At 45.2% G+C, this 72,089-nt stretch overlaps 1 protein-coding gene and 2 pseudogenes across 1 annotated transcript; 1 reads left to right on the top strand and 2 right to left on the bottom strand.

Moving 5' to 3' along the window:
* The first annotated feature begins 19,487 nt into the window (after positions 1-19,487).
* On the top strand, positions 19,488-22,027 carry LOC115322772 (annotated as a pseudogene).
* An 11,236-nt stretch (positions 22,028-33,263) lies between these two features.
* Positions 33,264-34,403, bottom strand: LOC121836576 (annotated as a pseudogene).
* An 8,956-nt stretch (positions 34,404-43,359) lies between these two features.
* LOC115322773 (cytochrome P450 3A41-like) lies at positions 43,360-59,648 on the bottom strand. The gene is made up of 6 exons (XM_040206624.2): positions 59,512-59,648; positions 56,066-56,174; positions 54,468-54,556; positions 52,844-52,984; positions 45,826-45,991; positions 43,360-43,437 (listed from the first exon to the last, which is right to left on the bottom strand). The coding sequence occupies exons 1-6, from the start codon at positions 59,646-59,648 to the stop codon at positions 43,360-43,362; spliced, it is 720 nt and encodes a 239-aa protein (XP_040062558.2).
* Positions 59,649-72,089: the final 12,441 nt, after the last annotated feature.

Here is a 72,089-nt window from a genome sequence, read left to right as displayed (position 1 = left end):
CCTTGCCGTCGTTTCTTGGTCGTCACCGCAGTCTCGGGTAGTTTCTTTTTTTTGTGTTCGCTTGATACTACGGCATTTACGTGGATTCACGGAACAAGTCGTGCTACGGTTTGATTGACATGTGTGGCAACTATACTCCGTTTCACCTTATGGTGTACCGCAGAGAAGGCTAAAAGCGCGAGCTCATAGCATTGGGAGCTGCTCTTAACGCGCGAGAGCTTGTGCCGCCGAGATGTGCCCCAGAGCAAGGAGCTCGCGCTTTTGTAGCCTTTCCTGCTGTACATCATAAGGGGAAACAGAGCATAGCCAACGATGACACTGGTCGATTATCGATAGACCGCTCCTTCGACAGAGACAGAGGCTTAAAGTTCGTGTTCAAATGTTTTTGTCACGGATATCGTGGGAAGTATGGATACGATCGACAGGTGAGAAACAACTTATTTAAGGGCTTGCTTGGTCATGTGGGACACGAATAAAATACTCCAGTCGGGCTTTTTGTTTTTTGTTTTCGTGATAGAATGGCATCTTGTTCGTCGTTATCCGTGTGTGGTTGCCTCGACATTTGTAAATATGCGTGGTAATATTCTAGTTTTCACTGGAAGGTGAATAACAAGTTTGTGTAATTATACAAAGTGCATTGTTTGGACTTCTGCGTTCATTTATACTAATGTTATTTTATTGCCTTTACGATTGTCCGGTCGAAACCGGAAGTACTTAGGTTTTTTGCGCTCGTTACTCGAGCGAGCCTTCATGTAGACAAAACATCATTTTTATTTTAATATGGGTGATTTCATTTGAATTCGACCAAACTTGTCGGGGGGGGGGGGGGGGGGGGGGGTCTTTAGATTTATACGTAAAAGTATATATGATACCCGAATCCTTGTGATGAAAGAAACTGCCTTTGAAAAAAATTAGAATTGTATAGTTTGAGAGAAAAAAATTCTGAGGCGCTGTAGGGTAGAACACGTCAAATTCCCAATTTGATTTTATCTCGACTTTAGCCGCCATTTACAAAATATCGAATTCTTGCAGAATTATTATATTTATTACGCAATATTTACGCAGACTTGGCTATTTTTAGAGGTAAATTTCTGTCTTCTGTTATTTTAAATTAATTTTCTAAAAAATCTCAAACATGCAACCTAGAGCAAGTGTGACGCAACTTCGGACAGCTATATAAAACGAACGGTAGGGCGCAATGACGTGAGACAGATATCTGTGCGTAGCTATCAATGTAAGCTATCGATTGACATGTATTTTCTGGTTATTGTGGTTACCGTGTTGTTTTTATTCTGCCACAAATATAGACAAAAATGAAAAATATGCAAATTTTGAAGTCAATTTTCTCAAAAGAGCCATTTTTTATTTCGTTCATACTTTTTTAATTTATTGCCCAGATTCTGCTTAATAACCGGGTATAAATATTGCTTGACCTTTTTTTGTTGTAGTTTTAGGACAACCAGTTGAATAAGTCATTTTTATCGCGTAATACCAACCTCCGGCTCCGGTATGCGGGCTTCACCGCAACATTGATAATTGGCTCAGCAATATCAGATTTCACTGACAACCACTTTACCTCGTTGCATTCCTAATAATATACTTTTTACAAAAAAAGAAATGTCACAAAAAAATGACAGAAGGCAAGTGGCGTAGGCAAATTTTTTTTTCTCTTTCAAACTTTTTAAATTGATTTCCCGTGTGTTGCTTACCAGCTGGGTATGAACGTTTTCTGGCGCTTTTCTTTATGTTTGTTTTTACATCAAAAGAAAGAGCCATGTTCGTTACATCAGTTGCAACTGGTCCAGTTGTTAGGTGAAGTATAGGTTCAGTAACCTCTTCGCGAGCGCCAGCAAAAGGCTGCGATTCTTATCATGAAGATTACCATGCGACTCTTAGTTGACCTCGGCGTGCGCCGTTGCAAGAGTGTTATACTAATCTTGTTAGAGTGGAACTCGCGTCGTCACAGGCTGTCGCAATGCATCACAGCGAAGTGGAACTGTGTGAAGCAGTCCTTGTCCTTCTCCCAATAAATTTATGGGCGGAAGCTTGAGACTCTTTGGTGCCCGAAGTTTCTGTAGCTCGGCTGGGTCAAGTTTGTCAAAAGGAGAAAACAAATGCAGTAATCACTAGACATTATCACGCCGGTCGATGGAGTCGTAACTGTATACATACAGCTTTTGCGGATACTTATTTGTTTCAAGGGTGGCAAGTTATCACCAGTACAAACATGGCCACAGTGTCGGCAAGAGCATCAGAACAAAAAGGAAGGTTTGGTTGGCTTATCATTTTGTGTCTTCGTTGCAGCGCTTTTCTCCGGAACTAATGTTTGTAGTCCTCTTTGAGCCCCTGGTGCTATGGTCTGTCTGTTTCTCTTATCCATTATTTATTTTTACTTGTAAGCGAATAACACGCACCATGACATTTCTGGCGTCCTTAGGTTGATTCGCTAATCAGTGTCTATATTTGACAAACTCATCTAGTATAAGAGAATAAAAAAAATATAAGAAGAGTGCTTGCAGCAATGAATTTGTATAAGAGAACTGCGGAACTGCGTCGAAAGCAGAAAGCCGGAACCTCCCGAGGATTGAACGCGTTATTTTGAACTCAGTCATGGCTGCAGTTTTCAGCTTTAAAAGAAAGAGTTGCGCGGACTACTTCGAGAGACATAAGCGAAGGGTATACCGCAACCGACGTTTTCGTTATGTCACCGATCTCAACGTAGACGCCTTGAAGATGATCCTGCCTCCATCGAAAGCCGCGGCTCTTGCGTTGGATGACGTGCTCTGCCAGAACTGCTTCCAGTACACCGGTGAGAAGCTTTCATCATCTGTCAGTGATCCATGCTCGAGCTCTCCAGCAAGCTGCATCGAAGAGCACGAAGTAGTGGAAGGTCTTAACGAAGAGATTTCTGCTGCTGGGCTTGAAACAACTCCTTTGCGCATGCCTTCTACAGTAAACCCGAAAAGCCGACAGGCATATGCTGAAAGAAAACAGCGGGAGATTGAAGGATCACACAGCCGACAGGTACGAAAAAAGTTGGCGACTGCATATACCTTGGAGCCAAGTGGGTCAAGTTCTCGCAGTGATCAACCATGCCTCGGCTGCGACGGGTGGTGGGCAAACATCAGAGAGGCCTTTGTGAAGGCGGCATCTTACCAGGAGAGATGTCAGCTCCTCACGCTTGTGCCCAAGGGCGTAGCCACTAGGGAGGTAGAACGGCTAATTCCTGAGGCATCGAAGTACCTTCTGAAGAAATCAAAGCAGCTTCGTGAACGGTTCGGCGTATGGGAGCGTCCGGAGCCTTATCACGGTGGAAGCATAAGCGAGGACACCATACGGCCAGCCACGCAATATTACACCGACGACGATCTCGACTGTTCTCGGCAGAGCCCAAACAAAAAAGATGCTGTTAAGCTTCTGAAGGATGGCGAAGAACATGTGGTCGTGAAGCGGTATATGACAAGGTCTGTCCGAGAGACGTACAGGCTGTTTAAGGAAGCAAACCCGGACTCAAAATTAGGTCTGACTAAATTTTACTCGCTGCGGCCAAAGTGGGTCAAGCTAAACCCTGAACAGACTGTCTGTGCATGTGTGTGCTGTACGAATTTCGATTTGTGCTTTTCCACCCTGAACAGCATGCGAGAAGAAAAAATAACAAAAGAGAAGATTCTCGCTTTGTGCCTCTGCCCTGAACCCTCGTCCGAATGTTTCAGAGGCGAATGCAAAGACTGCCCCTCGACTGACAGACTCTCCTTAGAATCATTGGAAACGGTGCCTGACGAGGAAATTACATTTTTCACATGGGAGAATGGTAATTTGATAAGCAAGACTGCCGACTCCAGCGCCTTTTTGAAAGAGCTACAGAAATGGGCCACAAGGTTTTCCACGCACGATTTTATTCATAGGACACAACGGGAAGCCATACGGATTGAGAAGTCTAGTGTGACCTCAAGACACATCGTCATGCACTTCGATTTTGCGGAGAACTGGACGGTAATTTTGCCACACGAGATACAGGAGTACCACTGGCACAAGCGTCAGCTCTCTGTTTTCACGTGTGTGGCATCCACGTCGCAAGGCTCAAAATGCTTCGGCGTTGTCTGTGAGGACTTATGTCATGACACTTCCCATGCGCTGCTGGCTCTGAGACTTATAGAAGACTGGCTGGAGGAGCACATCCCAGTTTATGCTTCACTAACGTACATATCCGACGGGGCACCTGCTCATTTTAAAAATAGATTTCAGCTGCATGAGCTCAAACGAGTGGGCCATACCCAATTGAAGTGGATATTTTCTGCCTCTGGGCATGGTAAAAACTCTTGTGACGGGGTTGGAAGGCTTCTCAAACACCACGCAACGGTGCACAACCTCCGTTCACCGGAGGAGCAGCTCGTCCGAACATCAGTAGATTTTGTGGACAAGGTTGGAAGGCGTGTCAAAAACGTAACTCTCATGAACTTAACCGAGAAGGAGGTGAGTGACTTCCGCAGAATCAAGAAAACAGAGTGGAGTTGCGTACCGACTCGGAAAGGCATCCGCGCTTCGCACGTGTGGCGACGCGAAAGGGGCGAAGTGCAGCTTGAGCGAACTGTTCTATCTTCGTCTTAATGCATGAACCTCTGTGGTGCACGTGCGGAACTCTCATATGATCTACGGCTTTGTTTTGTTTTGTTGTTAAAGCCTCTTCTTGTACATTTGCGCTTCTGTGAAAAATTATGTGTTTCTATAGGTGTGCCTTGTTAACCCAAATAAATTACTCAATAAATAGAGTGATTTTGTTAAACTGTTACCTATGAATGTTTTATTGCATACTGCCAACAAAAGAGTATGATTACTGTAAGCTGAAAAGCAACTTCCGATATGCTGTGCGTAGCCCAAAAAATTTAAACGTATGCAACAAGTAGTCCAAAAGCCGAAGGATAAACAAAATGTAGTCAATTTTTTTTTCACGTACCTCGGAATACTAAGGGCCAATGAAGGATAGGCGAAAGAATGCCATGCGGTAAATTTAAAAAATTCGAGCCGATTTTCCGATAATGTTTGTATAAAATAAAGATTGTCCGAAACGCATAAACGGGGATATTGTTTTTCTGGACTGTATAGTGCCGTAGAATGCAACCCGACATGATCGAAACGGATGAAACGTCTTGGATCTCTCCACTCGCTTAGGCTAGTTAACATTGATGTTAACTAAATTTACTTTTGTTGTTGTTTATCACGGCACAATGTTCAAACAAATAATTTAAATATATAAGTTTCGTGCAACCTCAGTAGTAAAACGTTGTCGTGGCGACGTTCGAAAATGCAAGCTGTGACTTCGCAGACATCACTTCGTCAATTCAGCCATCTCTCATTTCTTTATGACGTCACTGATTTTTTTTTAAATATATTAGTAAAAATTCAACGGGGTAAAGTAGTTTTCAGTGAAATCTGATATTGCTGAGCCAATTATCGATGTTGCGGTGAAGCCCGCATACCGGAGCCGGAGGTTGGTATTACGCGATAAAAATGACTTATTCAACTGGTTGTCCTAAAACTACAACAAAAAAAGGTCTAGCAATATTTATACCCGGTTATTAAGCAGAATCTGGGCAATAAATTAAAAAAGTATGAACGAAATAAAAAATGGCTTTTTTGAGAAAATTGACTTCAAAATTTGCATATTTTTCATTTTTGTCTATATTTGTGGCAGAATAAAAACAACACGGTAGCACAATAACCAGAAAATACATGTCAATCGATAGCTTACATTGATAGCTACGCACAGATATCTGTCTCACGTCATTGCGCCCTACCGTTCGTTTTATATAGCTGTCCGAAGTTGCGTCACACTTGCTCTAGGTTGCATGTTGGAGATTTTTTAGAAAATTAATTTAAAATAACAGAAGACAAAACTTTACCTCTAAAAATAGCCAAGTCTGCGTAAATATTGCGTAATAAATTTAATAATTCTGCAAGAATTCGATATTTTGTAAATGGCGGCTAAAGTCGAGATAAAATCAAATTGGGAATTTGACGTGTTCTACCCTGCAGCGCCTCAGAATTTTTTTCTCTCAAACTATACAATTCTAATTTTTTTTCAAAGGCAGTTTCTTTCATCACAAGGATTCGGGTATCATATATATTTTTTACGATTAAATCTAAAGACCCCCCCGACAAGTTTGGTCGAATTCAAATGAAATCACCCATATATGATCTCTCGTTATTAATTTAAGAAAAAAAGATGCATGCGAAGCGCGTGTCCCACGTCTTGTTTATATCAGAAAAGAACTGCCCTGTGTTTTATATACAACGTTTTTTTGTTTCTTTTTTCCACTACTAGATATTAGAAAAAAAACAAAAAAATGTGAAAATTAACGCGATTCCGTTTTCTGGATGTGAGCTATACGGCCAAGCGAGGATTAGGTTCAGGAAAGAACGCAACTAAGACCGACTGATTGCCTAAAATTCGATAATTAACCTTTTAGTAAAGAAAGAAAACGGCATAGTGTATTTAGAAAGTTGTTGGCCATAATCGAGAGCCACCAAACCAACGCGCGTTCACTAATATGCGGCGTCCTGATAAGGCGTCCTCCTCATTTGGGCGCGAAAATATAGTTGTGATTTGATGTCGCCATCTCCGCGTGGCACAGCTCAACGCCATCAAGCTAAAGCGATAAATTATGCATCGCTATGGCAACGCCACTGTAGAAGGGGCGAGGATCGTGGCGGCCGAAAAGATTGCGGCAACACGATTCGCGTGAAAAATTTGTTTTTTTAGGACGCCGCGAACTACTTCACGTGCGTTACATCTCTCTAAATATGAATGATTTTGTGTTTTTGATGACTACAGATAAAGCACAAACCGCAAATGCGTAACTCTGACGTCTTTTTTTAGAAAAATGTCTAGTTGTTAAAAAAATCACCTTGTATAAATACGATTGTAAAGCAGGTTTTTACGGCAGGCGACATCATTACGGCACGGAAGGAGACGTTGCCCACGGATTATCCTTAGCCACTGTTTTTTTTCGTACGAGAATGAGCAAACATTTGATTCCAAATAAAATAGATTTACCAATCACCAAATTCGGCTTGTTTACTTCATTCAAATCGATGTTTGATTTTATTACACTTATTTTGTACCCGCACACGTCTACTTTATTCCCTATTGAGTTACGAGTGATAATTACATTGTTTTTCGTCGTGTAAGGATATTAACAATTTATTATTTACAAATTATTAACGATCGGAGCTATACGATTACGCGAGGCGCATTTGAAGATATTCAAAATTGTTCTGAGTACACAAACAACTTCTCAAGCTTCTTGCTGTTCGGGGCCTTTCCTACACGCAGTGCCCGTAGGGAATTGTAGTAGACCGTTTTTCTCCTCCGCTACGGTATCCGCATATAAAAGCGCCGCAGCTGCGCATGCGCGCCGCCAGCTTTGTCTGCATAGTTCAAGGTCTTGTGGCGGACTATACGGAGCGCTATCCGGGTGCTTAGCGGGCTGAAGACCCCAATAATAAAGCCAAAACCTTATAGAGGAGACCACCACTGTTGACTCAACGAGCAAACACAATGTGAAGCGTGTAGTGCGTACGTCGGAAAAGAAATACCGGCGAGCGAACAATAGCGTCGAATGCCCATGCATCGAAATGTCCGTGCACCGAAATATCCGCGCAACGGAAAGTCCCACACCGAAAAGTCTTTGCAGAAAAAAGTCCATACACTGAAACGTCTGTGCACCAAAAATTCCGCACCGAAATTCCCTACAGCAAAACGCTCTACACCGAAAAGTGCTAGAGCCACCACGGATAGGATCCTCCGTCATCTATGGAGCGTCTTCCCTGAGATACCAAAAAACGCCGCTCGTACTTCCCGTTGCCGCCATGAATTCGCCTAAACAACGAAAGATGCCAAATTAGATATTTATATTAAAATTGAAACTTCATCGACTACTTCTTTGAAGAGAACAAGTTATTTATGCTCTCTCAACAGCGAGAATAGTCCTCCAAACCAATGCTGAAAAAAGCCAATCCAACTCGTTGGGAAGAGCAAGTGCCAAGCTCGCTCAAAAGTCAAAAGAGCTCCTCGGTTGGTTCAGCTCCTTGTTGTAGCTGTGCCGGCTGACTTCCGGATAATCTTTTCAAATCCTTCAAGCTTTCATTTTCCGCACCCCAAATTTGGCCCCCCAAAAAATCAAGCCGGTAACATACTCATTCAGCTGAAAAGGGTAAACTACCCACGCCGCACGCCTGAACGACTTGCTCGACCGACCGAGTGGAGGAGAAGACAGCGAAGGCCGCTCGAAAAACGATTACATAAAAAAGGGATATAAAAGCGACAGCGGGCGACTTGTTGCTTCTAGAAAACGTACTCACACGAAACAATATATTTTAGCAGCACCTAGGCCTCTGGGCATCTGGCGCCCTGGCGACGGGCGCCGCAGTGTCGCGCGCGTCGCGGCTTAGCCTCTTGGCGCCTCCACATTTCGACACAGCGGAATAAACGCGCCGACAGTCGTCAACTTTTTGTTTATCATATTGTGTTTTATTTTCCGTCAAAAAGTGTATGACGGAGGGAGACCGAGGAAAAAAGCTTAATGATGCCGCTTGACAAGCCCTCGGCCCTCCATCCATTTGGCAGCAGTGGCACAGAAAACAAAACAAAAAGACAAACATTAATGTAAAAAACTATTCACAGAAAAAAAAATATACACGCAAAACAGAGTTCAATACAAAAAAAAGTAAGGCAATACATTTATTGCAGCATTGCTTCAAAGGTAATTATTATAAATTTGCTACTCAGTCATATTTCAAGAAAAAATGTTCGGAGGTCTTTAAATGACGAGGTAGGACGGTAGACGTTTTCGGTGCGAAGTAAGTTGAGTAGCCTAGGTATTACTTGATATCGTTTCCTCGCGATATGTTGTTTTGTCATTTTGGGGCATCCAGTAGTCCGTGTTACGGGTGGTATATGCGGTCACTCTTGATGTTAGGGACGCGAGTTTCAGAAATGCATGAACTTTCTTTTTCTATGTGTGATTTATAAGTTACACACAGTCGATATTGATACAGATAATTCATAGGCATCAGAGTCAGGCTCTGAAAAAGAGGCGCATGGGACATTACACATGTTTCATAAAACTTTTTTGAAAGACAAGTATTTTGTTTAAATTAGCATTTGTTGTACTTTCCCAGACTTGATGGCAATAGTTCACATGGGAAATAAATACTTAATTATAAACTAGTAATTTCACATGTTTTGGTAAAATATGGCGGTGACGGTGTATCACGCCAACCACGCGTGACTGCTTTACCAATGCATAATTGACATTCGATCTGTGAGATGACCACCGAGTGTTTTAAAACTAAAATAACCAGAAGCTAGCAATCGACGGTGGGCAGAAGATGCAGACCGCAACCTAAGCCAAACGTGGCCGACCGAGAGGCGAGCAGACGATGGGCAGCTTTGATGAAAGCGCGTCTGGAACGTCATTGCGCAAAGCAACCTGAGATTTTTTTTTTCTGACTTCGCTGAGCATGGCATAATACTGGGTCCTGGGGTATTTAAATATCCCCCTTATGCAATCGCACGCTCAATAGACCTATGCGGAGCGCAAGTTCGTCTGCTCCTTGAGCTAGAGTTGCGGTGACGTCAAACAGCCATGCTCTGATTGGCTCCGATTGGAAGGATAGTGGGTAGACCTCGAGGCAGCTAGCATTGAGGTCTACCCACTATCCCTCCATTAGAGCTAATCAGCTCTGCGTTCTGACGTCACTACAACCCCTGCGCAAGAAGCAGACGGCCTTGCGCTCCGCACTGATAATTTACCCAAGCATCGAGAGAATGCTGGGAATGTAGGTCCACGCGCCCCGCGCATTCGCCTTCCCCGTATAAAATATTTTAAGTAAATAACCAAAATTAAGCGTTGACGAACGCGCCTGCAAGGTGCCATTTGTTTTAGGCTTCTGCTTTACAACAGTTAATGCTGCAGACGCTGGCGCCAGCACGTGCAGTGCGTAGAACTACAACGGCATCATGCTCATTTGTGCTTGCATAATTTAGAAAAATATCTATAGACCTTTAGCACGGTGCACGGTGTAAGAGAATACTCTTCAGGTGAGGACAGCGCGCTCCTCGCGCAGTGCAGATAAATTTCGCTTTTCTCTTTCTCACTATGGTTTCAAGCGGCACCGGCAGACCATAGAGTTATTATAATGTACGCTAGAGGTTCAACTGGCGCTAGTGTCTATGCGACTTCCGGGAGGCAAATTGAAGCAGACAGCAACCAGTCTACTTTTGCGGTGCTCCTGTCCATTCCTATGGGAAAACGCACGCGAATTGTGTCTCTTCGCCGGAAAATAACTTAAATAACTTTTATTATTTCGGTTGTACCGGATAGTATGTACCTTTATTAATATTGTGAAAGTGCAATTGCTTTAGTTACAGCATTTTTCCTTTACCACTGAACGATGTTAAACTTCGATATATTTCAGGCCCAAACCTCTGTTTCATGGCAGGTATGTAGAAACGAGCGACGATTCCAAGAAAAATAACAACCGAAAGGAAAGTAGAGTGTGCTCGAAGTTCGCCAGCATTCCGTTGGTGCTTATATCTTGCTAATATGCCTGTCCTCTCACTATATGAAAATGCCCCCGTCGTGCATCTTTACGGGTGGTTAAAAAAACGTTCGAAACGTAAAGAATAAAGTACGTGGGCTACGAAAGGTGCATTTTCTTATTATTTCCTATGTTGGGCAGTTTTTATCGCGAACCTGTTCTCTGGCTTCCCCCTATTTGCAAAGATTTGGAGCGTGCGGGTGATTATTTGAACACAGAACAAGCATCTTCGCATGTATTCATGAGCAGAACGAATAAAGCAGTACTTATTTATTGCAAATCGGACTATATTACGTGGCTTTCAATTTATTTTGATCGTCTGCGTGCACAAGGAGTTACTTATCCAGTGTTACTGCGTAGTTCTTGCCGTCTCTCTTGGTTCTCCACATGTCCTTCGTTCGTTTGGCACGTACACCCCCATGCTGGAAAGCGCCGGCGCCGTGTTCGCGCTAACAGTGTCCGACAGTGCACATAAATACATGTACGAAGCGGTTTTAGCACCGTTTTTCATGCCACGATTTTAAAATAAAAACGCCGTAACTGACCAATTATTTCGTCTGCGTGTCTGGAAAATGTTCCAATGTGCCTAGTAAGTACGAATTATTCGTGATATTTGCTCTTATAATCGAGCGCAGGGAGGAAATGAACTCTCTTTTTCCCATAGAAAAGCATTACCGGAAGTCAATTTCGGACTGGTTGCTGTCTGCTTCAATTTGCAGCAGCACACTAGCGCCAGTTGAACCTCTAGCGTACATTATAATAACTCTATGCGGCAGACGACTCGTCCACCCGTGGGCACGGCAAAGACGGCTCGTGCCGCCTCATGCTCCACACGCGCAGAGCTCCGGCGAGGTTGTCGCTCGTGCGGAAAGACCTCGGTGTACCGGGGTGTCATGGCGACGAGATAACTTTTTTCGCTCTCACACAGTTTTGCCGTTTGGCAGCCGGCGACAATGTCAGCTGCGGGCACGGTGGCCGTGGAATAATGCAGCCTTTCGGATGCCCGTCGAAGGAACGTTATCTCATTCCTCGCGCCGCCCATTCAGCCCCGCCGTGTCCTCACCTGAAGAGTGTATCTTACACTGTGACCTTTAGGCAAACTTTCCCAAGTTCCAGCACGCATGCTGTGAGTTCACGCGATACAGGTGCCGGCGTCTATAACAGTAACTATTCTAAAACAAAAGTCTAAAATAAAATAAAATATTTAAGTGCGCTCTTCAATGCCTTGTTTTTTTTTATAATTCCCTTCGACTATTTTTAGAAATAAGGCGAGCGGGTGCAGCACGTGTGCCACCGTGCAGCTTTCTTCTTGGTACTTGGGTGATAAACCACACTTTATTTATCACGTGTCGCTATCATTATGGTACTATCTGAAAGCTGGAGGAAGCGCCACAATGCGAAACAAAACAACTGCTTGGAAATTGGGTTCGTGATAAAACGAAGCACGCAAGAAATATAAAAATTATAAGGGGTAGTGTTTCCATTTACTACTGAAGAATGTCTCTACAGGGTGTAGTACAATGTTTAATATTAAGCCCATTTTTGTTAGCATCTTCTAGCCTCTTATCTCTGGAGTGCATATAGATTACGCTGCGCTCTATGAGGAGAGAAAGTCGTCTGCTTCTTGAGCAAGGGTTGCGGTGACGCAAGAACGATGCAAAGTTTTAGTTGACTTTGGTTGAAATGGTAGTGGTTAGACCTCAATCCTAGATGTCTTAAGGTCTACCCACTATTTTTTTTTTTCAAATCCAACAAAAAAGTTTGGAGTTCTGAGATCATCGCAACCCTTGTGCAAGCAGCAACGAAATTGCGTTCTGTTTGGCATGAATCGCGAGACCGCTCTCGCCTGTGCGATTCAAGGTACTCAGGCATCACCTACGCGATATGGTCGCTCATGTCGCTCCATCTTATATATTCCGTGCTCCGCTTCATGTGGGATTCCCATGGTGCGATTGAACTATTGCTTTTGCAATTGCAAAATCGCTCGTGCTGCAAGAAAAGCGTGAAGGAAGCCGCGGGGGGGCGACGTCGTAGTGCTCGACGCCGCAACTGTGAAATCCCAACTAAACTCACACCGCATGAATCTGGTCTTGTACCATTTTAGAAAACGTATTACTCCGACTAAACAAAGAACTGGTAAAAAAGAAAAAAAAAAGTGACATGCAATTTTTTTGTAAAGAAGTGATGCGTGTATATCTCTCTCTCTTTCTCTTTCTCCCTCTCTCTCTCTCTCTTTGTACGTTTTGCTTGGGGCCCGGGCACGCCCGAAACGAAATATACGGAAAGAGAGAAAAATAAACGCTATGTTCTATTGCCCCATTTAGTTGAGTGGCTCGCGCGAGACCTTCAAATGCCACTTTCTAAAAAAATTTTCTGTTCTTTAGAAATACGGTGTTCTCAAGCTCCAAAGTTGTGTGAATTATGCTTAGGATTTCCAATCGTTTGAAACAACTAAACAGTCACTAACTAATGTTCACATGTCAGTATATTGTCACGAATAATTGGACCAGAAGCGGGGAAAGTCCCGTTTCAGACTGCAAGTTTAATGGGGCGAACATATGCTAAACAAAATAGAGAGCGAGTGTCTCGACAGCAGAAAAACGGGCGGCGATTTGGCGGCTTAACAACAACCGAGGGCTAGACTCATTCGACAAGATCACGCGCAGCATCATATCTAATGTGAGTCGGCATCAAATTCGGCCCAGAAAGATCGAGCGTCGAGCGTTCAGGTTGAGAATGAAGAGGAATTTTCGAGATCAAGGAAGTAGAACCAACTGATCAAAGTTACGTCCCGAGTGAGAATAAAAACGAATCTTCTGTAAGTCCAACACTGATCGTTGCTTGCTCGGCCCCGCGCTAGTAGAACGCATCGTCCCGATGCAACGCGAAAGACAAAATTTGCTAATAAAAAAAATACCATGAGGCAGCGTCACAGTCCTAACTCGCGTGGTACGGCTGAGTCAAACCACGTGGACCACTTCGGGTTGTGGCTGGTGGCATTCTGATAGCCGGGCTTCGTCGCGGTGCACCTCGTAGTTCAACCCCCAAGGCGGCGAATGACCGTCTAAGGTCCAAAGTAGCGCTTTAATACTTTCTCACTGAGGCCGCGGCGGTGAACGGGCGTCAATACCCACACCTTGTCTTCGGGCTGGAACTCCACGTCGCGAAAACGAAGGTTGTACCGGCCAGCGTCGATATGTTCTCGATCCTTTATCCGAAGGCGGGCTAGCTGGCGTTCCTCTTCTGCCCGTCGGGTGACCAGCTGGGCATCGTCGGGGCCGTCGTCCATCGGGTCGTGGGGCAGCATGGAGTCGAGCATTGTCTTCACCTTTCTGCCGTGTACCAGCTGAAAAGGTGTAATCCCAATGGCCCCTTTAACCGCCGTGTTGTACGAAAACGTGATGTAGGGTAACACTTCATCCCATGTCTTGTGCTCCACGTCCAGGTACATAGAGATCATGTCGGCAATGGTCTTGTTTAATTGCTCTGTCAGCCCGTTGGTCTGCGGGTGGTTTGCCGTGGTTCAACGGTGGTTGGTCTGGCTCAGTGGAATATCTATTGTGTCAGTTGCGCCATGAACGATGAGCCTCGGTCCGAAATATGAACTTGGGTAGCGCTATAAAATGGACTCGACAAAGAACTTAGCTACTTCTACAGCAGTTCACGACGTGAGTGCTTTTGTCTTGACGTAGCGGGTAAAAAAATCAGTTGCCTCGATTATCCGGTTGTCCCGCGTCGACGGCGGGAAAGGTCCTAGTAGATCCATTCCAATCTTCTGAAAAGGTATACACTCTCAACAAAAGGGTTGTCGTAGGGTACTACACTTGGGGTAGTCAGAAGCCGTCACAGATATCGCTACCCCCCTTAGTAATACTAACGACCCCATGGGTAGTCACGCGGCACGCAATCAGCAGGTAATCACAGTGAGCACCCCCAAAAGCAACATGGCGGCTGGCAAGCGACAGTGGAGCAATATGAGTAAGGCCTAGCGAGCTGGACTGCTTTTTGCTAAAATACGATTCTCAAGTGCGTACGCCCGTTCGCTGCCTTCCGTGCGCACAAAGCACTCCGAAACGCGCCTCGAAGCACCGGCACCGCACCTAATACGAGTAGGGGCGACGATGTGAGGTGGGGGGGGGGGGGGGGGAAGGGGGGGGGGGGCGAGGGGCGCATTCGAGGGTTTTTGTCCGCGATTGCTTTCGCGAGGCCGGCTGCATTTACTTCGCGGCCAGAAAACATTCAAAGAAGGAAACAAAATAGCGACAAATGGAATGATGTCTTTATTGAACAGAGCATCTGCTTGCTGTGCTTGCCGCAAGTGATCCGGCGTTTTCGGTTGACAGCGGCTAGGCGAAGCATCACCGATTTAAGCGGCGTCGGGTCCGATCGTTCAACGCTCCTGCTCACCTGTTAGCATCCGTTATCCACTTTCAAGTCCCTGGTAATCCTCACCGCGTCTGTTCACGCACTTGGCGCTATTCACCGCACGGAACACCCATTCAACTGGCTATGGGACTGATCCCATTTGGACGAGAGGCCGAGAACCGAACCACACCGAAACCTTTGTGGCTGCTACGTGGAGCCAGTGGAGCCATGGAACGCCTCCATGTTTTTCACTCAAATAAGTAGACACATAAACGCGTGACTCCTTGAATTGGGCGGCGACACGCGCCACCTAACGGACAGCGTTCAAACTAAAGAAAAAAAGAAACCAGCAATTCTTGCTCTGAGCGCCTCGCCAGACAATGCCGTATTTACATATCTCACGCCACACTTCACTCATACGCGACATACAGACATCACAGCATTTTATACATCAACGCATTCAGAAACAGCACAAGATACAACATCACATATTGACACTCTACATTCCTATACACACGTTTAGTCGACACCACCGGCTTATCTACTGCTGTATTTTATGTGACCGATTAGGATGGTGACCACTGTCATGTTTTGCATAAATACGAAAAGACTGTGCAAGATTTAGCCGTATATATTCTTTTCCTCTACTACCCTCAGGAAAGCGCTCATACCTCTAATGTAGGGCCATTGCAAAAGTGAACTGCAGGTTATAAATAAATTTGAATAGTTTGCTACACGTCACATTTTGAACAGTTTCGTTTACTCGCTTGCCTACACTTCAAGTATACAGAAGACTGTTTAATTAATTGTATTAATTATCGAAACCAATTTCTGCAATCACAACTTTCTGAACACACTGATGCATTTTCTTTTCTCTTTTTACATATCCAGACTGACTTTAGCGGCGGTTGGGTACAAGTTGAGTACACTGAGCACGCGCAGGTGATTTTAGCGAAGCCCGTCCGCCGGTCCTCCCCGAAGCGTTATTTCAGTTTTCTTCTTTTCGCTAAATATCCGTTCTATGCGCTCGCGCTCGCGCCAAGAGGACAGTGCAGAATTGCTGCTTTCGGGCCCGTGCCTTCACCTGCAACGAACGCGAAATACGTATGCTAAATTATCTAAATCCTGGTTGAGACAGTAGTGTTTGACTGCGTGCGTCTGACTGCGTTGCGGCAGCAAGAAATCAGGACATTCCTGCTGCTTATATCGCGTGCCAAGATGATTCCCTGAATTGGATTCCACGCTTGATACCAAGCACAGACGTGCCGGTGAGTGGCTTTCTGTTCTCGACGCAACGCTGTCAAACGCTAGTGTCTGAACCGGCCTTGTTTGAAGCATTTTTTTATCGAGTATGCTCGATGAAATGTGCCAAATGAACCAGAGAAGGCGAATCATGTACAGTCGGGAGCAAAAGTTTGCGGGGCACGGGAGCGCGTGCCGAAATGCATCGCCGCGCCGTCTAACGGCGCGCCGCCGCATTAAGAAGACCCGCTTTGCGCATGCGCGCCTTTCGTGTTCGCATTCATGTCTGTTTGGCTCGTTTCTTTCCGATGCACTCCTGATAACAGGGGTCGGCGCCAGGGGCGCAAGTTAGCGCTTCGCTGACTGTCATCCTGCGCGTCCGCTTCAGCCGCCGCGCTTTGTCACGGAACTCGCGTAGGGAAGGGGAGGGGGTTAACCAAGCGCTCCGTGACCCAGCGTGGCTGCTGTGGCGGCTGAAGAGGACGCCAGGCATGACAGCCAGCGAAACGGCAACTTGCGCCCCTGGCGCCGACTCCGGTTATCAGGAGTGAGTCGGACAGAAACGAGCGAAAGAGACATGACTGTCAGCACGAAGGGCGCGCATGCGCAAAGCGCGGCTTTTTAATGCGACAGCGCGCCGTTGCACGGCGCGGCGATGCATTTTGGCACGCGCTTCGGTGCCCCGCAAACTTTTGCTCCCGACTGTACTTCGAGACAGAGAAATAGTGAAATACACGGACATGATCCCAGATATCTGTGTACCTTCGTCCTTCTCCGGCCTCAGTCGTGGTGTTCAATGCTTCATACTAGGGTGCCTCAATGTCCTTCTGTTTAGGGTGATGCCACCCTTTGTAGTACCAGATGCCGACAGCATGCACTCACGGGAAAAATACAAAGAAATCGACGAAAACAAAATGTCGCCATAGCACCGTCAGCGCCATTAGCGCGTGCAGGGACACGCTCTTTCACGCGCTTCTGAACAAAAAATAAAAATAAATGTGTGTGACAAAATGGCGAGATGCCACCACCCTAAGCAAGGCGCACATGAAGGCACCCTACTTCATACTTCACTGCACTTAAAAGCAAAAAAATTGGGTACGACAGGCGCGCAAGTTCGGGGGAACCGAGGAGGCCAGTTGCAACTGATCTGCACGCAGAACTGACCGATCACACCTTTATTGAGAGTACGCTCTTTACTGAACCGCACAATAAAAGACGACGAGAGTATCTCGTCCGGCGAACATTCAAGTCAACTCACGCCTGTGCGTAGCTTCCTGTGCTTTTCTAGAGATTTGGTTAAACTCCTCGAGCACGACGCCAGCTGCCAGCTGTTTACTGCTGTACATGCATAACCCGCGACGGAACCAAAAAGGACAACCGCGATACTTTTTATCTGCCTCGGGTTTAAGCAGGTGCCTACCAAGGTTGCCAGTACTTGTTTGTTTTCTGCCAGTTTAGGCGAACTGAGCCACACGCTTGTTTCGACCGGTTCAAATTTGAATAAATGATAACCAACGCACAAAGAAAACAAGTTTCAAGTACTTTTTGAGATTTTTGAAGTGACTTTTACTATTGAACGACTGCATGCACTTGAATGTTCAATTCAAGAGTTTATAAACCGTGACTACCCCATGCTTGTCACCTGCCAACAGGGTGCGAACTCTCAATGGCTAGAGCCCAGTGGGTAGTTCAGTAAGCCTGTGGGGTAGTTACAGCCGTCAAAACGCACGATGACGAGGGAGGGTGCTCACTTTTTCTTAGAGTGTAGTTGAAGGCGCGATGGGCTCCAGGAGGCCTGCCGGCTTTGTCGGCGGTTTCTTCCGTCGCTGGCACTCGTGACACGATCATGTGTAGAGGTAGCCAGTCTTCAGGAACTTGGGCCAGTGGTACTTATCTCGAATTCTTGCGAGAGTCCTGCTGTAGCCAAGGTGACCAGATGTCGGGTTGTCGTGGCAGGCTTAGAAGATTTCTTCACGAAGACTAGAAGGAATTACTGTCACCAGAGTTTTTTTTTTCTTTTGTAGAGAATACTTTGCCGGACGGTGAATGTTGGCAGGGCACCTGAGAAGGCTCGGGCAATCGTACCCCCTCGTCCCTCCAAGTGGTCGATTTGTACGCGGCGTTCAGGAATGCCCCGTTGGAGCGCGGCACAACACCAAGAAAGCGATTGCCGTCGTCATCCTGCCGGTAGCTGACTCGACGGGGCCTCTAAACAGGAAGTCGCCGTCGCTGTGCTTTCGGCCTAACTTGTAAACCACTGTCACTTCGTTCTCTTACAGTCGCAAGTTCCATCGAGCGAGGCGTCCCGAAGGGTCCTTCAGGCTCGCTGACCAGCATAGCGAGTGGTGGTCGGTAACCACTTCAGAAGGGCTTCCGTATAAGTACAGGCGGAATTTCATAATGGCCCAGACAATGGCAAGACATTCCTTCTCGGTCGTCGAGTAATTTCGTTCCGCGTTCGATAACGTCCGACCAGCGTAGGTGATGACGCGCTCTGTACCCTCTTTTTGTTGGACCAGTACCGCTCCGAGACCTGTATTGCTAGTGTCCGTGTGAACTTCTGTTTCTGCTGATTGGTCAAAGTGGCCAAGAATTGGTGGTGACTGGAGTCGTCACTTTAGCGCGTCGAATGCATGCTGTTATTTTCTTCCCATTCAAAGTTCACGTACGGCGTCTTTTGTGAGGCACGTGAGGGGCGCAGAAAACTTAACGAAATCCAGAACGAACTTCCTGTCGTACCCGCAAAGTCCCAGGAATCGTCGGATGGCCTTCTTGTCGGTGGGTGGTGGAAATGCCGCTATGGCGCCAGTACTTTTGGGGTCAGGACGAACACCTTCGTTACTCACAACGTGGCCTAGAAACTTCAGTTCGCCGTAGGCTTTCTTGAAGAGCGGCCCGAACGCATTGCAAGTACTTGTCGAAGTTGGTCGAAAATACCTCTTGACTACAGCAAACGGCTTTAGTCGGGTCGCTCGCGCAGATATATAAATATGCTGCCACCGCTTTTATCTCCCGTGATTTCTCTTTTATTTTGCCGCATAGTTACCTTCCCTGTGCGTAACTTTACCTACCGCTTCTAAAGTATAAAGGGGCGGTTCGTTGGACTCCAGTTGAAAGCCTCTGTGGTCAGATTCTGCGAGTGTAATTAAACTTTTGTACTCTAAGCGATACGGATTTCCCTGCCATTAGGCAGGGACGCTAGGTACTTCCATGTCCAAACAGAGATCGTCACGTGACATAAAATCCCTCTTGGCCGCAACCGTAGTTGTTGCTGCGAGATGAGCAAACCGCCCCAGGACCGGAGCAATCCTCCAGGCCCGTCTCGATAAACCGAGTCTTTCCAAGAATGATGTGCCGACAATATTTGCCTACAGTGCCTCCTCATCCTCGAGAATGACCACTGACTGAGCCACCTGAAAAGAGACCAGGAGAACCGAACAAGGAAGATGATATATCGAACGACCAACTGGTAGACCTAATCCAAGACATCAATATTACTCATTTCTTAAACTGCATTCAAAACGACGAAGGTGTTACATTCCTCAACATCAACCAAGACTTCTACAACGCCCCACAGCTGAAGTACTTTGTTACTGTGAAGCCCGATTTAACGGTATCAGTATACTGTTACGGCACGAAGACAACCGAGCTTTTAGGCGACGTTTGGATAAAACCACCATTAACAGTCTGAAGACGCCAGTTAACCTGCTGGAAAATATCGCAGCATTCTACAACTCGGCCACATCATGCGGCATCGGCAAGAAGAAGGATGCCATTATGTGACGCGTGACATTCCTTGATGACCTCAGGGGTGACAACTAAGCTCCAGACATTGCAGGTGCACTGGCATTTTTATGCCAACAAGCAGATGTGCTGCTGAGAAAGGAGCCCAAGTATGCGCCAAACTTCCTCATTTTGCAAGCCTTATATACACAATTTTGTCATACGCAAACAAGTTTATTAGGGCCACTTCTCGTATCACGCTGCCACATCGCCCTACAATCAGAAGATTGTGTTCCAACCAATTAACAGCTGAACCACCCCACAGAAAACGACAACGAACAGCTGCTGTCCTAAATAAAAAAGCAAAATGATCACCTTGAGAATCACGAAAAGGATGCCACCCTCATGTTTGACGGAATACACTTAAAACCTTACTTCGCTTATAAGGGAAAAAATGTCCATGAACAGTACATGTGTTCATGATTCAAAGCATGTTGTCATCCAACAAAGATGTGGTACATACCCTCCCCGTGTTCCCGATAGATGCACAACAGTTGCCCTGCTTTGTCAAGAAAATCATCCTAAGGCTTGAAGTACTAGGAGTTAGAATCATCGCACTCCTAACCGACAATAATGCCATCAACCGCAAGATGGTGTCGTATTTCGCCACCCACACCAAACTCGATATGGTCTACAGCCGCCCAGCAGACACAGACAGACACCTCTTTGTTTTTTTATTGTGGACTCCGTACACTTGTTGAAGTGCATTCGGAACAACTGGTTGAGCCAAAAACGTCCTGGAACGTGCTTTGCATTTCAGAGCTTTGAGAGCATTGAATAGGCAACTGCTGCCACATCACAGCAACAAGCTTCGTTTGATTCCTTGAGGAAGTTGCAGCTTCACGAGAGTGGCCAACTGGCTACGTTTGTCAATGGACTCAGTGACGCTACAGTCATCAAGTCTGGAACGCCAGAATGTGAATTTAGTCTTGAAAACTTTTTATTGACCCCGTTGGGCAAGCTCTAAGGACACTTGGGCATGACCTCGGCATCCGGCATGTTCTGGAGACTGCTGATTTTGTCGAGCTGGTTACGAGAGGGTGAAAAGTTGTAAATGTGAAGACCCTTTGAAAGGGCGGAGGCTGCAATATTCAATTCAGGCGCCTGTCACCCCTGTTACAGACCCGAAGCTCAAGTCCTTCGATGACAAGGTTAAGTGGCTTGACACCTGGGAAGCAATGAACACTGACAATGGGAGACTGACCAATAATACACATTAAGCCCTCAGGTGGACTTGCTACGCCCTGGTAAATTTTTCCATCTACTCCTTCGGAAAGCTTGGTTTCAGCTGTCTTCTGCTAGGGGAATTTCAAACAGACATTCTGAAAGCCAGATTTGAAAAGTACAGGAGGCTTGCGGAGACACAATACCACATATCCATCCGCCAGTTGTACGAGTCGAAGACGAAGATCAAGCTTCAAACGATGCTTCCACTGGTTCCCGCCACCGAATTACTTGGGAGGACACAGGAGCAATCAACACACAAAGAAGTGACGCAGGCACGACGTATCCAGTTCAACATCACAGTTAACGTTACTGACATCACTGCAATACATGATCAGATGCCTGTAATTAGTTATATTTCAAGCTATAGCACCCACATGCACTTCTAAAAAAACTTGCTTGCGACACTTGCAGAGAAAATCACACCCTAGAAGAAAGTAGCAATCAGCCTGTTGGAAAGAATTTCCCGGAGATGGTTGAAACTTCACCAAGCAGTAGTCGTAAATGCCGTGCTCTGCACACAGCTAGCACTGGAGAAGCTCAAAAACAAGGAGAATGTGGCTCAGATCTTGGCAGCTAAAAACCAGAAGCGAGTTCTTATGTGTGTCACTAGGGAGATGTTGACCAAGTATGATGACCTGAACGCGTGTGACTTTGGACATGACCCAAGCTTGTGATTAAAAACACTTTGAGGGCGTCACCTAATAATTTCCTAGCTAACTACTGCCGGAATCAGAACGAGTCTATCGACGAAGCTGCAGCCTCTAAAATAAATGTGTGGAAGTTGCAAGTCCTGAGTCAGAGCAAGTAGTGGCACGAACGCGAACTGGCAACAAATTACATTCGACTGGCATTGTGTATTTGCATATTTATTTCTGGAACTTTTTGCCCAAAATGAGCAGTACTTGGTCAGTCAACCTGCATTATGTAAGTTTATTACTTCCTTCTTGGTTTGTTCAGCTACTATATATTTGGAAATTGTGATTTCCCAATAACAAAAGCTTTAGATATCAAGCAGGGAAGAACATTAATCTCTCTAGAGCAGTAAAAGTACAGTGACATATAGTTTCCCGACCACGCTTTATGAACCATTCTATAAAAGATAAATAATGCAAAAAGTAATAAACACTTCTTATCTGTTCTACTTGCATGTCTTCAGAAAGGAGTACCAATAGCACGTAAAAATTGTGGGGAAGTGAGCAAAGATTGACAGAGGTGCTAAATAGACATTGTATGCAACCGTCGCTACAGCGGTATACAAGAGTGAAGGGGACGTTTATGTGGAACATGCGGCTGGTTCAAGTATTTCTGTTTCTTTGCGTTACAACCACTGGCAACTGCTATATGCCGCCCACTTGCCGGGTCGCGGTGCGGGGGTAGCTGCATGCTCATTGGACCACTCAGCTGTCGACCCTGCACCTCGGGATCCCGTCCCCCTCCCCTCTTCGCATACTCACGAGTGAAGAATGAGGTCAATGATAAAAGCCAGGCCATAAACTGGTCCGGCGGGCAAGTAGCGTCCACCGCACTGTCAGCTTCAAGATAAACGGAGTAGAGCAAAGCGTTGCTCTGGTACCAGCCAATGTTTCTGAGCTAGGTTCTTCTTTAATATCAGCCAGAGTTTTCCCCATGGTGGATGGTGGTGCCCTTCCGTCCACTAGCCCAACTGATCGCCCATCTTTGTGATGTTCTAGCCACCTGTGTATTTTGTGACAGATAAACTAAAAGACGTGGTCTTTGAAACGTATAATGCTTTGGAGCGTCCAGGTTTAGCGAATCTCGCAGCACCATGCGTATCAGACCAAGGCCTGCATTTGGCTTTTGTTACTGTGCGGGCACAGTGCGCTAAAGAAAGAGCGAAAATACAGCGCGCAGTATTTCAGTGCTTTAAAGCCCTGGTGCTCCTGACGAGCATCCATGTGACCGCGAGGCGCAATCAGAATCAAAAATTAGTGCTGTAGCTCATTTTAAACTGAGATAGGTAGCTCATTTTAAGCTGAGAAAAAAAGTTAGCTAAGTTTCTCCCCCCCCCCCCCCCCTCCCCCCCCAAAAAAAAGTAAGAAAAAAAATTAAAGCGTGATTCATTGTTGTATCTTTAAGGAATGCGTCAGCATGACCCTTGGGAAACGCCAAACACGTCCCCCTTTGGGAAACGCTAAGGCTGACGACCCCTTTAATTTTCAGTTTTTGCTTTTTCTTTGGGCTTTCTCTTTTGCTTTCTCTATTTTCGCTGTTGTTACGGGATACAGTGTTAGCGTTAAGCAAAGGGGGACGTGCGTGGAATTTCCCAAGAGCTATGCTAACGCGTTCCCTAAAGCCGGGGTCACACGGTTCATACATCATACAAAAGAAATTCTGCGAACACGAGTCACCGCAATATCCGTGGTTCGAATGCCGCGTGCCAAGTTTCTCCCTGAACTCACTGCTATGCGGTATTCGAAGTACGAATCCCGCGGTGATTCGCGTTCGAATCCGTTTGCAGACTGTTTTTTCTATGATGTGCAGTGTTACCCTGGCTTAAGGTGCAACCCCACCCTTAGTTAGTGTGATTCCGAACAACCAGATGGCGGTGGGATCGCCTTCCAGGCCTGTACGTCAATTTGAGAAATCGTGTGTGGTGGCGCTTCGGTACAGTAGGGTATTTTTCTATATCCTGAATTTGACATCCCTGGTCCCTTGCTTGTGTTTGTCTGCACGAGCTTTCTTTGGAACGCGCATGGCTCCGCCAGTTCTCGTGCAAGGGGGCCAGTTGCATATAGAGCCAATCTATATGGCAGCGTAGCTGCCAGAGTAGCGACACGACGCAAAATTATCTAGATGCACGACGTCAGAAGCGCCTATAGTGATCTCCATTTTGGGCCTATGAGGTTTCTATGGTAACCGTACTGCTAGCGACACCGGGCGGCAACCTTTATCTATAGTCGGTTGCAAGCTAAGAAAAAACCGGAAATGCCTCTCAGAGGAAAATGTAATCCTACGCCGAGAAACGCCAGCCAATCGTTTTCATGACGTCACGATTCCGTGGACCAATCGCGATCCTTTTGAAAAAAAAAGCTCAACATGGCTGCTGGCCTTAGCAACGCGACGCTAGTTTCTCGTGACAATTATTCTGCTTTTTGCACTGTGTTTTACGTGCCCGAGGTTACGCCACGAAATCTCAATGGTATCGGCTTGAGTTTGCAGCAGTTTTTGCGCGACAACGTGAGAATCCAGCGACGCTATCGCCAACGAAAATTTCGAAGCGGGCGCGAGGCTTAGCACTGCTGAGAGGTGAGAAGCTACGCCGGACGTCGTCTGCTTCGTTGGATTTCTGTCGCCTCTGCCCCACGTTGCTACTCAACATAGTACCGGCACCGCTGCTTCAATTCGCTGTGGTTTCCGCGGGGTGAGCTGAGATTGCCGTGCTTATCAGTCGCAGGTGAGATCTGTATACCGGGAGTCCCAGCGCGCTGTTCCTTCGTAGAATGGACCGCATAAATCAGTCTGTATTTATTATTTATTATTATTAATAAATAATAAATATTAAATATTTATTATTTATTATTTAAATAATAAATATTTAACTAAATATTTATTATTTGCAGGAACCTATAAGTTCTTCGCTTTCCCTCAATCGAAGGCGCTGGAAGACGGTATGTTAGACAGTATCTTGGACAGAAAATGAATTAGGAAGACGGCACATTGGACATGACTTTCTTTCTTTACTAAACAGCTGTTTCGTTGACAAAAACGTATTCTAACTTATATAAATGTCCTGAATGAATTAAATAAATATTTTAGTAGTTTAAGACACGTTTCCTGGAGGAAGAAAAAGCAACGTTGCTAGCGAACTACTTTCTTGACGGCGGAGGCACTTCAGATGGGCGCAATGCGCTTGTGGGTGGAGCTAAAAGATTGTTCTCAGGTTGCATCCGACTATAGTTGATATCTCTTCGTTAATTAAAAAGTGGTAAAAGACCTAAAAGACGCTTTGCATGGCGGTACGGCGCGGGCCTCTGGAGGAGCGGTGCCTGATTCTTCTGTGAAATGAGACGATTAGCAGCGTGCACGGACAAGGCGAGTAGTTTTCCGCGCCGCCGGGATGGCGGATGCTTCGTGGGACGAACGTACCGTTCTTGTACTTTCGGACTTCGCTCCTATGGAACAAAATTCGATTATGCCGGCCATGACAGGACGATTGCCTTGGGACATGACTGCTGCCCGACTGCCCCATAGTAAGAGAATGTATGCTTAGCACCATACTTCAAGACCCAATCATTCATTCAAGATGAGATTATCTCACCGACTGGCGAGGAGCGACGTCGACGACGGTATCACCCTCATTTTAGGCGGTGAACAGTCGACGGGGTTAAACCAAGAAGGACAGCACAGTGGTCTACAGCGGATTGTTAACGTCATCAAAAAAGACGGACGCCGGATGTGAGGTGTTCTTGCCGACAGGCCAAGTGGTCGTCCGGAAGTTTACCGGCATGCAAAATGTCAATATTTTTATCTGGTGTAGCACGCATACCCGTGCTAAAGGGGCCATGAAATGATTCTTTAACTTCTTCTTCCTTAGCTTTAATCCTTAACTAAAAAAAAAAACAGTGGAATCACGCGGTCGTGACATGCTAGGGCACCGGTGCGATGACCCCAAGCTTCCACCGTGCTTTTTAAGCACACCATAGAACTTGTCATTCGCAAGTGCACTCATGTGCACTCATTGGCCACAAACACGAATTGAAATATTCATCGACGAATTGATTGTTGGCGAGCGAATACGTCCGAGTGACGCAGTTTTCGTGCCAAATGCGTGAGCTGGGGTCGGTTGACGTCATTTTGGCTTTTGTAGGCTTTGCAGAAAGGATATTTAGAACCATACACACATGATGATAGCATCATAGTACAAGGACGTTAATGAGTGCAAAACGGGCCCAGCTGCAGAAAATAAACATTACAATCGTAAAAATAATTGTCTGTAACTTGTTAATTACAAAGACGAACACACCTCTGAGCATATAAATTTAATAGTATGTGCTGATGCATTCTTGTAGAGCAGGTCATTTCATATACGTCATTTGAGCAAACGCCAGCTTGTCACTTGAAAAAACAAACCAAAAAAACACTGCGATCAAATGCAAGTTATTGCAACGAAAGGACGTTTATCAAAGTCTTCAGAACTGTCGATTCGTAAAATCGTCAATTAGTACAAAAGGTTAAATGTCGCAGGCGCTTCTTCACGTAAAGTTACAGTAATTATTCGGTGACTCAGGGCTGAAACAACTTCCCCTAGGCCCTACACACGACGTATACGTTTCGATTCTCAGAAATTCCAACATTCAAAGGAAGCTAGAAAACGCGAAAATGTTATTCTAAAAGCTATATCGTAAGATCGTTGATTAGTACAAAACGTAAAGATCGCAGGAGCTTCCTCGCTAAAAGTTTGAGATTCCGCGGTTACCTGGGGCTGAAACAACTCCCCCAAGGTCCTACATGCGACGCATACAATTTGCATTAATTCTCAGACATTCCAACGTTCAAACAAGGCTAGGAGTATACGAAAATCGCATGCAAAATTTCTTAGCGATCCTCGAACACATCCAGGAATCCGAGCACCGCGACGGCGAAATGACTGATGCTGTCGCACAGGTGCTAATATCCAGAGCGATCTTGCGCAGAAAAGGTATAAGGTCACATTCTTTCAGATCTTCGCGTTATACCTGCGTCAGAGAGCACAAAGAAGTCCGAAATCGTCGGCAAGCAGCGGCACATTACGACTACCGCGCACCGAACAAACTCGTATCCACCAGCTGACGGAGGCTTATTGCGGAGGAGGCGCCGTGTAACCGAGCTTTCGGTTGCACGTCAAAAGATCCCCAGGTGGTCCAAATTAATCCTCGGTCCTCCGCTGGGGCGTGCCAGATGCCTGTCGTTGGTTTGGCACGTAAAACCCCCAAATTTGACTTTTTTGAATCCACCAGCTCTGGGCGCTGCCATCTTACCGGTAACATCACGGCTCTTTTGAAGTCACGTGACGAGTATTCACTCGGTTGCTAAGGAAACCGAGCCAGCTCAGCTCGTTGCTATGGTACCGCATTTGACCAATCACGGTGAGAGGCGGCACAGGGAAAAGCGTGGCGCTACTCTGGCAGCTACGCTGCCATATAGAGTGACTCTAGTTGCATACGCTCCCAGCTCACGTCTCCAGTAAATGTGGGCAAAACAATACGCGAAAATCGTCCTGAGCCAAATGGCAAGACACATGCACAACAAATCCACCGACGGATTGAAAAATATAAAATTGCCTGTGAGTCTTTATGGGAGATTTCAGAGGCAGATTACACATATTTCAATGTGATCAGATTTGTAATGTCACAAATGAAGGTGACGAGAGGACGAGCAGTCACTGAAAAATAATAATTTAATCGGCGAACTTGTGCCAAACAAAAAAAAGTAAAGAAAGAGCGTCAAAGCAGCAGAAAAGCAGGCGGCGATTCCGCAGTGTAACAGAGAGCGAGAGCGAGACTAACTCGACAGTGTTGCTGGCAGCTGCTTATCTACAGTGCGTCACCATCTCGAAAGTTCGGCAAAGAGGTTCGAGCGTCGCGCGCTGGGGGCGAAGATGAACTGGCACTTTTGATAACAAGGAAACAGGGCGAAAGTTACGTCTGGTGCAAGAATGAATGCGAATCCTTTAGAAGTCCATGACCGAGCGTTGCTTTCTCGGCTCTGCGGGTGGCAATATGACGGGCCGGCTCTTTTATCGTGCATGTGTTTGAATCTTTGTGGATTTCCAGCAAAACGTGATGACGTGATAGACTTGGGTTTCCAAAATTCTAGCTTGAGGAATTAACTACCTAAAAAAATTAAAAAATAAACTATTTTTTGGGTGGTCAGGTGTCTCATTTAGGTAGCTGGGTGTTTATTTTGCCCGAACCACGAAACTGGAAAACACAAACAAATGACACTCAGATTTAGATATTGAGTTTAGTAAACCCAAAGTAGGGTTGGTGCGGGAGTCATAATAAAAAAATGCCGATGTTAAAAACAAACTCACGGCAATTAATGATAAGAATTAATTTTAAAACGAATTCAGTGATAAATGCAATGACAGGCCAGGCAAAGATGCTGTGTCTGTGGATAGCTTGGGCACATAGTTTGAGAAATGTACAGTGTATCACAAAACAAAAATAATACAGGTGTGTTTTTTTTTTTGTTTTTGTTTTACTGCAAAAATAAACAAGGCATTAGCGAACGCTCATTCTCCGCCGAAAGGGAGCCCTATAGGTCACAACCAGATGTCAAAGTTTCAGCCCAATCCGATACCTTATTCAAAAGTTATAAGTGATTTTCTGAAAAGTTCAATGGGAAAATGACGGCCGACGGAGTTTTCGAATACATGGGGCTTTATGGGCAGCAGAAACCGAAAACGGGCCAAAAATGGGCTCCATTTCCCCATCTAAATTTTCAGAAAATCACTTATTTTTGAATAAGATGTCCGTTTGGAATGAAACTTTGCCATCTGGTTGTGACCTAGCCTTACCTTTGGGCGAAAAATGAGCGTTAGGCGATGCGTAGTTTATTTTTGCGGTAAAAAAAAAACCTATACATTTTTTTGTGACATCCTGTACCAGTCTTAATTTGGTGATATATGCGTGCAAGTAGTGGTGTTCATAAATGAAAAAGATGCAAACGGGTAGAGTTTGACGTTGTATAAAATATGGTGTAAGCACGCACATGGTACGCTGATTAAGAATGAAACAGCCCTACATTTTACACTAGTGTTGAGCATATCTAAAGTTAGAGTGCATCAAAAGCTAAAGCTTGTACACATATACTGCTCAGGCCGTTATGTTTAAATGCTCATAGTACTTTATTACCTTCAGATTTGGTGTAAGCTGTCTCCTGATTGCTTACGACAGAAAGAAGGAAAAATTCTAACTCTTGGCTGATAGAAAAACTCCACCTGCTGACAGCTACCAATCATCTCGACGCCGATTATGAGTATTAACTGCATGCCAACGGTCGCGTGCTTAAATCGAGTTTTTCCCACGTGATTTTAGAAAATCGCAATTCTTCTTGACAAACAACAATCTTTACTCAGGCAAGCGGTCACATCTTAAGCTTAGAAATTTTTGTTTTGATTGTTGCCCACGTCGTAAGTTGCATAGGTTTTTTTTTTTAATATCCGCGTAATAGAATGCCTCGTGGGTTATCTTGGTCTCTAATGCATGTAGCACACAAAAACGAACGAACTGAATCGCAGTGGGAAACGAAAACAATAATGATAAACAAGCGTGTAATCACGCGAAAACTGAGGGCACTAAATACATTACCAGTAAAGTATATGGTTTTATCCTGCGAGCGAAGCGGAACATTCAAAGGCAAGCATACTGCCCTGAACTACACGTCCAGTGAACAAGCGCACCATACAAAGCATCGAGCTCGCTTTTATAGCTTATGGTGCGCTCAAATCTTTGAAAACATAATTATAATCAATTCTATTATCTCAATTATTTTTTATTAAGTGCGCCTATGTGTGTCTGTGTTTTGTGTGTTTTCGTGTGTTTTTCGTTCACGTGCTATTTTCTTAGTTATATATTATTTTTCCAGAAGTCCGACAACCATAGTATGTTTCATCATAAGTAAAAACCTTATAATCAAAGATTTAGACAAAAAAAAAAAAGAGAACGCGAACACTCGAACACACATTAAAAATGCAATGTAACGGCGCATTCAAAATTAGTCGTTAGTTTTTTAGAGAGTAGCAGTTTCGTAGGCACACATTGTTACGCGTTAAAGGCTATAAAAAGTGCAGTACAACTGTTAGCTCAGGGTCTTTTGCGTGTATTATGCAGTACATGTGGTACACGATCGCACGACGGTAGAATGCAGATGGGCGACTGAACCCAAGGTCCCTGCTAAAGCCCCTTGATAAAGGCATTTTTTACAAGTACCGCCAACCATTGTTGTGGAAACGCGCAAGACACGTGCCACGAGCGGTTGCTGCGCCGCTATTCACTTTCAAGGGCCAGTCATTTTAGTGCTGCGCCGCCGTTTGCTTCCAAGGGCCGCTCGAGACACAGGCCTCGAGCACTGGCACCTTTGAGGTTATTGGAAAGAGCAAAGCAAATACATTTTCACTTCACTTCACTTCACTTTATTTCCTTAAAGACCCCTTCGGGAGGGGTATTACATAAGGGGTGGGAGAATATAAAAAAACAATAACTTGAACAATAGGTTGTTACGCTGGATTGATGGTTGGCACAGCTTCAGCAAACCTTAATGGGCAGGTAATCGTACCAACATCGCCGGGAAGGCCGTTCCAGTCTGATGCAGTACGGGGGAAGAAGGAATTGAAAAAAGTGGCAGTTCGAGTGCGGTGACGGGTGACCTGCAATGGCAGACCTGTTCGGAGAGAGATGCGGGCGTGGGGTACAATGTAGGGCGCGTGATGGAGCGGAGAATAGAAAAACTTGTGAAATAGACATAAGCTAGCAGTTTGGCGACGAGAGGAGAGGTCTAAAAGGCCCGATTCAGCTTTTAAGGATGAGATACTAACTTTGTACGAGTAAGATGAGTGGATGAATCTGGTGGCGCGGTTCTGAACCTGTTCGAGTGCATAACTGAGATAGGCTTGGTGCGGGCTCCAGATGGGGGATGCGTATTCCAGCTTTGACCTTACGAGTGATTTGTATGCTAGCAGTGTTATGCTTTGAGGAGCGGCACGTAGATGGCGTTTTAGAAATCCTAAACTTTTATTTGCTGATGAGATAATGTTAGTGACATGTGCGCGCCATGATAGGTCGCTACCTTTGGTGACACCAAGATATTTATAGGACTGTACTAGTTCGACGGGAGTGTTAGCAATTGAATAGGGGAAAAGGAAAGGGTTGGCTCGGCGATGAAAGGACATGAGTTTGCATTAATTAGGATTAAGTGACATGAGCCAGTGGTCGCACCATTCCTGGATGCGGTTGAGGTTTTCCTGTAGATTGATTTGGTCAGAAATGTTAGTAACTGGTTGGTAAATAACGCAGTCATCGGCAAACATACGGATTTGACAAGTAACGTGTAAGGGTAAATCGTTAATATATATGAGGAATAGCAGTGGCCCGGGCCCAAGACGGAGCCCTGGGGGACACCTGATGATACTGGTAGGCAGTTGGAGGACTGGTTATTAACGAGGACGGACTGAGAGCGATTAGTCAAAAATTCCTGTATCCATTTCAAGACGTCAGGGTCTAATCCTAGCCGAGAAAGTTTTAGTAGCAAGCGTCTATGAGGTACTTTGTCGAAGGCTTTTGCAAAGTCAAGGAAGATAGCGTCAGTTTGGCAGTTAGAGTCGAGATAGGTATGCAAGTCGTGGAGAAAGAGAGCTAGTTGAGTTTCGCAGGAGAAGTTCCTGCGAAAGCCGTGCTGAGAAGAGTGAAAGAATTGGTTAGAGTCCAGGAAGTTCATAACGTGGGTATAAATGACGTGTTCCATGATTTCGCAGGGTACGCTTGTTAAGGAAATGGGTCGATAATTTAATGGAGAGTCCTTGTTGCCTGATTTGAAAACGGGAACGACCTTCCCCGCCTTCCGGTCATCTGGAATGCCGCCTGTGAAAAGTGACTGCGAGAACATAAGTGAGAAAAATGATGAACATACATGGTTACAATTCTTCAAAAATTTCGAGGTGATTTCGTCGACGCCCGCTGATGATGACAACTTGATGTTATTAATAATAGACGAAATACCGGCAGTGAAAAATGAGATGGGGTGCATTTCCGATTCAATAGTTACGATTACAGGTGGGAGTGGTGCGTCGGGCTCTTGAGTAAAGACTGATGAGAACGCGATATTAAACATGTTAGCGCACTCACTATCGCCAAGCACATTCCCCGATTCATCGGCAAGAGTTAAACCGGGAGTCTACTGAGGGTTTATGACCTGCCAGAACTTTCTTGAAATATTGATTAATATGTTTGGTAAGTCAACAAGGAAAAATGAGCGCTTGGCTTTAATGATAGCGTTTAAATATGTTGCTTCGGTCTCGTAGTACCTTTCCCACGCGCATGGGTTTGGTTTTGACTTCGCAGAGCGAAAAAGACGCTTTTTTTTTATTTTCCAGCCTGTCGGCTAACACGAAAACTGATTTTAGGAATAAATGTATTTATTAATTCGTTAAACTTGTTCTTGAGTAGTACCCGATTTTCATGGATGGATCGACTTTGATAAGCAGCCTCAAAGTCAGTAAAAAAATTGGTTAAATGGTTATTTATCGCTTCATAATTTCCTTTGTTGTAGAGGCGAATTGTTTTATTTTGAGTAGGGGGCAACGTCGGCGAAAACATAAAATCATCGTGAATGACCTTATGGTCACTAATTTCCCGTAGGTAAGTAATTGACGACATACTGTCAGGACGGTTGGTTAATATTAGGTCCAAGAGACTTGCAGTCTCTTGTGTGACACGTATTGGCTTAGTTAATATTTGGGACAGGTTAAAATTCAGGCAAACATCGATAAATTCTCTCGTTTCTGCGTTGCTCGTTGTTGCAGGCGCCAGGTTAGCCCAATCGACATATGGGTAATTAAAATCGCCAAAAAGAAGTATGTGGGCATTGGGATGTTTTGCATTGAGGTGGCACAGCATATCGTTAAGCTGCCCCGGAAAATCGGGACTATTATGCGGCGGCCTGTAACAGACACCCGACAGCACTGTTTCAGGAGCGGCATGACAGATGAGCCAGAGTATTTCCAGATCGGATGAAGTATTAATAGTAGTGCATGGTATTTGATGGTTTACGGCAATGAGAACACCTCCCCCACGAGTACCTTTGCGATCATTACGAAAGAGACGGAAATTTGGCAGGTACGCTAAAACTTCGGAGTCAGTAACATCACTGGTTAGCCAAGTTTCAGTGAGCACAAGTACATTGCATTCAGAAGATAATACAACGCCAGATACGAGTTCGCGCTTCGGAAGAAAGCTGCGTATGTTAGTAAAGATCACCGAAAAAGAAAGATTAGTTCGAGGGGCACGTTGGGGGCGTGTTGTAATTTTCCGTTGACGGTGCGATTGCTATGAGATTTCTTTAACTGATTGGCATGATTCATCGAAAACGTAACGTTTTGAGCGGATGAGCAGCATTTTGTAGCGCAAAGAAAATGGAGCAGATTTGCTTCTAGCAAAGGCAAGGAGGTGTTCCCGTGCGTTGCGAACTGAGCGGGAAAAATCTTCGCCCATGCTGAAGTTAGTACCTTTTAGTTTACGGCCATTCGAAAGGATGGCTTCTTTAGTTTGGAAAAAGGAGAAGTTCACTATTATTGGTCGTGGACGCTCGACCGAATGACGCCCGAGGCGGTGGGCACGTTCTATTTCTTTCGAGTCTAATGTTACATCAAAAAGTTCAGAGCAAAGGCGAATGATTCTTTGTTCGGACTGGGCAAAAGTCTCTGTAGGTCAGGGATCGGGCACACCATAAAATATTAGATTCTTTCGTCGGGATCGATTTTCAGTGTCGTCCACACGGGCCTCAAGGTCAGAGACCTGACAAGCCGCCTGGACGGCCCTGGTCACCGTGGCCTCCACCTCAGCACGTAGCGTGGAAAGGCCTTGGTAATGACCCTCCAGGTCAGTCATCCGCCGGCCTAGGTCCGATATGGACCTATCGGTTGTCAGCAGCTGACTTTTTAGGCCCTTTACCTCCTCGATGAGTTTAGTTTGACCTGCAGACAGCTTCTGCAATTCGCTTAGGATTTCACTTGAGGTAACAGGACCCGGATTAGTCTCTACATCTCCAGACAACATCAGTAAGCGGCGGATGACTTGAGCACATTCTCTAGCAACGGCAATGCAACACTGCAGGCTCGGCAGCTGTACTAAAAGATAGTTGCTCGATTTCTTAGACGAGCTACTGTATGACAGACTAACCTGCGTGGTGTAGGACAGCGGGTTAATGGACCGTGTTGTGGCACAGCCACCGAGCCCACAGAGTGCAGTCGCCGGATGTTGTTCTTTTATGACTGGCGCATCTGTTGACGTCGATGACGATGGTGCTTCCCACGATGAACTGGGGATCCACGGATCAGATGACAGCGCCACAAGGTTTAGCGGCGCGTTTGCTGTTGATGACTGCCAATCTCTCGAGCCGTGCGCGTGGCGAAGGGGCGTACATTCCGTGGCGATAATCCAGGTATCATTCAGGAAGGCTGGAACCATGACGAGGGTGATGAACGAGGTAAGGACCTGCGTGATGTAGGAGAGCGGGTTAATGGACCGTGTTGTGGCACAGCCACCGAGCCCACAGAGTGCAGTCGCCGGATGTTGTTCTTTTATGACTGGCGCATCTGTTGACGTCGATGACGATGGTGCTTCCCACGATGAACTGGGGATCCACGGATCAGATGACAGCGCCACAAGGTTTAGCGGCGCGTTTGCTGTTGATGACTGCCAATCTCTCGAGCCGTGCGCGTGGCGAAGGGGCGTACTTTCCGTGGCGATAATCCAGGTATCATTCAGAAAGGCTGGAACCATGACGAGGGTGATGAACGAGGTAAGGACCTGCGTGGTGTAGGACAGCGGGTTAATGGACCGTGTTGTGGCACAGCGACCGAGCCCACAGAGTGCAGTCGCCGGATGTTGTTCTTTTATGACTGGCGCATCTGTTGACGTCGATGACGATGGTGCTTCCCACGATGAACTGGGGATCCACGGATCAGATGACAGCGCCACAAGGTTTAGCGGCGCGTTTGCTGTTGATGACTGCCAATCTCTCGAGCCGTGCACGTGGCGAAGGGGCGTACTTTCCGTGGCGATAATCCAGGTATCATTCAGGAAGGCTGGAACCATGACGAGGGTGATGAACGAGGTAAGGACCTGCATGGTGTAGGAGAGTGGGTTAATGGACCGTGTTGTGGCACAGCCACCAAGCCCACAGAGTGCAGTCGCCGGATGTTGTTCTTTTATGACTGGCGCATCTGTTGACGTCGATGACGATGGTGCTTCCCACGATGAACTGGGGATCCACGGATCAGATGACAGCGCCACAAGGTTTAGCGGCGCGTTTGCTGTTGATGACTGCCAATCTCTCGAGCCGCGCGCGTGGCGAAGGGGCGTACTTTCCGTGGCGATAATCCAGGTATCATTCAGGAAGGCTGGAACCATGACGAGGGTGATGAACGAGGTAAGGACCTGCATGGTGTAGGAGAGCGGGTTAATGGACCGTGTTGTGGCACAGCCACCGAGCCCACAGAGTGCAGTCGCCGGATGTTGTTCTTTTATGACTTGCGCATCTGTTGACGTCGATGACGATGGTGCTTCCCACAATGAACTGGGGATCCACGGATCAGATGTCAGCGCCACAAGGTTTAGCGGCGCGTTTGCTGTTGATGACTGCCAATCTCTCGAGCCGTGCGCGTGGCGAAGGGGCGTACTTTCCGTGGCGATAATCCAGGTATCATTCAGGAAGGCTGGAACCATGACGAGGGTGATGAACGAGGTAAGGACCTGCATGGTGTAGGAGAGCGGGTTAATGGACCGTGTTGTGGCACAGCCACCGAGCCCACAGAGTGCAGTCGCCGGATGTTGTTCTTTTATGACTGGCGCATCTGTTGACGTCGATGACGATGGTGCTTCCCACGATGAACTGGGGATCCACGGACCAGATGACAGCGCCACAAGGTTTAGCGGCGCGTTTGCTGTTGATGACTGCCAATCTCTCGAGCCGTGCGCGTGGCGAAGGGGCGTACTTTCCGTGGCGATAATCCAGGTATCATTCAGGAAGGCTGGAACCATGACGAGGGTGATGAACGAGGTAAGGACCTGCATGGTGTAGGAGAGCGGGTTAATGGACCGTGTTGTGGCACAGCCACCGAGCCCACAGAGTGCAGTCGCCGGATGTTGTTCTTTTATGACTGGCGCATCTGTTGACGTCGATGACGATGGTGCTTCCCACGATGAACTGGGGATCCACGGATCAGATGACAGCGCCACAAGGTTTAGCGGCGCGTTTGCTGTTAATGACTGCCAATCTCTCGAGCCGTGCGCGTGGCGAAGGGGCGTACTTTCCGTGGCGATAATCCAGGTATCATTCAGGAAGGCTGGAACCATGACGAGGGTGATGAACGAGGTAAGGACCTGCGTGGTGTAGGACAGCGGGTTAATGGACCGTGTTGTGGCACAGCGACCGAGCCCACAGAGTGCAGTCGCCGGATGTTGTTCTTTTATGACTGGCGCATCTGTTGACGTCGATGACGATGGTGCTTCCCACGATGAACTGGGGATCCACGGATCAGATGACAGCGCCACAAGGTTTAGCGGCGCGTTTGCTGTTGATGACTGCCAATCTCTCGAGCCGTGCGCGTGGCGAAGGGGCGTACTTTTCGTGGCGATAATCCAGGTATCATTCAGGAAGGCTGGAACCATGACGAGGGTGATGAACGAGGTAAGGACCTGCGTGGTGTAGGACAGCGGGTTAATGGACCGTGTTGTGGCACAGCCACCGAGCCCACAGAGTGCAGTCGCCGGATGTTGTTATTTTATGACTGGCGCATCGTGGGCGCATCTGTTGACGTCGATGACGATGGTGCTTCCCACGATGAACTGGGGCTCCACGGATCAGATGACAGCGCCACAAGGTTTAGCGGCGCGTTTGCTGTTGATGACTGCCAATCTCTCGAGCCGTGCGCGTGGCGAAGGGGCGTACTTTCCGGGGCGATAATCCAGGTATCATTCAGGAAGGCTGGAACCATGACGAGGGTGATGAACGAGGTAAGGACCTGCATGGTGTAGGACAGCGGATTAATGGACCGTGTTGTGGCACAGCCACCGAGCCCACCTCGCATTATGGGTAAATCGAGGGGATTTAGACCCTAGAAGTTCTGCAGCGTGAGCTCCGTGCTTTCAACAGAGCTCGCGCTCGAGCATTTCCCCATGTGCTCTGATCTGCGGTGCCACAACACACCCGCCAACGATCCCCTACCGCAATTGGTTTAGCCTGTGAGCTAAACCAAATGAGCTACGCTTAGAGTATCGGCACTTTTAGAGCGCAGCTCTTAGGGGCCCGTTTCCAGCTTGAGCGGCGTCGCCGTCGCCGTCGGCGTCGCCGTCGTCGTCGCCATCGCCGTCGCCGTCTTCGTAACCGCGCGGTGCATTATGGGTAAATTTCCCCGCTAAATCTAGCGGAAAAATTTCCCCGCTAGATTTAGCGGAAAAATTTCTCCGCTAAATCTAGCGTAAAAATTTTCCCCGCTAGATTTAGCGAAAAAAATAGCGGAAAAATTTCCCCGCTAAATCTAGCGGGAAAAATTCCCCGCTAAATGTAGCGGAAATATTTCCCCGCTAAATCTAGCGGAAAAATTTCTCCGCTAAATCTAGCGGAAAAATCTAGCGGGAAAAATTCCCCGCTAAATCTAGCGGAAAAATTTCCCCGCTAAATCTAGCGGAAATATTTTCCCGCTAAATCTAGCGGAAACATTTCTCCGCTAAATCTAGCGGAAAAATTTCTCCGCTAAATTTAGCGGAAAAATTTCGCCACTAAATCTAGCGGGAAAAATGCCCCGCTAAATCTAGCGGAAAAATTAACCCGCTAAATCTAGCGGAAACATTCCCCGCTAAACCTAGCTGAAAAAAGTCCGCGCTAAATCTAGCGGAAAAATTTCCCCGCTAGATTTAGCGGAAAAAATTCCCCGCTAAATCTAGCGGAAAACTTTTTCTCGTGACCCCCCAAGGTCACATGACCCCCCCCCCCCCCCCCCTCCCGCCCCGAGAACAGGTAACCCTCAGTACCCTTCCCTCCTCCTTCAATTCGGTGTTACAGCAACACCTCCTAGAAGAGAAGGCCGTAGCGCTCTGAGTGGGCACGTCACAATGGCGGAGGAAGGAAGGCCATGGCGCAACTACGTGAGAAAATGCCGCTGTCGACGCGTATCGGCGTATTAATGTTCGTGCGCGTTTATCTTACATTAATACACGTTTTAAAATCGCAGTCGTGTACAATTTATTATATATATAATATAAACGTAATATACAACGCGTTACCAAGGTTGAAAGTACCGAATTTATCGTTTTGATTATCCCCGTAACCGCGGGATTAAGCGCAGTCCCGCGGCTCCCCACACTTTTCGAACGAACCGGCTCCGAATTTCCGATACGACATCTTCCCTCGTACGGGCTCTGATTCTGGTAAATTTACGTTACGTGTGAGCTGCTGACTGCATGCAAAGGTACGCTGAGACATTTCAGAAGGGAAAGGAACCGAAAAAAAATCCATTCATCGCCGCTGGGAGGGAGCGCACACGAGGAAGAGATGGGTCGACAATGTTAAGCCTCTCGTCCCACACTGCTGGTGCTGCTCTCGAGTGTGTGTGTGTGTGTGTGTGTGTGTGTGTGTGTGTGTGTGTGTGTGCGTGTGCGTGTGCGTGTGCGTGTGCGTGTGCGTGTGCGTGTGCGTGTGCGTGTGCGTGTGCGTGTGCGTGTGTGTGTGTGTGTGTGTGTGTGTGGGTGGGTGGGTGTGGGTGGGTGGGTGGGTGGGTGGGTGTGTGTGTGTGTGTGTGTGTGTGTGTGTGTGTGTGTGTGTGTGTGTGTGTGTGTGTGTGTGTGTGTGTGTGTGTGTGTGTGTGTGTGTGTGTGTGTGTGTGTGTGTGTGTGTGTGTGTGTGTGTGTGTGTGTGTGTGTGTGTGTGTGTGTGTGGTTTTGTCCTACCCATGGTTTTTTTTTTGTCGTCACCGCAGTCTTGGGTAGATATTTTTTTGTGTGTGTGTTCGCTTGACACTACGGCCTTTACGTGGATTCGCGAAACAAAGTCCTGCTACGGTTTACTGACGTGTGTGGCAACTAGTCAACGATGACACTGGCCGATGACCTCTCTCGAAAGAGAGGGACTTCTTGTAGTTCGTGTTTTTAAACTTTTTTTCGTAATGGATCGTATGGGACGTATGGATACGATCGACAGGTGAGGAACAACTTATTTACGGGCATTCTTGGTCATGTAAGACGCAAGTAAAGTGCTGCAGTCGATTTTTTTTTTATATCGTGATAAAATGGAGTTTTGTTCTTTGTCATTATCCGTGTGCTATTGCGTCGACATTTATAATTATGCGTGGTAATATTCTAGTTTTTACTCGAAGCTAAATAACAAGTTTGTGTGATTATTGAAAGTGCGTCGTTTGTGGTTATGTGTTTATTTATACTAATGTTATTTTGTTGCCTTTACCGCGTTTATACTAGAATCTTAACTGAATTAAGGTAATAGTATTATTGTATTCAGAATAGGTTATATTTTGTTCTTAGGCACATCGAGCCCATAGGGAGAATTAAATTGGTTGACTGTAAATGGTAAGTTTGGTACCCCTGCCACACGGAAAAGTTGATATATTTTGATTAAATAATACGGGATTTAATCAGTTCGCTGTTTTGAGTGATTAAATGAGCGTCGCAAGCTGATTTGTTGGCCCCATATTTTCATTCGATCGAAATTACATTACTTTTGCCATGTGGCCGGGGCATGATGCAAGAATTCAGTGACTGCACGCGATAACATCGCTTACATGATCGTAAGCGATATTCCTTTAGCCGTGTCCGCGTTGACTAAGTCTACCTAATTTTTCAATGTGACCTGTTTTGCTGTGTCCAATCACTGCGTGTCTTGCCTGTTTGTCGAAGTATTTCTGTGTAAAATATGCATTCCTGCAGCAATAATTGCGTGAATCAATGTTTTCTCTCCTACGCCTTCCTCGTACCATTTCATACCGATCACTTAGAACTAGCGGTGTAATATTTTGCCCGTGTAATGAATTGTTTTCGAGACCCGTTGCTATGTGCAGCTTTCAATTTAGCTAATAAGACACGCTTCTGTGACTAAAAGCACGTTACGACGATCGATCCACGCGCGTTGCCTTCGCTTCGCCGCGCGCCCCCGATGGCCTTCCCTCGCGACGTCACGAGCAGAGCGCTACGGCTTTCTCTTCTAGGAGGTGTTGGTTACAGGGAGTTGTAAACGGCTTTCATTTTTCTCCCGATATTGTGGTGGGCGCCGCCATCTTGGGTGTTAGTAACAAATCAAACGCAACTGCCAATCGTCATGATTCATAAGCCCGATTTCCTCAGCATTAGTTTCGGTGTCAGGAAGCTCATGTAATATTGCTTTGCTTTGTCGCGAAATGTTTAAACATTTGTGAAGGACGAAAAAGAGTTTCCTGTGATTTCAGATAAAGGCTTCAGATAACTGACAACCATCATTTTAAGCACCAAGATGCTTATAAAGCCTACCTTACTTAGTGGCTCTACTTTAGCCCGACCGCCTAGGGACAGAAAGCGAACGAACAGCTTAACCTCGCGCTCTTGGCACTGCTTCAGAAGCCTCATCAGCCCGTAGCGTTGGCTGCGCTCCAAACAAGCAAATATTCAAATCTTAGGTTTTCACAAGCCAATCCAACAAAAATTACATAACACGCCCCAATAAAAAAAAATGCGGGTTTATTTTGATTAACTGGAGATGTTTTGACGTGCAACCGAAATCTCAGATAGGCCTCGGTCGGATTGCGGGCACCTCGGCCAATATTTAAACCCGACATATATGGATTCATGGGCCAGCGCGTTGGCTCAGAGACACTGGGACGATTTAATGTTTTGTGTTTTGTTTTAATATAATTGCCACTTAAAAGCCACCGAGGTGGTTTTTGTAACAAAATATATTCAAACCATTCCGACAAGCATAGTCTGATTGCGAAAATAATTTTTGCAAGTGATAAAAACATTAAAATGTTTTCGCATACGTGTCGGAACATGAAATGACGGAATGCATTTCATGGCACCCATTTCATTTAGATCACGTCGGGCATGTGTATCGACGCACAAGAGAACCCGCGCAAAAGTAGCTGTTGAGCACCCGCAGCCTCGCGCTTGTTGTTCTAACATCTCTGGCTCGCTCATTGCGGGCACCCAGGCATCTGACACCCTGGCATCTGGCGCTTTTTCTGTCTTTCACGTGGCGTTCCAAGCGGCACAAGACGGAAAATGCACATCAAGCCGTTCTTGAACAGGTGTCGCCGTCTGAACTTTATAGTAAGAAACTACAATTTGCCGTAACTGAATGGGAAACGTTTGAGGTCTTATAACATTTTTAACGTGTAATATATCAATATGAAAGTTATGGAAAATGTAATATCGAAGGATGCTTCATAATTTAATGTCTCGTTATTTTGGTTAGTTGACGTGATTCCGTTTATATAGCTCCGTCAAATAACGCCATTTTAAACTTTATTTTTTATTTTAAAATATAAATTATCTGTACAGTTTCTTGAGTACTTTTTTTAATTTATTACATCCAGCTGAACGCTTAAGCAAAATATCGTGGACGATGGGACGTTATAACTCGAGAAATAGTTTTTTTCAATATTAGAGACTGTGGTCTATTAAAAGCTAAATAATTAAACAACAACTTAAAATATTCGTAATATCGAGACAATAAACTATTTTTGAAAAACTCTTTTTTAATTTGACATTAACTTTATAGTTTTAAGATGCTTAGAAAGAAAGTTGTAAGGCGTCAAAAAAGCACCAAAACGTCATGCACGGTGGGGTTGCACCTTAAGGATCCACCAACGAATATTGCTTTAACTGTTTTGCCACCTACTTAGACCAGCGCTAGTACTTGGTTCACACTCCATTTTGTAGCACAAACCAAGGCATACGCGCTCCGCACATTCGCGAGCTCAGACTCACCCCAGCATCCGCGCGCGCACTGGCTTCCGCCCCCTGACCGTTGCCTCCCTTTCGCCTTTATCCTTCACTACTCTTCTTTACGCGGCGAGGTTCCCTTTCCACTGCTTTGTCCACAGACGGACGCCGTCAGCTTTTCTCTGTCAAGTAAGTACTAATGCTAGCGCATTAAAAATGACAGCTATATTTCAATCTATCAAACGAGCTGTGTATCATTCATACCCTTAACTATATGCGAGGGGAAGTCGTGATCTATGTTTCTTCTTCCAGTGTGGAGTCATGACGCAGCGGAATTGAAACAAATACCCCCACACCCCTACACTTTTATAATAGCGGCTGTATTTTATACTGTTGACAAAAACTGTAGAAAGGCGTGGGTAGAAGTTGATAGAGCCACGAAATCCTTGAAAAAGATCTTACACCTTTTTTCTTATTTTTTGTAAGTGTATTGTTACCGGGATTGCGCACACGCCGGCTTCACGTGACGTACCTCCGGTTCTAAATCTCGCCGGACACCATGTTGTCGATGAGCATTTGACCTGCGGCTTTCTATGCGCGGAGACAGTGTTTTGCTGGTCACTCTTTTTGGCGTCTAGATCAAATGCGTCTAACGGAGAAGTCGGTGACAGAAAGAAGCATCGTCTGCTATTCAATATTTCGAATGAAATCAAATATTGCGAAAATTAGGAAGCGCTGAAGAAAAGGACAAGGCCAACGAGGTCAACACATCATTTTGGTACAAATCAAATATTTTATTCAGGAAACCGACGAGTAGCACAGTTGTCTGAGGGGGAGGGCGTCACAAAAGGCATAGGCATGCCTGACAAGGCGACAGCCTCCCCACCCTTCACCTTCCGGTCTCCCCGGTTGTACCATTAGAAAATCCAGACAAAAAGTAATGTTCAACAGAGAAAGGAAACGCACATGAACGAGACAGCAAACATGAAAAAATGCACATTAAAAAATACGCTGCCTGTGTTTATATCGAGCTGAGATAACATGCATGGAGGTAAAATATAAGGAGTTAAGGCAACACTACTGTTTTTTTTATGTGGTTAAGATGAGCCGGTGTTCGTGAAGTCGGCTGGTCGACGACCAAAATTACCTCGGCAGATGCTGCGGGGAGTCTCCGACGAGGGAAAAACGGAGTTACCCCGGTCGGCCTTACTGAGATCTGCCGTCGACGGAGCCACTCTTGCTGCCTGTGCGTTTTGCCAAGGCACAAACAAAATGCCATTAACTAATTCTGTGCATGTTAACTCGCTCCTTACACACTATCACAAGGGCAGATTTCTTTTCTTGCGAATTTTTTTCGCATACTGGGATATTTAAATGTTTCAAGCTAACAATAATTTCAAGCACATTCATTCAAGAATGTCTTTTTCTTTTTTTTTGCTTTTCTTCTAAATCTCAATTATACAATTCATTTTTAAGTGAGAGCTTTACGGCGACCTTTTTATATCTTCTCCATCTTCAACCACATTCCCCCATCAGGGAATGCAAGAGTCGCTGGTGCAACGTACTTGATGGTGCTCTGAAAGAGAGGCCAATGAATACTGCGTTATAAAAACACAAAACCTACCTATTCGCGTCTCCAGCTCGACGCTCGCCCTCCCGCGGCGGAAACGGGAAGCGCTCTAGTGAGGGTCCCCCGATTCTCCTGCTCAGTGGGCATGGCGGAACTGCTCGCGATCATGGCTCGCGAAATGCCGTTTCCGAATGCAAACAACACTCTTCACTGTCCCAACGTAGTGCTGCAGCCGGTATGTGATTGTACCTTACTGGAGAGTTTTAGTATTGCGCGTAGAAGGGAACGCAAGCGGTGTGCGTTTGCGTTAGAGTTGCGTGCCCCACGTTGTGCGTGCGCCTCATCGCCACGCGCCATCCAAGACCGCGATTTCGGGCTCCGCGCACGCGCAGTGTGGAACGCGCAGTTTGGAACGCGCAAAGCTAACACAAACACACAGGGCTTGAGTTCGCTCGTATACGCAATATTAAAACTCACTACTGTTTTACCGGCTTCCAACGCCAACGAAACGTGCTGCAGTGAGCAGATGTGCAAGCAGGTAGGCGTTCCTTCGAACTGGAAAGGCTGAGATTGGCAAAACTACGGCGAGTAAATACAAAAGTAAATAAATGTTATGAAAAAACTAGTAATCAAAAAAAGCTTTTTTTTAACTTTTGGGTATTTGGTCTGGAAGTATATTGGCGGCGACTTTGAACGTTTCGCCGATTGTCAAAAGTCGCGACTTTGATAACACAATATACTTTACCCACAATTAATGTAATTTTACATGGATTTAATTAGCTAGAATGTTTTCATTGATTTTAGACTTTTTTTAAATTTTATTTGTAATTAAAATGAAGCAATTGGAACCAGTGATGATAATTAGCACAGTTTTCATTATCATATTTCTTCGCGCGTTTAAAGTTAGATCATAAGCAACAAATTATATTAAAGCTTGAAGAATTACTTATTCAAATATGTGAATTTTAATATTATTATTATTAATACAAATCGCGGCAATGTATTCCTCTAATTAACGCCAAGATCACGAGAATGCTCTTTTTAACCATAATAGTCTTTCCAGAAAGGTATAATTTTGTTTTCTTTTTGGCATATGAAAAACTCTGACATAGTTATCAAGATAGAGAAACAGTCAAACGCTGGATGTAATATGAAGTTCTACGCGTCACGCGGTGCTATAAAAACACACAAACACACACTTCAGCTGTCTGACTCGGATTCCGTCTTGGGTTGTTGCAGTGAGAGCAGCGTTTATTAGTTTATGCGTTTCGTGGACATATTGTAAAAATCGGAATTATTCACTTATTCTTGTGCTGAGATAATTGTCATTATTTCCCATGACACTTATCTGAGCGAGAAAAAGGCAGCGAGAACGCACAGATATCAGCACTGATTTTTACAACAATTACGAATATCAGCCTGGATCGAACAGTATGTCACAAAATAAAGTTTCCGCGAACAACTTTTTAAGTAAATAATTACGATATGAGACACATCTTGAGTCATGAAAAAATTCGAAATTAAAACCTCTGTCGAGAAATTAAATCCAAAATAGAGGTAAGTTTCTGTTTCGCTCCAGAATTAAAACGCGCATCCTTCTGTAATTAATACGCTAAACACCGTTCTTGTTTTCAGGTTAAAGAGGTGACCTGCGCGCATAAAACATTAGCTTCCTCGTATTACCCGAAATAATTTATGTCGCTCAGTGAAGCCAGCACACTAGACAGACTCAACAGCGGCACGCATCTCTGACCCTCACTAAACCCGCCATCTCGGAAAATGAGTGGCGCCACCTATAGTTAGTTGGAGTCTCGAATAGAACCCGATAACTTAAAGCCGGTGTCCACATTGCTCACACATAGTACAAACTTCGAAGTGTGCGCTGCAGAAGTTATGGAAGATTTATCCGCAGGTACGCCTCAATCATATGTTCGAAGGACGTTTGCTTCGGGTATATATTCACCTGTTCGGATTTGCCGGGTAAACAAGCGCAGGAGGTGCTCAGGTCACTTTGCATGAGTCACCTGACCGCAGATCACAGAGTCGTTGGGATCCAAAGAAGGCGAGAAGCGCATGATGGACAAATCACCAATAACGTGTGGAGGCTCGGAAAGGGGATATGGGCTGCATTTCATGAGCACGGTCTCCAGCACGCGCTGCATGCTTTCTACCGTGCTTTGGCTGCGCGTTTGAGCTCGAGGTGCACGAGACGGCGAAGGGCTGTCGAAGCTCGAATTACACGAGCTCGCGCTAGAGGCGGGAACAACTGAAGCTCCTCCCTGCCGTTTTCATCTCGTCAGTGACTGCAGTGGGTCTACGACTCCGAGGGGGGGGGGGGGGGGGGGGGGGGGGGGGGGGGAGACAACGATAAGATGGTGAGTCAAAGCGACTTGCCTTTTCTGGTTCGTCACTGAGGTGCAACTTGAACTTGGCCACAGCCTTGGCCATAATCAGTGGGAGCTCTATCTCGGCTAACCGGGACCCTGGGCAGCTCCGAGGTCCGATGCCGAAAGGGATGTACGCCATTGGCTCGATCGTTGCCTTGTTTTCCGGGCTAAACCTGGTAACAAAAAAATACACGGTGTTTGCGTGAAAGAACCGCTGTTAGTCAAATCAAGAAGAAATGGCATCGTGATAAAAATAAAACGAAAGATAAATGCACGTGGTTGCTTGGGCTTAAAGGGAAAGTGGCCTAAGGCCCCAAGCAAATACTTTGCTACGAAGAATACTGGATACCAACTACAGGTTTTCCGGCTCATAATAATCTGACTACCAGCTTTTTTTTTATTTGAGAGTCCCTGAAGTTAATCCGTGTGTTCACCAATTTCATCTGAGTGAACAAATATGCAATCCATGCGCCAACCAATCAAATTCAAGTTGTCACCAGTTTAACCCAGATGCCATTCAGTTTAATCCAGAAGTCACGTAATTTAATTATTTTTTTATTTATGAATTAACAGAACGCATGCTTATCCTTTGCAACTTTCTAGAGCTTGAAATTGCTTGCAAGTCATGAGTGATTTCTCATCGTATATGCACGTTGCATACTTTTTTTTAATTTATTAAGAGGTTTTCGGACATGACTCAAAATGATTCGGAAATTTACCGTTTTTAAAAGTTGTGAATTCAATCAAATACATTTAAGCAATCCAAATCGATGGCAATATTGACGTTATTACAATTTTATAAGTTCAAGCCTCGACTAGCGGTGCTTCTGTCACCTTGTACATTTTACCTGGATAAAAAAAAAATTTTTTTTTCACAGCGTATGAGTAAGGAAAGCTTAACTTCTGATAGGCATTATTTAGCAATTAACCAAAGTTCGAGAGACTTAACAGTGAAACCGCTAGTTTCTATGTCTTTATTTTAGTTCTGTTTTATCAACTTAGCAGCATAAACATTTAAACTTTCCTTCTTTCAAAACAAGATGATGTTATATTCAGACCGCGTGTATTCCGCACTCGGATATGTTAGTTACATGCGCTCAGTTTGAAGGGCGCGCACATTGTGCTTAAAATGACTTCGGTCGTAAAGTCTGCGCAGTCAACGTGTTCAATTTTCTGCAATATTTCGTGCGTCAGATGTCTGCACTTCGCTCATTGAGGTATTCCTTCACGCCCGACTTGAGCTTTAAAATTATTTCTTCAATTGGAATGAGGAATGTACTGTGCGATGGTAAGTAAAGTAAGTTCCCGAGAAACGAGAGCCGTGTTTTTCGGCTCAGGTAAATGAGCTAAGCATCGATGAAAGCTCAAACTTTGTGAGAATTTGACGCTAACTATTGGGATAGAACGCCAATGTTTGAGAACATGACTTCACCTGGATCAAAATATAATTGAGAAATACAAAATTGTGCTATGAGCCTACGTGTAGCTAAGCCTAATATCGTCAATACAAGGAATGACACTGTGGGCGCCAGCAGTATTTCAGCGAAAAATAAACGTGTAAGCGAGAAAACAATATGCGTTTTCTTGCTGAGACGGTCTTTGCACTGGAATAAATGCTACATGGTCCCACAGTGTTATTTCTTTTTTTAACAATATTAGACTTAGGCGGACGTCGGCTCATAAAGAAATTTCGTTTTTCCCAATTACCTTCTGATCAAGGTAAATGTCATGTTCTAAACCTTTCGCGAACTGTCCCATTCGAAAGCGTTATATTCTCACGGTGTTTGAGCCTCTTGCGATCCATTGTATGTTTACCAGCACCGAAAAACACGATTCTACTTTCTCAGAGACTCCCTGTACTCCAAAAAATGCCTGGGACAAGCCGGTGTCTCCGACCCGTTGATGTGAGGGAGCATGATCAGATAAGGGTGGCTATAAAACGCCTGCGCTTAGAAAGCTGAAACCTTCACCTTATGTTCGTTTAGGATCATTTATTCAATACTTCAATTATTTTCAAATTTAAAAGTAAGTCGATGCTTATTCAATTTTAAGGTGCTCATAAGGCGACAGAATCATCGCCAGTAATAGCCTTGCCATCCGTACCATCAAACTGAATACTATATGCGTAATTTAAAGTCTAACAACTCTTCAAAATACGTCAAAATATCCACAGCATTCATGCAGTCTTGAACATTCCGTGCGATTGCCTAAGAAATCTCTTTAAGGTCACGAAAAGGTAGGCATGCCAGACGAATGCAGTGAGAAGTCACTCATGACTTGCAGAAAACTTGGGGCTCTCAAATGGTTGTAACAAATAAGCAGGAGTCATTTTTAGTTCGAGGATATAAACCGAACAGATTGAGTGACTCCTGAATCAAAATGAATGGCGTTGGGACTAAATTAGTGACAATTTGGATTAAATTTGTTGGTGCTTGGATTAAACTGATGACCGCTTTTATAAGATAGGTGTACAGCTGGATTAAATTAAGGACATTCGGTGTACAGCTGGGTTAATTTAAGGGACATTCAAATTTTTAAAGAGATATGAAAGATGCCATTTGGATTATTATGAGCGGGAAACCCTGCAGAGCTCGTACCCGGGCTCGTATCCGGTATCCGGACGGAACAATTAGAGACGCCAGAACGATAGATGCCGCCAGCTTTTCCGACGAAATCCTGCCGCGTATGAAACCCTTTTGTTCCGTAGGTGTGCCCAATGTTGCCAATAATTTAACTTATTTGGTGTTCGAGACGTTGAGAAACTGTGACTAGATAGTCTTTCCCGATTGCAAAAACTCTAAAATCTTCAGGTTAATAATGAATGAATGAATGCATTGCGGCTATTTCCATTAGATCTGGAAATGGCTTGCGACACCTATCTAAATAGCATATACAGTTACTCTAGCTAAACAGTTTTTGCGTGTGCCATCTCTCGGCGTGGTTTCCGGAGCAAAAACTTGTCACCTCCAGACCTGTAGTGGCTGGTTTCAAAACAAAGTGAAGTAATTGAAACAGAGCTGGTAAATAGACAGCTTTGCCACATAAAGAGTAATACACTTTTTGTTTTAAAACAGAGCGATCCATTTTCAAAAGTCGTTGAATCACCTTGCGATCTTGTCTCGGTGCGCTCCCATAGTCATGCGCTGGTTTACCGATTTTTTAAACGAGTTCGTCCAGAGAGCATTTTAATTACCCGTAGAACGGGGGTATAAGGGTATAAGACAAATTGACCGTATGATCGGTCATAAACATTGTGCTCGAATGGAAAATATCGTGATTTCTGGTGGGGCACCGGACCGAACCAGAACCAAAATCCGAAATTTAAAACCTGAAATATAAACTTTATCTCTTCGTACAAAAGAAGAATAAAATCAAAACATTATGATTTGTTTTTGTTCCGGAGAAAAAAAATTAAAAATACCTTTTCCTGTTTTTTGCTTAGTAAAACTTTCGGGCGCATTCGTCGCGAAAGTATGTCGCGAAAAGTACTTGTATATATTCAAACTTTTATGTTTTTAGGTAACGTCGTTATCCTTGGGAGCTCAGCTGAATGGCCGTAAACCGAATGGTATTTTAGAATCTTCTCACACGATTTAGTAACTGCAAAGCTTCTTCTGTTGATGAGCATTTATGCGCCCGCTCAGATTTAGGGAGATCGTGATGTTAACTTTTTGCAGCTTTTAGAATTCGCCAAGAATGAAAGGATAATAATGTTCACCCATCAGGTCATCGTTTAAAGATGAGCTTAAACATGTGTAAACGACGCCTACCGGAACTTCCCGCATTGACACACAAGTATCTATATACACTTTTACAATCGTGGTCAGCGTCGAAAGATTTCTTTCTCCACTAAAATTCACATTTTTGTCTCAATCTCTAAAGAATAAGCAAAAACAGGCTTAATGTTTTTATTGTTATAGTACAATTAAATGGGCAAAGGTGTGAGCGAGCTGGACAGGAATCACGAAAATTGTCCCTGCAGAAGGGGAACAAGAGGGACAAAGGACAAACACAAATCTCCAAACACAGCTCGGTGACAGGTGCGCGACCGAAAAAAAGGTTAAAAGATTTTAAGGTTACGGTTATAGTGCAATTATAATCGCTTCACTGGAAATGAAGAGGTCCCGGGTTCGATACCTGGACGAGACGAATTTTTTTGGTCGCGCACCAGTCACCTAGCTGTGTTGGGAGACTTGTGTCCTTCGTTCCTCTTCTCCGAGGATTTTTTTGTCGTATTTTTGTTTCTTGTTCTTTACAAACAGTTTTCAACGTCGCCCTATTCATATTTAAGATTTTAATAAAACTGTATTTTTTACAGCTCTTATTTTTTTTATCAACATGGATATACGAAACAATTCAAACCAATATATACCGCGTTTTTTTTGTTTTTTTTTTCTTTTTAAGTCTTTTGGATTTCAAGATTCTTTTTTTTTTCCTCAACCGGAACGAGAACCGCTGCAAGAAGTACAGTATTTTGGTTTGACAACCTGATTTGTGGGCATTCAATGGGCAGTATGCAAAGTAGCAGTTCCCCTAGCGGTTCAGGTGCACCCTGGTAGCAGAAGACTGTCAAGGGGTAGTTTCGGTTTCGGTTTGTCCGCGTTCTGCATCCGTCGTCTGCCATCGTCTCCGCACCGCTATTGTTCGCGTCGTCATGGATTGCTCCCCACTTACGCGCGATGCCATGTGTACCCTTTTTCTTCTCATTGCTACATATCAGAAACAGCGACTAACGAAACAATTACGATGCTTCTGGCACAGGGAGTGAGCGAAAACGCTACAACGAAATTCTGTCTCGCTTGTTCGTTATTCGCAACGCGCGTAAGTGTGGACCAGACTTGGGAAGTAATCCACTACTTTTTCAAGTAATCTTGTAATTGCCGCGTTACTTTTTTTCGGAAGTAATTTGTAATGTGATTTCGTTACAAAATATTGGTAACAGATTACTTTAATTACTCGTAACATTTTTTTAATATGAGCATAATACAGTAACTAGTACAATTCAAGCAGAACATTCAGCAGCATAAAGAGAGCAAGTTCAACAAAATAGAAAACATCAGGATGGGGAGAATAGCCGAAAAGAAAGCACGATTTTTTTGTTTAACCGGTCACTAGAACCTCTAGAAAAACGGGCAAGGCATGTACAATATACGAAAGACAAAGATCCAGATCCGTCGCCTTCCATCGTGTTTTTCTTCTCCCGGGCAGGAGAAAGCTCTTCGTGTTTATTTGATTTTGGCTTTTACACCATTTCACCCTTTCCAACTTTTTCAACGTCTCCCGCCACCTGCACAGACATTAAACTCTAGTCCGTACCCCCTCGTTTCGCGGGTTCCCAACTCGAGTAACAGATGATGTAGCCTCGCGCGAGGGTGTCGAATTCCCTTTATCTTTGCTGTGCACGACTGTATTCTAGCACGCACTTGAAGCACGGCTGAAAAGCGCCCGGCGCGAGGCAAAGAGCATTGATTTCAGTGGTACGGACGATACTTCTTTTGGTTTACTTGTCTGGGCATCGTAGCCGAATCCACTCCTCATTTTACAGTCAACTGTCAACATAAAGGGGGGGGGGGGGTTATGCCATCTAAGAGGTGTTGACAAAGAGAGGGACAGAGATAACGCGTAAAAGTGGTGCGATCCTCCATCGATTTGTGAAACCGATGGCTACCGCTCCTCTCGGTCTCTGTGCCCTCCCCTCCCCTGGCCTCCACGAATATCGGCATGAAAGTGAGAACCGATGAACGATCGATCACCCGTAGCCGCCACTTTTTCTCTGACTGGTCGAGTTTTCGGTCATGGAGTGTCCGTCGTCTCCATGGCCATCTCTTTATGAGATGTTTAAAATTCAGGGCATTAAGGAGAACGTAAAACTAGAATTTCAGTGCATACTTTGCTTGCCAAAAAAAGCACATTGTCATCAGCAAGAACAACAAACTCTAATCTACGGAAACACATGAAGGTAAGCCGGGACACCTGCATTCTGCATTGGCTATACATTGTAACGTTAGAAACAAGTTTTTCTTTCCTTGTGAATAACAGGCGAAACACCAGAATCAAAAGGAAAGCTTTCCAAGACCGCTTCTTTAGCTCCGAATCTCGCAGCGGAGGTAGACGCTGGTACCGAGCATGCGAACCGCTAGCTTTGTCTGCACAATTCTAGGGAACATTTCTGGAGGCCGTAATGTAGCGGAATGGCGGGTGTGGTTGCAGCTTTCGGTGCCTTGTCAACGCACAGGTTAACGGAGTGCACCTACGCTCTTTCTCTTAAATACAACGTTTCTTTGTGTTTTTTTTTTAGAACTACTACAATGCGGGCGTATGCGAAATGAAAAGTAGTGTTGCAGAACAATTAAAAAAAATACAAAAATTCTTTCTAATGTTTTCTGGATAAATGTACGGAAAAAGTAGCGTGAAAGGAATTTGTAACGTAATGAGTAAAGTATTCCGTTACTTTCCAGCAAACGTAATTTGTAACTGTAATCCATTACATTTGAGGCCCGTTAATTTGTAATTGTAATCCATACATTTTTCAAGTAATGAGCACAAGCCTGCTGTGGACCAATCCACGACGACGTGAGCAATTGCGGTGCGAAGACGACAGCAGATGACAGGTACATAACTCGGCGAAACCGAAACTATTCGTTGATAGTCTTCTGCTCTCAGGTTGCACTTGAACCGTTAGGGGAGCTGCTATTTTGCATATGGTCCATTGTGTTGTTTCTATAGACCTTTCCAACGGCGGTATCGATCGAAGCGATTTTCAACGCGCGTCCCTTGTTTTTGAGAGTGTGCGTCAGTGATTTCCGACTGCACTGGGCTGCCGGTTTTTCGTCAATCGACTGTGGCAGCCTGCGTAGGCGCAGTTCCAGACTTTGTTGGCGAATAAATTGCTGGGTTTTATTGTTTCCTTTTTTAGGGAAAATTGAATTTACCGAGGCTTTTAAGGAAACATTGTATTAATCAGGGCGAAGACGTATATTATCTTTTAAAGCAACAACCATGATGGCAGCACGTTGGCCCTTTACCTGTCAGGATTGAACTTCTCGGGGTCGACCCAATATCTTGGATCGTGGTGCATTAGTCGAGCGGGAACTTGAATGTTCGTGCCCTTTGGAATACGAAGGCCATTGAATTCGAAGTCCTTCTGGCACCTTCTGCTGACGAGCCTGCGTGTCATAATTATTCGGTTGGATCAAAGTTCACGCTGCATTTGTTCACCTCTGTTTCATCTAACCAGAAAGCGCCTGTCGATTGCACATAAAGCAGAAAGAAATTACTAATAATGTACTTAGACAAGATTTCGTGACGTAGTAAAACCCTTGAAGTTTCAGTTTTAATCGTGCGTTAGTATTAGTACCCAGATGACAGAGAAAACCTGACGGCGTCCGTTCGTGGGCAAAACAGTGGAAAAGGAATCAAACCGAGCAGAGAGAGGGAGAGTAGTGAAGGACAAAGGGGATAGGGAAGAGGTGCCACGGGGCGGAAGCTAATGCGCGCGCGGATGCTGGCTCGAGTCTAACCTTGCAGGTGTGCCGAGTGCGTATGCCTTGGTTCGTGCTCTGAAATAGAGTGCGAACCAAGTACTGGCGCTGGTCCCAGTAGGCGGCAAAACGTTAAAGGAATATCCATCAAACGATTCTTATAGAATCTGCTATGCCCCCGTTCAACTAGAGCGACAGACAAAAACAAACGACAGCAACAAGCCTCAAACCAGAGCCTTTCGCGATTTCAGGGGCTTTCCAGAATAAGAGAGGCTATGCTAAGACTCGAGCATCATGCACGCGCGGGTACCTTTGGTAGGCTTGCAATCGCTCGTGCTTACTTCACGAGCACCGAACGACTAAACGCCTGCCAAAGGTACCATCGCGAGCATGCCGCATGGGTTTGAGGCTTGTCGCAGTCTTTTGTTTCTCTCTGTCGCTCTAGTGGGACACGGGCATTAGCATGATCCTCGGGAAATGCCCCACACGTCCTCTTTTGGGAAACGCTAACACTGGCCCGTAAAGCCGGGTTCACACTGCTCACACATCATACAAAAGACAGTCTGCAAAGACGAGTCACCACGACATCCGTGGTTCGAATTCCGCGTGCCAAGTTGTCTCCCTGAACTCATTGATATGCCGCATTCTAAGGGCGGATCTCGCGGTTACTCGCGTTCGAATCTGCATGCAGACAGCCTTTTGTAAAATGTATAAGAAGGGTTACCCCGTCATAAAAAAATCCAAAAAGAGGCAGCAAAAAAATTTAGGATGCAAAAGAGAAACCCAAAACAGAAAAGTAAAGGGCTCAGCATTAATGTTTCCCAAAGGGGGACAAGGGTGGCGTTTCCCAAGGGTCATTCTCACGCATTCTCCTAAGAATCCACCAAGGTACCTTCTTTTAATTTTTTTTCTCGCTCCTTCTAATCAGAATCTCCCTTTTGCACCCGATAAAACGGGCGTAGTATTTGCGTCTCAATACTGTATTTCCTTGTATTTTGGGACCATCCTGCATGTCCCATTTTCTTATGTGTCGAATAGCCTTCAATAGTACACTTCAATGCACATTCGTTTTCATTTTACAATTGCTTATCACTATCTGACTACTTTGTAATATAAAATATTATAAAACGCGTTGGTAAAACAAAAATTTTGTTTTGAGCCACAGTACCCTGGCAAGGGGGGATAGAATCTTAACGATTCCTGAATGACTTGGTTCAGGTATTTCAAGCTGAAGATGTTGTCATAGTTGAAATTTCCCTGCAACAGAGATCAAAAAAGAAACTAATTACTTGTTAGGAATAAAGTAGTATGCTCTTAAAAATGTGTACGTGATAACTAAGGCATCAGATTTGGGTTGAGACTGTCTCGTGCTGCGCGTAATATAACGCAAAATTGTATAATTAAGTCAAATATTTTCCAAAGCCCGATCAAAAAGGTTTTCCTCCTAGGCCGCAGCTGCTTTATTCGGTGATGGAATTCAAAAATGGTACATTCAAACGAAAATTTGGAATCTTCTCTTTTCCAGGAGCACCTAATTTTTCAAAATAGGCCCCGTCTGCAGCGATGGACTTCCTCTACCGCTGCACTACACTCCGCATGCTGTCGTGGATGATTGAGGTCAGTTGCCGACGAAACCAACGGCACATTGCATCGGCAACCTCGTCGTCGCACGCAAACCATGCACTCCCTAAATCTACCTTTATTTTAAAAAAAAAATCTAATGGCGCGAAGTTTGGGCTGTAAGGAAAACACCTTGGAACCCCAGCTCCTCCATCGCGGTTTTGGTCTCGTTAATCAGTACTTAAAGTCAACGAGGTCTCGGGGGACCTCAGGCACCCCGCAGAGATATCTACGTTGGGCCTGAGACCCCTTTGGGGAGTAGATCAAACCATCGCCTCCCTAGCGGCGAAGTTGAAAACTAGACCGATGAATACAACTTGAATTGTTGAGGCGTGTTTCTGACGTACAGTTCAACACTGTCAGCTGACCGCTATGTCAGCATTTGGATGCATGTGCATGTCATTAGTTTAAAGGCAAGCTGCTTGTCAAATTATGACCCACTAACCCTCCACCCCCCCTCTCCAATCCGAACGCCAGGTTACTACAACAGAGACCCCCATCCACCGGTGGGAGACCTTAAAGGGCCACAAAAAAGAAAACCATATCGTTTTTTTTTAACAGTCTTGTTGGGACACGTGTGTCAAAATATTAATTTTACGCGAAAAACAAAATTTTTTAGAGGAATATTGCAGGCGAGAGCCGAGATTTAGTCGGTAGTCACCTCCTTTAAACTTTTTTTCTCTCTCGGCATTTCGGGCGCGTGGAAGAGAGGTGGATCGGCTTCGCCTTCACGTTGAGATGGAAAGAGCGAATTACCATCTCGTTGAGCGAATGGCCATTCCGTGACGTCATGGACTTAGCGCGCAGAATTTCAAATTTTTCGCCGTCTCCAAAATGCTCCAAAAATATTTTTTCGCGTAAAATTTATTTTGTGACACGCGTGTCCCAACCAGTTTGTTTAAAAAGAAAAAGGTTTTTTTTTTGTTTTTTAGGGGCCTTTGAAGCACTGGGCTTAACCTTCTTGCCAAGCAAATCCTAAACATACCACTCTTCGCGAAGCACAATGAGAATGGCGACGCACCATGTGACTTTAGAGCAAGAAGAATGTGATAGGTGCAAGAGCAGTTTTAATCGAAGATTCCTGTGTTCAGATTGTTTTTAAAACGCTGAGAATTTTATGCCATTGCATAGCGTTCAGAGACTTACATCTTTCTGCAGAAGAAGTTTCACTTCCGCCCTCACTTTGTCTTGGACGTCCTGATGTTTTGCCAAAAGGTATGCGGTGAATGAGAGTGCCGAAGTGACCGCCTCAAGTCTGAAACAAACGTTTTGTTGAAAGGTGAGTTTGCTGGCAACACTCAAGCTAAAGTGATTCGGCGACAAGGAAGGAAATATAAATTGGCAGCGACCTTTACTTTCAAAGACGTATAATGCATGAAATGCAGTATTTAGATAGTTTTAATTACAATATGTTCAGACGACTATTTACAGTAATTTATAATACAGGTCATGTGGTATCAATATATAATTATATATATATAGGGTGACCCAACTCACCAGGCTCTATCAAAAATAGACCATAAAAATTGAGGCCTGAAAATAGCAACGTAAACTTTTCGCCAAAGGTGTATTTCACAGGTCGTGTTTATCTTCTAAAATTACAAAGCGTAGCTATCTCTGTGAGAAATAGGGCCAAGAAACTGGCCAGGGTCTATGGCAGGCGGCGCCGCAGACGACCAAGTCTAGTAGCGGGGTGTGTTTGGCGTTCGTATTGATAGATGGCGTCGGGAGCAGCGTCTGAAGGTGCAGCCGACCAGCGAAAGAAAGCAGACGACACGCAGACGAAATCCGTTGACAGCAAAAGCGCCGTCGTTATTTCTTTTTTTTTTTTTTTTACTTGAATTTGCTTTTATTGTCCACATTCATTTTTTAACCAATGTACATTTCAGAAAGATTATGTTCATTTTAATTAACCACGGTGGTCGCGACCCGTCGCGATAAGGCGGTAGCGCCATCCATCATTACGAACGCCAAACACACCCTGCTACCGGACTTGGTCCTCTGCGTCGCCGCCAGCCCTAGACCCTGGCAAGTTTCTTGGCCATATTTTTTACAGAAAGAAAGAGCTACGCTTTGTAATTTTACATGAAAAAAAAAGTTCAGATTGCTACGTGCAGTCGTCGATTCTTACGGTTCATTTTAGATCGAGCCTGGTGACTTGGGTCGCTCGGTATTTATATATATAGGGATGTCCCAAGTCACCAGGCTCGATTTAAAATGGATCGTAAAAATCGACGCCTGCACGTAGCAATCTAAACGTTTCGTCACGGGTGTATTTTACTGGTCGGCTTTTTCCAGACTTGTACCGTACGCATTACAAGTAATCAAATTACTTGTAATCGATCACTTTTTGGAGTAATTTTGTAATCAGTTGATTACTTTTATTAGGCAGTAATCACAAGAGTAATCTAATTACTTTTTGAAGTAATAAAATTACTTGTAACCGTTACAATTTGGCCACGGCCCCCCCCCCCCCCCCCCACCCGGCACACGCCTTTTTTTATAAAATGACAAAATTAAAATTTGCTTCTTTTTTTTTCGAACGGAAAAAAGAAAGATTTTGCGGAGCTGTAGGAAACGAGGTCAATCTCTTTCTATGTACAGTTTCTGTGGAATGTCCGTTTTTGTTTTTGTTTTTTTTCGTCCTGGGGACAGGAAGGGGGAAGTCCCAGGGAAGCCACAGTGCGTGACAAAGCCCATTCAGGGCGAAGTTTAAGGGAGCAGAATGTAGCTTTGTGAGTCCTTCGTTCAAACTAGCCCCCTCACGCACACACACACAGAAATAAAAAAAATATATAAAAAATCCTGCTTAGGGTACCTACTCGCAGCCCGTAGGAGAACCAGAACCGAAGAATGCCTAAAGCGGATACAAAATATAACAAAAGCAGTTGAAATATTTCCCCATTTCCCCTACGTGGTCTTTGTGACAAGCCATGTTTCGAGTTGAGAAGTGGTCGGGGCGATCTCTTCCGCTAATGGATACTGCACATGATCCGTTTCAAATCCTGGAGCTGTTGCTCTTTTCATAACATGCGAGCTCATCCACATGTGAATAATAAAATAAGCGACGCAAACAAATTTGAGCGACAACCCTGTCTCAAGCTTAACAAGATCTAGAACCCCCTCCGCTCCCCCCCACCCCCCACACACTGGCGAACGCCTAAATCATTAAACGTCTTCAAACGAATTCTATGCTTGTGTCCGCATTGTGAAGGTGCAACGACCACGAAGAGGGAGCCAGTTTTTCTTCTTCAATACTTGGGCAAATGTGAAATATAGGTTGGAAGTAGTTCATTGTTATGAGCGCTAAAGATGTGTCTTCACACACTAAAGTAATCGGAAAAGTAACGATTACTTATTTAAGTAATGTCCAATTACTTTTGCCGTCGAGTAATCAAGTAATCTAATCGAATACTTTTTAGCCAAGAGTAATAGTAATTGTAATCGATTACTTTTTTCAGTAACGTGTACAAGACCGGTTTTTTCTTGCAAAATTACAAAGCGTAGCTCTCTTTGCGTAATAAATAGGCCCAAGAAACGTGCCAGGCTCATGGTGGGCGGCGATGCACTGTTTACATTGCTACGTGCAGGCGCCGATTTTTACGGTCCATTTTAGATCGAGCCTAGTGACTTTGGACACCCTATATATTCGCGATACTTAGTAATTAGTTGGCTCATTAACTAAAATGATTAATTAACTTTTTATTTGGTGAAAATAGACATATGGTTTCAATTAGAAACTTGTTGAGTGACACGTCGCGTCATGGGGCGTCAGTTTTCCCGCTAAATTTAGCGGACAAGCTAGATTGCTGTATAGGTGACATGACGTCAAGTCACGTGACATCAATTTTTCAGAAACATTTAGCGGTAAACTGAATCGGTGTATAGGTCATGTGACGACGGCGCTGTGTTTGACCTGTTGGCGGGGCAAACATCCGTTCGCCAATTTTGGCCAACGGGTATATATGTCTCTCAGCTTGACAGGTAGCTTGGTAACCCACTCTGTCAACAACGTTGCGAAGCACGACGAAAATAGTCCCTGGAGAAGGGGAACAAGAGGGACAGAGGACAAACACAATTCTCCAGGGATTACTTTCGTCATTTCTTGTCCAGCTCGCTTGCACCTTTGCAATTAATTGCATTATAAAAATTTTAAAAAAGTTGCGAGGCGCTTTTTTAAATAAGAAATTTATTTTGTTTAACTGAGTTTGAGAGTCTGGAAAACGTCACGTTGATTTAGCTTGCCTTAATTTTGGTTGTTTGAAAAACAACTTCAAAGAAAGTCTTGAGGAGATTCTGCTGATGTCGTACAATATTGCAGCATGGCGCAGGAGAGATTTTATCCTGGTAAATTGCTTCAACAGACACATCAGAGCCGCTGTTTTAATGCTATGAGTAGTGCTTCACGAAGTTATTTATAGGCTTCGGAGGTTCTTTTTCTTACAAAGATTAACCGGACAAAAAACGCATTTAGTTGGCTGCAGCTATCTAGACAAACAGAGTACTACGGTAAACGCTCATTAGGGGTCGTATCCTCTCATCTTGTCAGTTATTGAGATGTTCTGAAAAATCATTTCGTGATTTGATCTTACCCTGCGATGATGAAGAGTTCGGCATTGGCTACTGTTGCAAACGGTGTGATCCTCAGTCCCCTAGGTGACTTGTCCGCTGTAAAGATTTGCAGTCTCAATCCGTTGCAATGAGACATTTTCCAAGTGTAGATTGTCATTTGTATTCTGAGTCATCGGGCTCAGCGATTCAGCATAAGATGATACTTTAAATTAATAAATTGGTTGCCAAGAACGCCGTCTTTCAGGGTTTTATGCCAAGTCATCATCACTTGACATTTTGTTTTAATTTTTTTCTGTAAGTTTATTTTAGTGTTCATTCTTGTGACTTGGACTGTACTAAACTGTGCCAAAAAAGTGAACTATTATATTTTTTTTATAGTTCTATGGCGTTGTCATACATTTATTTGACGATGCCGCGAAAAAGCGTCTGGTCTAAATGATTCCGCAGAACCGAGCACAAAACACAAAGAATTGCCGAAGTCAAACAAGTAGCTTCTTAAAGGGAAGCTACGGAGCTTCTTGGAAAAAATGAGTTAGAAGTGAATTCTAGTGTATTTTTACCCCGTGAACCCGAATACCCAAACCATTTGCTGCTTAAGTATTGTTAAACGCGAGAAAAACGCGAAAGACAGTAGCTGTCCGTGACGTCATCGACGGCTCTTTTGGCTGCCCAAGGCTAGGGGGGCGGGGCTTCAGCCCTATTTTGAAATTGCTCTTGCGGCTCTCCGGCGCGTCGCATTGAAATATAATTTTGATATCTGTTATTCTGAAGGCCAAATGAACGCAATTCATGCGTTTTTTCTCAAATGTAGAAGTGCCCCATCTTCCTTTTAATAATACATGCATTTCCCTGACAATATGCTTCTATTACACAGGAGTGCTGCACACAGCTATCGTTGAACAGAGGTAAAACATCGATAAACCTGATGAGTTTGAGCCGAAACAGTGTTGCTAGACCTAAATAAGTCAGCGTAGCAGACTTGGGCAGTGGAGTCAACTGGTAACACTATTAAAATATTCTTGCAATTTACTTACCTTTGCCAGTGAAATGAATCGTGCTATTGAGCTTCGTCTCTTCTCCGTGTTTTTCTTCTGCATTAAACAACAGCTGGAGCAAATCTTCATTCCCTCTCTGTAGAAATGGGCAATGTTCGGAATAATGCAACTGTTTAAGGCGTGTTAAATTTAGATTGACTAAATTGAAACCTCTGAAAATTTACCTTAGACGTCCCTACATGTTCAGCATTTCTAGTGCGTAATAATGTTTGTGTGTGGATCCACTAATCTCGTGTTTTGTTGTTCTTGTTATTAGGCATTGAGATGCCCCTAATTATTAATTATAAACAAGGTGCATTTTAATTTATTTACACAATCATTGACCAGTTATCGGTTTTGTAACCTATACCTAGGGTTCCGATTTATTTTTTTCCCCTCGGTAAATACCGATAAACTCTAAAAAATAACCCCCGAACTGGGTTGATTAAATTCGGGAAAGAAAAACTTGAAATGAAGCTCTCGTTGAATAAAAAAAAAAAAATAGAAAAGCATCATGGGGAGAAATCTTCGTCAACAGCTCTATTTAATTTGTGTTGACTCGGAATACAACCCCCCTCGAAAAGTGCACGAGGATGTTGCTTTCTTCAAGAGGCACAAGCTTTTCGTTTTCTTCTCTTATGGATATCGGGGCGTTTTCGAAGTATTGTAATCATGCGCATGTTTCTTCAAGGTTTGAAAATTCCATGTGCCCGTGTCCCTGCGATTTTTTTACGGCATAAATCCCGATAAGTTCTCATTTTTTGCCCTACGCCTAAAATAGACACGGGAAACTACCAATTCTACGAGAAAAAATAAACACTGAAAAAACGAATTCGAAACAAATATAAATTCCCGACAATATGGCACGGCATGCCATCTCATGCCTCGTGCAATCTTATGTTTTCTGTGTAAAAATGGATGATCCACACCGCAGCATCCCGCGAGTAGGCGATGTCGTGGCAAAATGTTACACGCAGATATGATTCTGCGTCGACATACATCTGGTGCGCGCGCGTGTCAGTCAGCAGTTGGCATTGATTTTTCTTTTTTTTTTTTTTAAGTTCTCCTTTTTAAGTAGAACGTTTTACCCAGGCAGTCCTTTACGCCGCCTCATGCTAGTAGGCCTAGGATTCAGTTTTTGTAGACCCTTCTTCCCCCCTGCGCTAAGCCTTATGCTTTAAAGAGGCCACCGCTACTGCCCATGCGCTCAGTTAATGCCGTCTGCCCAGTTTCGAATCTCGTTGCGAAAAGGGGTATGGGATGGGGGAAACCTATACGAAGACTTCCTAATGTGACCGCGAGTCGCACTCGCACAGCCATTGTAGATGACTGGCACAGCACAGGAGCCCGCTGATAATTTTAGTCGACACCCAAGCTCGAGTCTAGGCAAAAAAGTCATCGCAGCCCGTCGTTGACGAGCAAAATCGAATCTACGAGCCATTGGCGTGCAACCAATCAACAGGCACTGACCAAATGCAAACAATTAGCGAAAAAAAGTGTGTTTAAAATTTATTTACAAAATAAAACGTCAGATTCGTCCCAGTCATCACTGATGCACCGACTTTAATGTATACATTAAAGCCAGAGCATTTTGGATTTGCCTTAATCAAATCTAGCCGTAAAAAGCTGCAGCTTTAATTGCCAAGAAAAAGAATATACACACTTCCATAATTTTGGGTGCCTTGAATAAAAAATTGAGTGACTCAGAGCTTTTTTTTTTCTTTTTATGAAGTGTTGTACCCATAATAGTCGTTTATAGTTTTGATTTAATTTTTTTGTTACTGCCGTCAGGTTGTTTTCTTTTGTATTATACCAAGAAAGATCGGTGTGATGTAGGCGTGATGATGAACACGAAGTTCATTTGGTTCCCACGAAGCAGGCGCAGCAGGTTCTAGCTTGTCCATTGGTGAACTGCCATGAAGTGTCTCCACACGAACAGGTTCCGGTACCCGTTATTCGCAAATCTGTACCTTGGAGACTATGTAAACATCAAAAATATCACGCACGTCTACCCGCTTCGATTGATAATCCCCGACGCTCCGCTTCCTACAACTTGCACGAATATTTCTAGAATTCCATGGAGGGGAGATTATCAGGCTACAGCTGTGTTTCAGCCAATAAGGTGGTAAAACACGCAACAAAAAAACTTTGTTTAATGATGCGGACGACTTAATGAGACTTGGGAAACGCTGGATTGCCCGCCAGCGCATGAAATGATAAGAAGTGGCTATAGAGTAACTTGCATCAATCTGTATTATCTTTCGCTCAAGAACTGCGTCACATTGCTAATGGACTGCACCAAACTAAATATTTGAAGGAAGAGATATATTACTCGTTCACTTTTCTTGATTCGTGTGTATTAAAAACCATCTACGTAAGATTGCGAGAAATTATTTATAAATATTTAGGCCATTCAATAAATTGAAAGTAGTATACAAATTCATAATGCCCGTCTTTTTTTTTTTTTTTATAAGGAACACACTTTCCATGAGCCTGTCAAATACATAATGCTCTATGGACGTGTTCCGAATCTTACTTGAATGAATCTGAGTTACTCCGGCGGATTATGTCACGTGACAAAACAGATAGAGCAACGCTGGACGTGGGTAGGTTTTCAAAAGCCAAGGTAGAAAAGCTTTACCCTATCATGAGATCGAGTACATTTTAGAACACGGCCTGTGAGAAATAATTTTTTTATTTTTTAGAGCGCAGCTCTTAGGCGCCCGTTTCCGGCTTGAGCGGCGTCGGCGTCGGCGTCGGCGTCGGCGTCGCCGTCGGCGTAACCGCGCGGTGCATTATGGGTAAATTTTCCCGAAGGAACCCGAGGTCCTCCCGAGGTCCTCCCGAACTTCGAAGGAACCCGAGGTCCTTCGGGAGGACCTCGGGTTCCTTCGGGAGGACCTCGGAAGGACCTCGGGTTCCTTCGGGAGGGCCCCGGGAGGACCTCGGGCTCCTTCGGGAGGACCTCGGGTTCCTTCGGGAGGACCTAGGGGGGGGGGGGGTCACGTGACGATGACGTCATCAGTGACGATGACGATGACGATGCGGATGCCGATGACGTCATCAGTGACGTCACTGATGACGTCATCAGTGACGATGACAATGGCGATGCGGATGCCAATGACTTCATCGCATCCGCATCGCCATCGTCATCATCACTGATGACGTCATCGTCACGTGACCCCCCCCCCCCCCCAGGACCTCGGGTACCTTCGGGAGGACCTCGGAAGCACCTCGAGTTTCTTCGGAGAGACCTCGGAAGGACCTCGGGTTCCTTCGGGAGGACCTCGGAAGGACCTCGGGTTCCTTCGGGAGGACCTCGGGAGGACCTCGGGCTCCTTCGGGGGGACCTCGGGAGGACCTCGGGTTCCTTCGGGAGGACCTAGGGGGGGGGGTCACGTGACCCCCGAGGTGACGTGACCCCCCCCTTCCGAGGTCAACTGATCCCCCCAGTAGCCTTCCCTCCTCCTCCTCAGGAGCTGCGCTCCAATTCGGCGTTACAGGGAGTTGTAAACGGCTTTCATTTTTTATTACTTCGAGATCGCTTGTTCGCGCTAACAGTGTCGCGCTCTGTACGCACAAGTAGGATTTAAAAAAAAAAAGAAGTCTGGGCTTTAATTTACGTTGTGAAGGTGGCTGGCCAGTGAAGCGGTAGTATCCCCATGATTAACAAATGAAAAGTAAATGCACTGAACCAAAACTTTTTATATACAGGATGTTTCACGTAAGAATGACAAAAATTCCTAAAATATCTGTATTGGAGGTAAAATTATAATTTGCTTAGAACCGCATTACTCGTGGTGGCGGACGTGAGAAACTGCGCGATACTTACTAATTAGTTCGCTCATTACTTTTTAATTAGTCGGAACAGACAAATGGTTTCAATTGGAAACTTGCTGAGCGACATCAAAGACCCCTAAATCAGTCATTTTCACAAAGACTTCGGGCGCATGAGAAGCTTAGTAGTGCACTGAAGTTACCAGCAGTGGGGCAGGGACAGGGTTGACGGTTGCGGTAATGCGCCCGCTCGATTTTTCCGTCTCTTATGAAAGCCCCAGCCTTTTACCTGCTTTACTCAAGTGGTACAGTTTGCTCACTACTACGCTTCTCACGCGCTCAGTTTTTCTGAAATTTACTGATTTAGTGGCTCTCAATGACGCTCAGAAAGTTTCTAATTGGAATCATATTTCTATTTTCACTAATTCAAAGTTAATTGCTAAGTATCGCGCATTTTCTGGCGTCCGCCACCTCGAGTCATGCGGTCCCGGGAAAACAATCTTTTTACCTCCAATACGCTCATTTTAGAAATTTTTTGTCACCTTTACGTGAAACACCCTGTATGAAAGGCTAGAGACGTCAGCCCCCACGTCGCAAGCTGCCGTCGCCGCGGCAGCTTGAGCAACAGTAATCTTTACCGTGAAACGAATGCGGCGAGCGCTGTGTGCTTCGCATTGTTATCGGGAACGCCTTATCATCAATTATGAGTTTGGGACGCTTGTTTTGTACTTTTTCTTCACTGAAATAAATGCTGGGCTGTGTAAGGTACGCATGATGTGCACCGTTTGCTTCAATCGCTAAAGGTATTGTTGTTGTTTTGTTTTTGTTTTCGTGAGGACGCCGACACGAAAAAATCCTACCAACAAGTCATATACAGCGTCGCTGTCAAACTTCGAGAGCGGTTTTTAAATTGTAATAGTGTTGCAGGAGCCATGAATCCATTTTGACTTTACATTAATTTTACGAAAACTCACTTGTCCTTCTGCTCTACGTAGACGCACCAGTTCTGCGACGTGTTGATGAACTCTGGTTGTAGCCGGCACGTGAAAGCATTCCCGCACGAAGACGGTCAACCTTTTGATGCTGTACCACAGCGGAATAGCGTCTGTGAAATCAAGAGTGCAACATTGAAGCCTTATTTAGAAATGAAATATGCCCCTCTGTGACCAATATTTTATAGTACCATATGCGAGCACTATAGAACATAGTGTATGCCGTTTTCTCAGTGAGAAACGCACAAGTCAATTTTATCTTTGGCCAAGATTGTCTAACATACATTCCAAGTAGAATGAAAAAGATACTATTTTATCTTATTCCATTTTGTCGTTAATGATCTTTTTTAATAATTAGCACAAACAATATTTTGTATGCTAATTTGTATAATGAGTAAATAAAATTTAAAAAATATTTGAGCTACCTAAAGTTAGAATTTCGCTAATAGGATTACCTAAGTAAGGAAAAGATTAATGTTGTTCACCATTCTGATGTTAGCCTAAGACTGAGGCAGGAAAAGAGGAAGTTTCAAAGTAGAAGAAAAAGGAACAGTCGAGGATACGTCTCTAATGTTGTTCTTTCGTATATTATTTATGGAATGCAGGTCGTAAGTGTGCACGTTTTTCGTTGAAAATAATCCCTGGAGAATGGGAACCCGAGGGGCAAAGGACAAACGAAAATCTCAAAACACGGCTAGGTGTCTGGCGAGCACCGAAAAAATCCGCCTGGTCCGGGTATCGAACCCGGGACCTCTCCATTACAGGTGGAGCACTCTACCAACTGAGCTAACCAGGGGTTAGACGTCAGTAGACCAAACGGGTTTTATCACCTAGCCGTGTTTGGAGATTTGTGTTTGTCCTTTGTCCCTCTTGTTCGCATTCTCCAGGGATTATTTTCGTAGTTATTGTCCAGCTCGCTTGCACATTTGCATTTCATTGCATCATAATTATAGCCTTAAATTGCAAGCTTCACCCTTGTTGGTGTAAGACTGGTGGCAACTGATAAAACCCGTTTGCTCTACTGACGTCTAACCCCTGGTTCGCTCAGTTGGTAGAGCGCTCCACCTGTAATGAAGAGGTCCCGGGCTCGATACCCGGACCAGGCGGATTTTTCGGTGCTCACCAGTCACCTAGCCGTGTTTTGAGATTTTCGTTTGTCCTTTGCCCCTCTTGTTCCCATTCTCCAGGGTTTATTTTCGTCGTTCTTGTCCAGCTCGCTTGCACCTTTGCATTTAATTGCATCATGATTACGTTTTTCATGTTTGTTTGTTGTTGTTTTTTAGTAGGCTCTGATCGATATCTGTTGCCACTCAGCAGAATTTGTGTCAGTTCGCCATGTCCCCAGACAACTGAAAGCACGCAGTATTAGAAGTTTTGCTTCTTTGCGTAAGTCAAACGGCAGATTTCTAGAAGGGAAAGAGGTAGCACTACACATAACCATGGGCTATGTATTTTGTGATCTCTTATTGGGGAGCATATGACCATAAAGTCTCCTCTCAGGGAACGCCTATAGGCGCTCTTCAAAATAGTATTCAAATCTTTCCACTAGATTACTTTTTGCTTGAGTACTTACTGAAAATCATGATCCACTTGAAAGGAGACCGTCTGAGGGACTCTCGCACAGAGTTCACGAAAGGTTCGGTCTCTCTGGAAGCCACCTGCAGGTTTAGCCGAGCACCCATATTGTAACGCAACAGGATCTCCATGGAAAGCCTGAAGAACGGTTGGTCGATTTGGACGCATTCCTGTTCCGGTGTCACCTTCTCCTCCATGATTTCCAGAAACTCATCGGTGCATTTTTCTATGATCGGGAACGCCTATAAAATAAAATAAAAATAAAACAAAACACTGCAGACTTGCGCGCTAAGGAAGTCCAGCGCTCCTACTTTGACGCAAAGAGCGCTGCAAGCGACGGAGGAAGCATGGCGAAAGAAGAGGCTGCGAATAAATTTAGGCCTAAAAAGACAGCGCATGCTGACCATGACGTACCCAAGTTACACAAAGTGGGATTCGAAAGGGGACGCACGTCGGTTTTGCAAATCGGGCCAAAGGGGGGCTGCTCTTTTGGAACCCAGAGTACTTGGGCAGCCCACATGCCCCACCCCGTGGGGCCCACAGGATGCCTAGGTGTGCAGCTCACATGGGCTGCACACCGCTTCGTTGGACCCACAGGGGTCTAGGTGGGCAGCCCGCAACGGCTTCCCTTACGGGGTATCGAAGCACCTAAAAATAAGTAACTGCAGATTGATATCTAGGTTCTTTTGTTATACCTAAGGTACAAAGATAGGTACTTTTATTTCTCTCTGTGTGCACCTATTGTATTGATTGTGAGTCCACACATCTCGGTACCAGAAGAGAACTGACTCTCGTGCTTTATGTCATGAGCCCGCGCCAGGCTCCGATCTGCTGCTCGAGCGCCCGCGCAACACCGATACATCTTCCGCTCTTTAAGGAAAAGAAATACAAAGAAAATAAGTACGAAAATAACATAACATACAAAGAATGCGGATAGCATTAAATAAAAAATAAACACACAAACGAAACTATGAAAACTGTTCAAATGTTTTGTCGTAGGTTAGTCGACGTGGTGCGTGTCTGCTTCGTGATGATCTTCTCAGTGCTGGAGCCTCATCTGTCAAAGTTTCACCGGATGCTGGGGATGGATGTGTGGAACGATGGTCTGTATCTGGGTTACAGTGTGGTTGTGGAAGCTGTGGAGACTGCGAAGTCTGTGAAGGCTGCGGATTGTCGTGGGCGTCGGACTGCTGCTGTGGTGAAGCGGCATCTTCATCCAGGCAATCATTGAATGCCTCCGACGTTTTCAACAAATGACGGCGGTTTCTCCTGTAGATCCTGTTCCGCTCGGTTTGGACAGTGTAGGAGCGTGGCCCGGCACAATTTGTTACCCTAGCTTTCTCAAACCAACCGCCTTTTCCTCGCATGCGGACGACGTCACCGCTCTTCAGGTCCTTCAGCGACGTTCCAGGCTTGTTTTGTTGCCTCTTGCACACAGGTTTCCTCGGGTGCGATGAGAAATCAGGAAGTTGTGCTCGCAGTTTTCTTCCATACAGCAACTCTCCCGGAGACTGTCCTCCTATCAAAGGGGAACACCGATAGTTCAAGAGACCGAGAAAAAAATCATCCCCTGCATCATCACATTTCTTTAAAATTCTCTTTGCAATTTGTACCCCTTTTTCAGCAAGACCATTGGATTGCGGAAAGTGGGGGCTTCATGTCACGTGATGGAAGTCATAAACCCTTGAAAACCGTTTAAACTCGGAAGATGAAAATTGTGGCCCATTGTCTGAGCAAACTTCTATTGGAATGCCGTGCCTTGCGAACCAGCCTGACAATGTATGGATGATGGTTTGCGAACAGGTGTCCTGGAGTCTTTCAACCTCTGGGTAGTTTGAATACGCATCAAACGCAACTAAATGAGAGTAACCTCCATAGGCAAACAAGTCAATGCCAACACGATACCATGCGTAAGGAGGGGGCTCGCGCATCATTAGTGGTTCGCGGGGTTGATGATATGCAAACTTCTTACATGTCGCGCATTCCGCAACAAAGGTGTGAATATCCTGCGCCATTCTGGGCCAAAACATGAGTTGGCGTCCCCTTTCTTTAGATTTGTTTACACCTAAGTGCCCTTGGTGGACCCGAGCTAACATAACTCGCCGAAGTGACGAAGGGATCACCACCTTCGTTCCTTTAAGAATGATGCCATTGACCACCGACAGTTCAGGGTCTAGTGAGCTGAAGTTGCCTTGCAGTGGTTACCCGTTCTCTAGACAGTGAAGGACGTGTTGTAACTCAGGGTCCCTCTGTGTTTCAGTTCTGAGTCTGTCCTGTGTTGTCTCGCTCACAAGTGCGGCAAGCATTCCCACAGCGTGTGCTTCAACATCCTCCAAGCCTTGCTTGTGATGAGGACTATGCTGCCCAGCTCTTGACAAAGCGTCAGCTAGCACAAGCTTTCTGCCAGGTAGAAACTGTAGCGTGAAGTCGTACCTCATCAGTCTCAAAAAGAGACGTTGTAGGCGAGGGGGAACATCACCCAGTCTTTTTTTTTTTTTTTTGATAAAGCGACCAACGGGCTGTGATCAGTCTCGAGAAGGATGTGTCTACCATATGTGAGGTGGTGAAACCTCTCACATCCAAATACCAGCCCAAGCGCCTCCTTCTCAATCTGAGAGTATCGTGATTCGCTGTCCGAGAGTGATCGGGAGGCATACGCTACACGGCGCCACGACTTGTCGTACAGCTGCAATAAGGCCGCTCCGAGTCCATCTGTAGACGCGTCAGCCGACAGTTTTGTGGGTCTACTAGGGTCAAAAAGTGCGAGGACTGGAGCACTGGTCAGCATGAGTTTTAATTGCTTCCACTCATTGTCATGAGCCGCTGTCCACTCAAAAAGTACATCTTCGCGAAGAAGTTGTCTAAGATTTGCTGTGCGTTCGGATAAACTCTTTAAGTATTTTCCAAAGTAATTTATAACGCCAAGCATGCGCTGGAGAGCTTTCTTGTTTGTGGGTGCATCCATCTTCACGATATTTTCTAAAAGACTCGGATCAGGCCTGATACCTTCTTTGCTCACTACATCCCCAAGGAAAATTACTTCTGGAATTCCAAACTGGCATTTCTCTGAGTTTAGCGTCAGGCCTGCGCTGTGTGCAGCTTGCAGAGCTGATCGCAGCCGATCATCATGCTCCTGTTGCGTAGCTCCCCAGACCAGCACGTCATCAATGTAAACACGTACCCCCTTCAGTCCTTCAAAAATTTCAAACATCGCACGCTGGAATACCTCTGGCGCAGAAGCCAATCCAAATGGCAACCTCAAAAATCGGTATCGTCCAAAAGGGGTGCCAAATGTGCAAACTCGCGATGTTTCGTCAGTCAACGGGATTTGGTGAAAGCCTGCCCGCGCATCAAGCTTTGAAAACACTGTGGCGCTAGCAAGCTCAGCTTGTATATCTTCCCTTCTCGGCATTTCGAAATGCTCACGTCTCAGACACTTCAGCGGCTCCATGAGGGCTTGAGGTACCCTACGGGTGGGTTGAACGACAGGCACTGTGCCTTCCTTAAAAGAGATGCTGTATGGACGTTGGATTTTCCCGATGCCTTCAAACAGTGCTGGAAATTCTCGCTGAACTTGGGATTGAGTATTCGTGATGGTGGCGAACTCGTGCACACGGTTCACCAAGCCTAACTCTTCACAAGTAGGCAATCCTAGAAGTGCACGCCTGTCCTTCTTGACGACAAAAAACTCGGCGGAAACAACTTTTCCTTGGAACTTGAGCATGAGTCTGGCTTTTCCAAGGTGGCCGATAGCGCTGCCGTTGTAGCTTTGTAACACCGCCGGACTTGGTATCAGGTGCTGCCTGGAGTTGGCGCTTCGGAAGAGTGACAGCGGGAGAAGGTTGACTTGGGAGCCGGTGTCTACCTTGAACTGTAGAGGCACCTTTTCAATCATTACCTTGATCAACCAGTCTTTCTCAGCGATTTTCCTGGACTCGCCGACCTGGAGTATCTCAAAGTTTTCTTCTGACGGTATTTCTACTTCCTCCACTCGCCGATTGCTTTGCTCATCTTGAGGCTTTGCGTCAGAACATATCGCGAAATGGTGTTTCTTTCCGCACAAATTGCATTTCTTGCCGAAAGCTGGGCATCGGCGTGGTGCGTGAAATCGGTTGCACTTTCGACATCGCAGACGTGACGCACTTTTTCACTCTTTTCCATGGCGTCTACTTGTTCTACTGGTGCCGGGTGCTGATCCATCCACATCCTCGCTTGTTGCGACGAATTCTCTGCAGCTTTGCAGATTCTCGTTGCTTTCTCAAGGGTCAGGTCATCCTCCCTCAGCAGACGTTCCCGCAGTTTGTGATCTCTGACGCCATCGACAATCTGGTCTCTCACAAGAGAATCTGTCAGGTCGCCGAAATTACACGAGCGCACTTTGAGTTTAACGTCTCTCAAAAAGTTTTCAAATGACTGACCTTCCATCTGGATCGTCTTGCGGAAAACGTGGCGTTCGAATGTTTCGTTAGTTTTCGGTGCACAATAATCTTGAAACTTGTGAACTACAGCCTCGAAGCTTTCCCTTTGTTCTTCCGTGAGAGTGAATGTGTTGAAGACGTCGACAGCTTCAGGTCCCGCGACGTGCAGCAAGATAGCTATCTTCTGCTTGTCTGTTCGAACCTCTGGATCAGACCCGGTCGCTTCAAGGAAGAGCTCCACTCGTTGAAGGAATCGTTTCCAGTTGTCTGCGACGTTCCCTGAGAACGATAAACCTTCCGGTGGTTTCAGCATCTCCATATTAGACTTCAAGGTTCGCCCGGTCAGATATCAGTCGGGTTTCGGCACCATGTATTGATTGTGAGTCCACACATCTCGGTACCAATAGAGAACTGACTCTCGTGCTTTATGTCATGAGCCCGCGCCAGGCTCCGAGCTGCTGCTCGAGCGCCCGCGCAACACCGATACACCTATTTCTTCGGTACAATCTCCAGTAACTTGTAACTTAGTGAAGTTATTTTTGGAGGTACTTTTTGTTTGCTTCAGCTAAATTACAGAAGGTAAGAACTTGGAAGCATCGGCGCACTAAGGTAGAGCCCAAGGGCAGCTTCAGTCAGAGATTATGAGCATCGAGGTAAATTCAGGTGATCTCATTTGTCCTCAGAATAAACAGGTTAGTTTTGACAGCACGAGACGGCATGGGATCGTCGACAGTCCAGGTTGTAAGCGCTACCAAAAAAAAAAAAGTAATAATAACGAGATATGTTTCTTTGTTACTTGCAA

This window comes from Ixodes scapularis, unplaced genomic scaffold (assembly GCF_016920785.2).
Source record: "Ixodes scapularis isolate PalLabHiFi unplaced genomic scaffold, ASM1692078v2 PGA_scaffold2__306_contigs__length_199485367, whole genome shotgun sequence".
In the NCBI taxonomy this organism is placed as follows: domain Eukaryota; kingdom Metazoa; phylum Arthropoda; class Arachnida; order Ixodida; family Ixodidae; genus Ixodes; species Ixodes scapularis.
The sequence above is the reverse complement of the archived record's forward strand: the minus strand, read 5'-3'. Positions and strand labels throughout refer to the sequence as shown.

Coding starts and splice junctions, on each gene's coding strand:
- LOC115322773 (XM_040206624.2), bottom strand. CDS start 59,648: ATGACAATCTACACTTGGAAAATGTCTCATTGCAACGGATTGAGACTG. Junction 54,557..56,065: donor AACTTCTTCTGCAGAAAGAT/GTAAGTCTCTGA, acceptor TCTCTGTTGCAG/GGAAATTTCAACTATGACAA. Junction 43,438..45,825: donor TCAGTGACGAACCAGAAAAG/GCAAGTCGCTTT, acceptor CCTCTCTTTCAG/AGCACCATCAAGTACGTTGC.